The sequence below is a fragment of the Populus euphratica genome, unplaced genomic scaffold, assembly GCF_000495115.2.
Source record: "Populus euphratica unplaced genomic scaffold, PopEup_1.0 scaffold48.1, whole genome shotgun sequence".
Classification (NCBI taxonomy): domain Eukaryota; kingdom Viridiplantae; phylum Streptophyta; class Magnoliopsida; order Malpighiales; family Salicaceae; genus Populus; species Populus euphratica.
Window position 1 is genome coordinate 1,258,235 of NW_011499879.1, and position 52,090 is coordinate 1,310,324.

The 52,090-nt window shown below is 31.2% G+C and overlaps 4 protein-coding genes across 9 annotated transcripts in view; 2 read left to right on the top strand and 2 right to left on the bottom strand.

The window, feature by feature from the left end:
- LOC105129059 (E3 ubiquitin-protein ligase CIP8-like) overlaps positions 1–3,158 on the bottom strand; it is a 7,407-nt gene extending 4,249 nt beyond the window's left edge. The window contains exons 1-3 of one of the 4 annotated variants that reach the window (XR_842992.1): positions 3,001–3,158; positions 2,474–2,656; positions 2,047–2,276 (exon numbers count right to left, since the gene is read on the bottom strand). Coding sequence is in view for 1 of the 4 variants with exons in the window: in XM_011030982.1 (XP_011029284.1) it covers positions 2,474–2,482 (9 nt within the window). In the remaining 3 variants the exon portion in view is untranslated. Of the gene's footprint in view, positions 1–2,046; positions 2,290–2,473; positions 2,657–3,000 lie in introns of those variants that run through there. The other 3 variants (XR_842990.1, XR_842991.1, XM_011030982.1) reach the window with 3 other exon arrangements.
- A 3,626-nt stretch (positions 3,159–6,784) lies between these two features.
- Positions 6,785–9,286, top strand: LOC105129060 (uncharacterized). The gene is made up of 5 exons (XM_011030984.1): positions 6,785–7,157; positions 7,241–7,307; positions 7,413–7,461; positions 8,569–8,613; positions 8,906–9,286. The coding sequence occupies exons 1-5, from the start codon at positions 6,921–6,923 to the stop codon at positions 8,970–8,972; spliced, it is 465 nt and encodes a 154-aa protein (XP_011029286.1). The 5' UTR covers positions 6,785–6,920; the 3' UTR covers positions 8,973–9,286.
- Positions 9,287–30,555: 21,269 nt separating this feature from the next.
- On the top strand, positions 30,556–35,131 carry LOC105129061 (transcription factor GLABRA 3). The gene is made up of 8 exons (XM_011030985.1): positions 30,556–31,838; positions 32,424–32,678; positions 32,778–32,874; positions 33,032–33,046; positions 33,215–33,271; positions 33,389–34,216; positions 34,295–34,732; positions 34,846–35,131. Exons 1-8 carry the CDS (start codon positions 31,714–31,716, stop codon positions 34,915–34,917), a joined length of 1,887 nt encoding a protein of 628 aa, XP_011029287.1. The 5' UTR covers positions 30,556–31,713; the 3' UTR covers positions 34,918–35,131.
- Positions 35,132–41,227: 6,096 nt separating this feature from the next.
- LOC105129062 (uncharacterized) lies at positions 41,228–46,537 on the bottom strand. Of its 3 annotated transcripts, none has more exons than XM_011030986.1 (7): positions 46,098–46,537; positions 45,246–45,516; positions 43,559–45,172; positions 43,321–43,484; positions 42,996–43,188; positions 42,378–42,915; positions 41,228–41,978 (listed from the first exon to the last, which is right to left on the bottom strand). In XM_011030986.1, the coding sequence occupies exons 2-7, from the start codon at positions 45,463–45,465 to the stop codon at positions 41,876–41,878; spliced, it is 2,832 nt and encodes a 943-aa protein (XP_011029288.1). In that variant the 5' UTR covers positions 45,466–45,516; positions 46,098–46,537; the 3' UTR covers positions 41,228–41,875. The 3 variants fall into 3 exon arrangements, with proteins under 3 accessions (XP_011029288.1, XP_011029290.1, XP_011029289.1); XM_011030988.1 differs by having other exon boundaries at positions 43,321–43,466; positions 46,098–46,536; XM_011030987.1 differs by lacking the exon at positions 46,098–46,537 and adding an exon at positions 45,955–46,057.
- Positions 46,538–52,090: the final 5,553 nt, after the last annotated feature.

Consider the following 52,090-nt stretch of genomic DNA (forward strand, 5'->3'; position numbering starts at 1 on the left):
AGTTTATACTATACTTGTTTGACATACCATTAGTGGATCCTCTAACCTTGACATTTATTGTTATCGTTGTTAAATCTTTACGTTGATATTCTATCTCAAAGTTCTCATTTTCTTCATTTTCTTTTTCTTCTTCTTTTTCTTCTTATTTACTACTACTACTACTACTACTACTGTTACTATTATTGTTGTTGTTATTATCATTGTATTATTGTTATCTATAATTTATACAATTAATCTCCTTGTGGTTCGACCTCGGTCTTGTCGGGTTATTTATTACTTCGACACTCCTGTACTTGAGAGAAGATATCAATCTTTTGGTCGTGTCAATATGCACAATTCTTACTAAAAATTTGTTATTACTCGTGAAACTCATAACTAGCAAAAATAGTAAAAGTTAGGTTTCTCTTATTAGTATGTTTAAGTAGATGGTCTTAATCTCATACTAGCAAAAGTATTTCTAATTAAATCTCTTGAGAGATCTTTAATGAAAGGATTTGCTAGATTATTACAAGATCTAAAATACATAATGATAATTATCTTGTCAAAAATTAATTGCTTTGTATATTTATGTTTGAAGTTGATATGTCTAGATTTTTCATTGTAAATTTTACTAAATATCTTAGACACAGTTGCTTAACTATCACAGTGTAAGGAGATAAATGACATCAATTATGGCCACAATTTAATATCAATAACATATTTCTCAACCATACTACCTCCTTACCTGCGACTGCTAAAGCTAAAAACTTGAATTTCATTGTAGAATGACTTATACATGTTTGTTTATCTAAAGCCTAAGAAATAACACCACCTCTTGAAATAAATAAGCCTAAGAAATAACACCACCTCTTAAAATAAATACTTATCCAAAGGTTGTTTTATTATCACCTGTATTAGTTATTTAACTAGCACCAATATAATTTTAAAGTACTACTAGAAAATCATTATAAAACAATCTAAAATTTATACTTTTTTTAAGTAATCAATTACCCTTGTAATTTCTTTCTAATGATCCTTACTGGAATTACTGTGTATCTAGACAATTTATATATTGTGAAAGTAATATTTAGTCTAGTATAACACATAACATATATTAAGCTACCAATTGCATTAGCATATTCAATTTAAGCAATTGATCTGCTAGTATTTTTTATCAACTTAAAAGAAACATCATAAAAAGTATTTGCTTTATGATATTCAATTGATTAAATTTATTTAAGACTTTATCAATATAATGAGATTGACAAAGAGCAAAACTCCTACTATATTTTTTTTATCTCGATACCTAAAATTATATCTACCTCATTTAAGTCCTTCATTTTGAGTTTTAAGGTTAGATATTTCTTGTAATCATTAACATCATTTATGTTAGTACTAATAATAAGTATATCATTCAAGTAAAGATATATTATCATATCAAAATTATTTATAAATTTAAAATAAATACATGAATTGTGATTTATATGAGTTGTTTATGTCGTGGGGGTCACAAGTGTCATGACATCATCTGGTGATAGCGGAGGTTTTTTGTCGTGTCTTCTATGTGAGGTGTTATGTGTTGAAAGGAGTTTTTAGATTTAATCATAAAATTATGATTAATGTTTAGGATTCGCCACCTAGTATTATAGTTACTAGAAATATATGGTCTGTGAGAGTCTGGGTAAGGGACCAATTATGCAATGGAAAGATGTATCACCCCAAGTGCATCCTATCTAAGATAAGTTGCATTGTTGTTTGATTGTTTTTTCTAAGTCAGGTTGTTAGTTTTTTCTAAGGTTTAAGGCAGATCTCACTTCATGAAAAAGTCTCTATCTTATTGGGTTAAATCCTAACCATTCTAAAGTCTAAATTTTAACATCATATTTATTTATATCTTGTATTTTTGATACTTAAGAGCAAGGTTGTTAAAATTGTGATTTTAACACGGCATGAAAAATGCAAAACAAACTAGATTGTAAAAACAGATTGTAAAATCGTAAGGAATTTTAAAATAGATTGTAAAATGGTAAGGAATTTTAAAATACATTAAAAAAAATTCATGCTTCAAATAAAAATTCAGACATGAATTTCTTGAGCCTTCACTAGTTGAACTGACCAAATAATTGAATGGTAATAAAACAAAAGTGGCTGCAAAGCAAATATATAATGTCAACAAAAGCACTAATGTTTTTAGATGAGAAAACTGACTAGTTCAAGCCTATTCAAATAAAAGGAAGCTCTAATAAAAATATCATACGAGCTGCAGAACCGACACTTTGCAAACTCCAGGCTGACTCCTGCCAGAAAATACTGGATAAAATGCACTGTCAAATGGGATACAAGGCTGCACTATATAATTAAATAGCAATCTCCGAACAACAAAATTAACCAAAGAACTTTCCAATAAATTATGGAAGATGTCCATAACAAGATTGCAAGATCTAAGCAATTCTGAACTTAGTGCAAGAAATAAAGCCAAAGGTCGCCCACTAACCTGAACCATGACTACATCAAGAAAAGGGTTCGTGTCACTTGGTCCAGGAGATGGTCAGTAGAAATGCTGGGTTGACATTGCAATAAGCATGAAATTGAGCAACTCGTGATGTAGAAGGTATGTGTTTGAACTTGGAACAAGAATAACGCATTTTAGAAGATCAAATTGCACAAAATCTTAACACAGTGAGCATGGTGAGAAATCCATGGTGTACCTTACTTCAACAGAGCATGGAACAAAAGTACACTATGCATGACAAGATTTTCGATGTTTTGATCCGCACATGCAACAAATTCAGCATACAATGATTTACATGTACTGGAAAGCATAGCTGTCAAACAAAAACTTCAATGGAACTGAAAGCAGAGAGTTTATAGTACACAATTGGCATTCTTAGGGCTTGAATAAATATATTCTATCAGTAAACACCAAGATCTGTCCTGAAATTATTCGTTGAAAGTCCAAAAGTTCAAATCTAACTTTCTTTTGACCTCCTTTCCATAATTAATCTGCTGTTTGAGGATGTATAGTTCAGCAGTTCTTCACCTAAATGTTTGGACTTATTTAAACTTTTAGAAACTTCTATGACAATTGCATTTCTTTGCATAACCTTAATGCAGATCTAGTTTCCAATTATAGAGTAAAACTGTAACTTATTGGCACCCATTTCGCCATTAGATTTTTTTCCTGCGAAGAAAAGATGGCCAAACTACGCCTATTCAAAAACAATAATAGAAGAGAACAGGTTAAACACTTAAATGTTGCTGACTATGGATGCTTTGAAACAAACCGACACCCTGACATTCAATTTGCACTACTTACCAAATAACAAAAATGAAACACCTGTGTTGAAATCATTAGATGATGGTTCGCTTACATTCAATGACAAATACAACTCCTCAATGCTATTATTGCTTTGAGCATTTTCAATTAAATACTTCAAAAAAATAGATGAAATGTAAACCACATTAATAGCCTTCGCATAAAACTCCGAAGGTGCAGCAAAATTCGAAACACACTTTTGCAAACACCATGATAAGTGAATCAAAATCTTCGCCAGATGCCTAGTATAACAATTATTTTGTGTTGCATAAATTTTTTTTGGTTAAAAATACATAATTTCTATAATTATAGTTCCAATAAACAAAGAAGTGAATGCACTAAAAAATAATGAAGAGGAGAGAGAGAGAGAGAGAATGGTTAATGTGCGAATAAAGTACAATTAAAGCAAATACAGATTATATAATGGAGGATAAGATGTTAATGAACAGAGGAGGAGGTTTCGTGATAAACTGACCGAAGAGCTTGCAGGCTTCATGAAGAGAACTTATAGGAAACGTCTTTTCATTGACAAATGAACCGATTAGATACTCGGTCATGAGCACTGATGACTGGACTGAAGACTGGACTGATCATCGCCGCTTTTGTGGTTGAAGGAGATTAGGGATTTGTTCTCATTGAAAAGGAAGAAAGGCGATACATTTACTAGAGTGAAGAGTCTGGAGACTTTGGAGTTATTGTGCATTTACCCAGCCAATAAACGCCGGACAGCTGGAGCACGGAGGGACACATTTACTTCAGTTTATGCGGTTTGGCAAAATCGTTCAATCATTCCTGAACTCACATTTTTTTTTTATTTTACTCGATTTTAATGATTTCATTTAATTTCAATCTGATTTCATCTCTTTTTTATTTTTTCAAACTATTCAGCAGGTAAAACATGTTTTGACTCGTAAAATCATATGATTTTACGAGTTAAAACTCGATTTTAACAACAATGCTTAAGAGTGTATTTTATTGTATAATTTTACAACCCACAAATATTAAAATCTGCATCTAGACGTTAAAAAAAAATTAGAAAAAGGTTTTTGATATTTTGGTCAAATCCTAACAGATAATCATAAACTGATTATGATATTTATTTTTTGAAATTTCTTTTAATATATGCAATTTTGTTTTTTAAGAAAGTATGCTTGGAAAATTTTCAAGATTTGGCCATATACATGAAAAAAAATATTTTTTTTGTTTGTTTTAGAAAAGAGAAATTAATTTAAAATATTTATGAGATTTTTTGGAAATATTTCAATTTTTTTGAAATATTTTTAGAAAATTGGTATTTTAATGCTAGATTTGTATTTTATAGTGAAATATACAACCCTATGTCATGGAAAATGGGTAGAAAAATATATGAGAAAATCACAAATTTTTATGAAAAGGAGTTTTTGAATTTATTTTTATTTTTCAGCCATTTAGGCCGGGCCAGAACTGGCCGGCTAAGTGATAGAAACTTTACAGTTGCAAACAGTGGAGTGAAGTGGAAGGCAGTCTTGTGGAGGAGAAGAAGTCGTTGTCAGTAGCCTAGAGTAAGGTTAGAGATGGTCTGGTCGTGGAAGACGAGAGGCTGATGATGGCATGGTGGAGAGTTTTGGCCGCTAGAGTCGCTGTGGGAGAAAGAACAAACCGGTTTGAAGAGGAAAAGTTCATGGTGGCTCTCAATGATCAGTTGGTGGCTTCCTATAATGGAGTTAATGGTGGAGAAACTAGTGGTGGCTGGAATGGCTGGGAGAGAGAGGGAGAGAAAAAACTGTAGAAACGGGGTAGAAAGGTTTGTTTTTGGCTGACTGTGGACTTGTTTTTTTTCTTCTTCGGCCCATGAAATCCACCTCTATTTATAGACAGTGGAAAAAGGTAATTTTATCTGCACTAGAAAAAAATTATAACCCTTGATTCAATTGGTAAGGATCTCAACCGTTGGCTCAAAGTAAACATCCTGAGTTGTCAAATCTGCAGGAAAAAACTGACTGAGTTTGCTTCTTTAGGTTGGCGCTAGTGCTAATAGGTTGTCATTTAGTCTGAACGGGCTATATAAGGCTGTAGAGAAATTGTAGAGAATCATTTAGTGCAAGATTTGTTAATTTTTATAGATATCAGATACATTAAATGTATTTACAAAGTAGCCTCTCTGAGTTATCATTTCAAAAATTTTAAAAAGAAGATGAACAATATCAAAGTTCTGATTTCAACCAAAGTTTATTTCAATCCTCCCTCTTTAAATTTGATTTAATTGTATTTATAATTGACTCTAAAACTTCAATTTTCTTATGATTTTGCCCCTGATTTTAATCAATTAATTTAGTAAAAATTAAATTTGTTCTCTTAAAATTATAATCTTCTCAATTAAGTCTAAATTAGGCTTTCAAACTTAAGTTTTTACCAATTAAACCCTAAATAAAATTAATTTGACATATTTAAAGTATAATTAAGTTCTTGCACTTAATTAAATCTTTTAATTAAACCCAAATTAATTCTTAAATATAATTAAAATTTAATTTAGCCTATGATTAAATCAAATTAGTTTACTAAAAATTTAATTGTCCTTAGACTTAATTTTTATGCAAATTCGCTAAAAATTTAATTGTCCTTAGACTTAAATTTTATGCAAATTCATTCAATAATCATTTAATTTGACCTTGAATCTGTATTTTTTTTATTTTTTAGCATAATGAGGTACAATTAAGCTTTAAAATTTTCTCTAAAATTGTAGCTTAATTTCCTGGCCTACTTTTTCCATAGTAACAACTTTTATTTTATTTTTTATTTTTATTTTTAAAAAAATAATTTTTGATGAATAACCCAAAATTAGGTTATTAATGTTGATATTAATTCGTATAGAATAATTTATTGAAAATGATAAAAATAAAAAATTTCCTCCTAAAAACATAACCATATATTATTTGATTTTAAAATCTCTTATTTTCATTACCCAATCATCTTTTTTAATTTTATTTCCCTTTTCTTACTACAACAATTGTTTTGGATAAAAAATTAAAAAAATTGAAAATATATTGTTTTAGAAACAAAATTTATAAAATATTCTTTGAATTAATCATCTTACCCAAGTTTTTTATTTGAAAATATAGTTGTGATTGGTTTTTAAAGTATTTTTCACTCAAAAATATATCAAAATAATATTTTTTTATTTTAAAAAAATTATTTTTAATAACAACGCATTAAAATAATCTAAAAATAACAAAAAAAATATTAATTTGTAGTAAAGAAAAGAATAAAAATAAAAATTAATATTTTTAAAATATAAAAAAAAATAAAATAGTAAAGAAAAAAATAAAAATAAAAATTAATATTTTAAAATATAAAAACAAATAAAACCATAATCAGACTCTGAAATTAATAAGTTATTAGATTAATCATTAAACTGAGTTTATTGATAATAATTAGAAGACAAATAAAGTTATTTTGAATTTGTGCTTAGGCTTCCCGTCAATGGATAACTTGAAAAAATAAAAAACCAAAACCATATCCAATAAACACAAAAGCCCAAACGAAATTAGATCGTGGTAAAGTTTTTACAAAGGTCACTGAATTCCCCATCTATAACTAATTAAAATTATCCAAATACAAATCTCTATCTTTCTTTTAATCGCGGGAAATGGAAGAAGCAGCAGCATCTCAGGTGGATCAATCTACGGATACAGAATCAGTAATCATACAGCCAGACCTGGATCCACCAGCGATGTGTCCCGATGAACCCGACCGCCGTGAACCGAAAACCAATTTGAACCAGGGCGAGATCTTCAAGGCACTAGAAATCATCGAGAGAGACTCTCTGGCCATCGCCGGTAGTTTCACTTCTCTTTTCGCTTCACTTCGTGTCGCTCTCTCCGAGGTCAGTTTTGACTCTTCTAACTTTCTGTTTGGTTCTTGAGAAAAGGAAATGAAGTATTTTTTTTTTGTGTGTGATAATTGTAGGCTACTAGTACATCAGTTGATCATATTCAGTGTTTTGGTGATGCTACTGCTCGTCTTCAAGAATCTGGTAAAAATAATTAGATATTTATTTATAAGAATTTGATTATTGTTGATATTAATTGTGAATTTTTTATTTTTTGTAAATCTTCGATCATTGTATCTTATCTTGCAGTGCTTGATGCAGCAACGAAGGGAAATCGGTACATAAATTCGTGTATGAGGTATAATTTAATTAGTAATTTTTAAATTTGAAAGGTTTAATTAAACAAAAGAAAAGGGTTGTAAAATTGCTTTTGTTGTATTTTTCATTAGGAGAAATATTAACAGTATAGAGAGCAAGCTCTTGTGCTCATGCTTGATTAACTGGTAAAGTTTAAATTTTTCTCAGATGGTGATGAAAAGTGTGTGTGGGTGTGCGGTATTGGTTACTTTTCAAAGTTCTATTTGCTTGAAAATGTATTTAAATAATATCTTTTATTATTTTTTCCAATTTATTTTTGATATTAAAGCATCAAAACAATTCAAAAACATAAAAAAAAAAATTAATCTTAAGGAAGAAAAAAAAATAAAAGTTTTTGGTAATGCGCAGCCAGTCACATTCCCAAACAAGCACTAAAAAAAGGGAAAGTTGAGAGTAATAAATGTTAAGGATAGTCACAACTTCTATAAGATGCCTTGTGCTTCATATATATATATATCTGAAGATAGTTTTCTGGTTCTGTGAAGCATAATTTTTACATGGTTTTCAAAATGTTAAGTGCAGAAAAACAATGCTGATGGTTATTTTTCTTTCTTACCTTTTGGGATTTAATGAAGAATGTTGGATAATTCACATGTGTGAAAGATTTTTGGAGTGCAACATGGTTGTAGCTGAATCTGAATGAGATTGTTCTGCTTAATTTTTCACCACCTTGTTGTTTCCCCCAATTGCTCCTGGGATAGTGTCTTCGTGATTAGAAAATAGAATCAAAGTTTTACAGCTTAATATATCTGGACAAGTATTTCATTACCTATGAATTGAGAATTGAACCTCCAATTTGTGCGAGTTTTTGTTTGCCAGAGCCATCTGTCGCCATATTGTTTTGCCACCCCCTTCTGAGTACAAACCAGAATTTAAAAACAGCGTTAAATAATTTTCATGTCTGCTAGAGATAACTGGTTAGAGCGCTGACACTAACTTGGCTGGAGATAGTTCCTTTTGTTGCCTAACTACTCACTCAAGCAACCCTACTTGGAGTCTTGAAAACCTGTTTACAGTCCTTATTTGTCAATAGTTGATGATATTTTAAATATGCCTTTCCCAAGCCATTTCTGGAATTATGGTGCAGATTGAACGAGGAAATGAAGGGCATGGACACTCTAGCGACTCAACTGTATCCTTTGTGTTTGTCTTCTTAGCAGACTTGTTTGCATGTCACTTACCCTACTTGCTGCTTTAAGCTGCTTATGATGAACCGACAGGCTCATCTTACCTCCTTGGTTTCTCCTTCCAGCACGGAGGTAACCAAATGCTAGGTGGTTCCTTCTTCTCTGGGAACCACAGGCCTTTGCATTCAAGAAAGCGACTCTTTCTACTATAAAAAAATTTCTTGCAGTGCATTATAACTCTATAATTTCTCTTGGTTGTCATCTTCGGTATTTTTGGGTTTCTTAATGCTTGATTAGAAAAAACCTGAGGAGAAATGTCGATGTGCTGGACTCGGCTGTGAACAAACTCCTCCGCTTTCCATGAGCCACTAGCATGGAGTTACTCGCCTGAATGGTGTTTATCACTCCCGAGAACTTTTTATATACAACTTAATCTGCTTCCCAAGCTGATTTTACTTGGGGAAGGTTTGTATTATTTGGTGAGAGCGTAGCTCGTTTTAAAATTCTACCAGAAGATTGTTTTCTGTGAATTCGACATCTGGCTGCGCTGGGGAGCAATACTGTGCATGAGATCATTGGTGGGCTGTTGATATCTGAAAGCATGAACAGTTGTTAAGGACGATTAATAACATTAGTTCAATTGCACACTATTTTTCCCTGGAAGGTGAATTGATATTCTTGACTTGGCTAGCTGACTTTTATGGAAAAGGATTTGGCCTTTTCTTAACAATTAGGGGCGGAACTAGAATTATTTATCAGAGAGGGTTAAAATTAATATAATAAAATATAATATTTATTTTAATTTATTATATGAGTGGTAAAATAAAATTTGTATAATTTAGTTTTATTCAAACAACTTACTACAAACATATTATAATGTAAAAATTATAAAAGGTTTGGAGTAATACCAAATTAAGTCAATGTAATGAAGTTAATTTTGGTTTGGAGTAATACTAAATTAAGTCAATGTAATGAAGTTAATTTTATTTTTATAATATATCCATCACTTTGATATTGGTAGTCTTTATATCTATCAAATATAAACATACAAATTATATAAGAAACATTAGGTAAAGCGAAGCATTATTTATGTTTGATAAACTTTAAAATAAAAAAAAAAATAATAAAAAATAATTCTTACATATTTATTTTAATTGTGTTCATCGTTCTTTCATAAAATAAAAATCATTGATTATCATATCAATTGTGAATTTTTTAACAATTTTTTTTTATATAGACAATCAAATAATTTACAATAAAATTATTTTTCATCCGATTGTGAAGTCTTGTTTTAACAATCTTTATCGCTGAAAAAGTTCGTTTAGTAGTTGTTAATGAAACAAGAAGAATCAAAATAAATCAAATCAATATGTCAACTAGCGGATAAATTATTGATTTTTCTGTTTCAACTAATCTTTGACATAAATCAGCAATTGATGACATGTTTTTTTAACTTTGGATGATTTGATACATGATTGGATGACATGTTCTAAAATCAAAATATATATCATGAGAAAGAATGGATAATTTTGGCGGCTCTGCTTAAAACAAAACATAAAAAAATCCAAGCACAATCAAAACAAAAAAATAAAATATATCTAATTAATTAGAAAAAAAATCACCATAACAAGAATTCTAAAAACAATTGATAAAACTAGCAGATTTGAGGAAAAAATGAGCAAAAATCATAGAATTATAAAAAAAACTCATCAAATTATTAACAAAAATCTCAAAATAAAACTAAAATAGATTTTAAATTTAAATTACTTTATTTTATTTGATGAAAGATAAATTAATTGGTGACTCTATTACAATCTTTTTATAAAAAACTTTTACTCATGATTTGTGTTTTTATCAGCTATAAGATTTATGTTAAAACTACATAAGATAATAATCTTATATTTTTTCTTTTCACATAGGTCAATAGTAAATAAAAAATTAAAAATAAAGTTACATTTAATGTTAATAAGGACCTTTTTAAAATAAAAAAATATAACACCTCTAGCTAACACTTAATTACCTAATTCCATTGTGTTCTGGGTGAATTTTCTATCTCTGGTTTTCATTTTGGTGCTTATGATTGAAACCTAATTCTTTTTATACGAATATGAGTTGTAATTGCATTGTACATTATATTTCACATTGATTTTTTTTTTTCATACATAATAATTGATTTAGCGGTTATTAATCTCTCAGCATATGTGCATTTAAAATGTCTTACGGGGCCGGGCCCCTGCTTGCTCCCCTTGCCTCCGCCCCTGTTAACAATGCTGTGATAGCCCTACATGATGCACTGTAATTATCATTGCTCCTTTCCAGCAACCGAGGACGGAGATGCTCTGTCACCATTTTTACATCAAGTGTGGTTCATTTCTGGATTCCAATTCCGAATGCATAGAAGAAGACACGAGTCGATCATAGGAGATGCTGGAAGCTCCGGTAACCGCGTTTCTGGATTTGAGGATAGACAACAGGTCCAACTAAAAGAAAAGCCCAAGAAGGCCTGAAAAAGAAAAGAGGAATAATGAACCCCTGCCCCTCTCCAGGCATAGTGTAGAAGAAAGATTGTGGCCACGCTATACCCGGGGCAGTGGTGAGATCATGCTGTCTCCAATAGCGCGTGACTATTGGTGATGGGATCTTGAACATAAAGGTTCTTTCTTGAACAAGCTGGAATAGGTTTAATTATGGAGTGTGAAACCGGGAGAAGGAAAAGCGTTTTTCATGGAGTTTGATTCTTAGGTTAGCAAATGATTGTCCTAAAGTCATCACGTCTTATTGAAACGTGTTCCGCCTTTTGTCCTGCTTGAGGTGTCATTTAGATAAACGAGGGACACGTTACTCGCAAGTGTTAGATTTTATATGAATAGTGTTCACATTTCTCAAATGAGGCCACCTTCCTAATTGCTCGAGAAAAATGATCCAGCTGTTACAGCTCAAGATAAACTACGTTTAAGCTCCTATAGTTAGTGATGTCCCACTTCGACCTCCATAGTTTAAGATTTTCTAGCAATCTTTCTAGTAAATAATACTTCCCTTGGAGGTGAAATAATAGATAACGAAAACCAAGGAACCTGCCCCTTTTTTCTTAATTTTTAATTTTGGAGATATGGAAAACCTTGGTGGGATGCTATCCCAATTCCCATGCATGGGTGTTCTGTATAAGAGAAAAACATGAGGATTGAAGGGTATTCTCTGAAACTATAGGAGCAGTCTGGAGATTTAAGCTTTTTCTTAAGATTTCATATGGGTTAAAGTATGGTTTACCACCCTATACTATAGTCTATTTTCAACGATTTGGTTGCATATCTAATCAACCCGTGAAAAAAAGAGAAGAAAAGTCATAAACCCAACAATTCAGTCAATCAACACTCGGAAGCACTAGAAAAGAGGGAATAGGCTCCAAGAGCACGTTTCCGTGCACTCATTAAGTAGATTGTCGTGACTGTAATAAAGGTAATTAATCAACCACTAATTAATGTACCTTGATTAATGGGAAACTTAATTAGGTCCCCTCTCTATTGCACAAATTGCAGTTTAGGAACTGTTGTTAGTACAGAGACCAATTCAGAGTTCTAAATCTCTAGACATTCTTGCGTGTGAGCGGGCTACCTAACGTAGCTTGACTCGCCCTAAATAAACTATGGAAAATGCACGTATAGACCAGACATGCAATGATTTCCCAACGTGTTTGTCCTAGAATTAGCCGTTGACAGGGATAGTTTGGTAAATACAGAGCCAGCGCCAGCATGCTATCTGGCTCTTCTTCTTTGTTCAAGGTGATCAAGCAAGCAGCTGCCATGTATGAACTCAAGGATGTTTTTGGGGTTAATTATGTTTGATAGTGGGCAAAACAAGAAAGAGGCAGAGGAAGTGGACTCCTTGTAGTTGGCTGCCCTAACACACACTCTTGAATTTGATAAAATAAAAAAGAGAGTATAATAAGTCGCAATTAGTTGCAAAACCCAAGTATTATAAACTGCGTGATCATGTCGCGTAACTTACGACCCAGAAGAAATATATATATATATATAGAAAGCAGAGGAGAGGGGACACCCTGGGCACTGCATGGGCTGGGAAAACAACACTGCTGTTAAAATATATACAGATGAGTACAGAGACAGAGGGTAAGCCGTCGCAACATCAATGTGATTGATGCATTCTTGGACCACCTAATTAATTACAGGCTATAGTGCGCTCGCACATGTCTCAGTGTCGCAGTCACGAGGAAAGATGATGCCGAGCTCTGTTGTTAAAAGTGACTTGTGATAATCAACCAGTAATAAATAACTATTAGTGTTTGAAGTTGTTATAATTTTTATTCAAAAATATATCAAAATAATATATATTTTTTATTTTTTTAGATTTTATTTTTCATATTAGAATAATTTAAAACATAAAAAATTATTTTAAAAATATAAAAACATTTTTTAACGTCGAAAAATAAACAGAATCTTTATTTGTTTCTATGAATCCAGCATCTACCTATCCCCCACGATTGATGTGATAAAATGTACATGCTGATATCCATTCCATTTCAATTAAGAGGTTACATTATCCTTGTTTCATTATTTAAAAAAAATATTTGTTTAAAATTATTAATATTTTTAAATTATTTTAATTTGTTAATATCAAAAAACATGTTTTTAATATATTTTTAAATAAAAATACTTTAAAAAATAACTATTATTACAATTCTAAACATAATAGTAATAATGGGTATTAGATATGCTGAAACATAAACCAGAATAATAATAATAATAATAATAATAATAGCGCTCAATGAATTCAAATTCTAATGCATGCTGGATATGACAAAATTAAACAGAGGATAAGGTTGGGATATCGAGGGATACCGTCGGAGTATTTTTACGGTTAATTTATCAATGAAGAAAAGAACTCAGTTCAAATATAATTTAAGTTTTTTTCCTTAAATAATTCAGCATTTAACTAAATTAAACTTTATCTCAATTAATATTTTTTTTAATAACGTTGATAATGATGAATAATCATGATATTCTGTAATTTCACAGGGAATGATTTGAAGCAAGAAGACAGTGATATAATTCATGATCTGCAGGGGAAACTAAACAGTAGAGGCCAATTATTCTTCTCTCCACCCAACTGATGCGGCTGTCAACCTCCATTACTAAAGGGAATTCTTTCTTTAGAATACTGTAGTTATCTTGCAAGTGGAATAATATATATGAACTAAACATACTTCTCCTTCCAAGCAGTATCCACTTCATGCAATGGATCGATCCCTGTCATTAGCCTGGCTTCAACTGCTGCCTCGCCTCCCATGGTTTTTCTTCAAGATATCTTCACCCTTTGTTTTTTAAAAATGCTTTGTAAAAGAATTGATTCTACGCTGGATGGAGTGGGAAGTGAAATTAAAGTAATTCGTGGAAGAAAACAATGCTAGGGCAGACGATCTTTTCTCCTGAATTCATTTAACAGATGAAAAGAAGGTGACAGGTAAAATGACAAGAGCATTCAATTTAATTGGCCCACCAAGCACATCGTCACAAAACAAAATAATTGTCTCTTAAAAATACATTATCCCGCGTTGAACTTTACACAGGATTTGGTCTCTGTCAAGACAAATTTCAAAACACCATGAATCTGTACTCACGCCTTCATAAATGTGCAATAATTTCCTCCAGATTTATTATTATTATTGCTATTATTATGTTAATGATGGCTCGCCACCATATAGTTTTACCGGAGATTAAGAGGTTAAGGCGAGCGTTAACCTGGAGATTCTACTCATCTCGCTTATTATGAGACCTTGAAACCATCTCAAGATGTCCCGAGCGATTACTAAGTCCTTCGGGGTTGTTTTGGAACAATTCTGTAGAGGAGGGACAGCACCCGAAGTCAATAGATCCAACGGCTGATGGTTGTCCACGTTTAAGTAGGGCCACCGTTACTCTTTCTATGATTGTGACCGGGAAACCGCCGCCTGTGGATGGTCTTTGACTAGTAGGAAGTGTAGGGATAGACGGAAGGACTGGAGACTGGACTCCCCCAGTCAGTGGTATTTATTCATATTAATTTCTCTTTTTCCAGAAAAATGATGGCATATTTTGCAGCCTGGCGAATGGGCCCACCCTTTTTAAAACAAAAACTAGTACATCATAAAAACCCGGAATGCCATCCATTGAAAACAGTCGGTGAAATTCCATATTTTCCACAATATAAATGCATTTACTATATTATTTTTTATAATTTATTTGGAGTAAATTTTTATTTAGTTATAATAAATTTTTACTTTAATGCTCAGAATGCTCAGAATCATTTGATGTTATACGCTCAACTAGGTTATTGATATTAAAGATCTAAACTAGAGTACTATATAAATAATAATTTTTTAAGATTTTAATTAGAGTTTATTTTTTAGTTTATAAGTTGGACAAAAAATTATATTTCAATTTATAAAATATATTTGAAAAAAAAGCTTAAAATTATAGTTTTTATATAAAATAATTTACCAATTAATACAATCAAATACATTCACCTGACTAATTAAGCTAGATGATTAAACTTTAACTCTATTGTATTTCTAAAACGTGAAAATATGAAAAAATGTTATTTCATTCCATCTTTTTTATATTGTGTTATTCTCAATTATTTATGTTTACTGTGCTAATTTGACACCAAAAAAACAATTCTCTCGTTTATTTCCTTCTTCATCTAGTATCTATATATATGGAATACACATGGTCCACACGAATGTTGCTGATCTCTTTCACTTTATGGATAATTAATAAATTAATCAATCATCAATTTAGGACTCCTGCATTCATGTTTCCTACCGCGGGTTAATGAATCTTAGACTAATGTTTGTGTTGGTAGAAAATAATATAAATTAATATATAAAATTTTATTTAATAATTTAAGTTTTAAAATTAAATTAATATTTTAATTTATTATCATGATATTAATAATAAAGTGATCATAAATTTAAATTTTAATATCTTTATTTATTTAATAAAAATTAAATATAATATAATATGCATTTGGGTAAATTTCAAGTTTAAAATACTTTAATTTGAAATTATGTATTAGATAAAAATATAAATTAATATATAAAATCTTATTTAATAATTTAAACTTCTAAATAGAATTAATTCTTTCACATGTACAACTATACCTATTTATTTTTCTTTTGTTGAATGAGTCACTAATCAATCAAGAGTCTTTTAACTACTACGCCCTCTTTATTTGCTGGACCGAATCAAACGACACCGTCTAGTCTAATCCACCATGATGCCAACTGAATGGCCGATTAACGTAGCTTTTCTCAAACTAATGACGATAGGTTACAAGATTTGTCATGTATCTCACTCTTCTACGTCTAACAAAAAAGTCAAATAAATTCTCACGTCATGAATTTCCATTCTACATTTCAATTTGAATAAGATTTTGTAACCTTAATTAGTCGTCTGGATAGAATCTTAAACTAACTGTGATTTAAGAACAATGGAGTTAATATAAACTCTTAATGTTGTCTAATTTTTTAAGATGATTTTCGGATTAGTTTACATGTCAGTCGAGATTAAATTAATCTTTTCTTCAAGTCATTTATCTTAATCAAGAACACATCCTTCACATTAACCCAATACATTCAGCTGAGTATATAGATTTCTCTAAAAAGATTTTAAGATTTGATTTCAAGAAGTTAAAAATAGAATAAACTTCACTGACCAAACTCTTAGAATTCTAATGTTGTATAATTAGTGTAAACTGCGTTGATATAAGGCATGAAAGCTGATTAAGCCTAAAAGACCAACTCATGATCTATACATTGAAGTATAGAAGTTGTGTTTTATTGTATTTTTTTGTTTTTTTTCATTGCAATTCTCTTAAAATATATCGATAAAATATTTGTATCGGTGTTCACCGATAAATATATATATTGATAAAAAAATTTATTAATATTTTTATTTTAATTTATTAAATTTTTAGTAATGAATCTTAATTTTATGTGTTGATAATAACTATCTCATTATTAAAAATGAATACAGATTCCACAGACATGATAAATTAAGATTCTAAGATGGAAGAACTTAATAAACTACTGCTATTTTTTTATTGAAAAAACATTTTAAATAACAAGGAAAAACAATAAAAGAACATAAATAATTAAAAGGGATAAAAATAGGGCATAAAGCAAAAAGAAAGCATAATAGAAAAGCTTGGAAAGTAAATTACAATAATTTATTTGTATCGAGGCTGATCACTGAATACAAGAAGAGATTTCTCTATCTACGCTAAGCAGACATAAAGACCAAACTAAACTAATTAGGATATAATTTCCAGCATAATAATACTTATTAAATAAAAATAACTCAGAAAATAAAATCTCTGCCTGGCTTTCACTGCCGAGTATGTTGCTCGATTTGGGTGGTAACTTAAGCACCCTCGAAAACGTCGTATGATGCCCCCATATTTGCTGCACCAGAGAAACACACTGAAAATGTCGCATGCGGCAGAACACTCACGGGCAGTGCAATAATTCCAAGAGATATTAGACCCTTCGGGTCCTCAATTCAGAATTTTAACTTTTTGTGCAAGTCGCAAAATTGGTGGGGGTCAGCCCAATGCGAGGCCATCAACTTAATATATGCTAGAGAGAAAGAAAGGATTTCAAGAGGCAGTTATGGGCGCTAGAAGCAGCCAAATTCCAGCAAATCAGGATTGAAGGGCTCCTATGCTATATTGCCTCAAATTATTGGAGGTGCATGAATACGCGAGAGAGTTTGGGGAGAACCGCCGCGCTTAAGCCGAACCGCCGCGCTTAAGCCTTAAAGTGGTGATCATTTAGAGCCCACATAAATGGAAAGTGTATACAAAAGAATCGCATCATAGAATTAGACAAAATATCCACTGCACCCCTCGTAAGCTGAGCATTGGAGTTGTGGAACGAACATCAAGCATGGATCAGGAAAATTCAAAAGAGAGGCTGGGGAACAATTTTCGGGAAGATGTCATGAACATCTTGTACGTGAGAGGACACACACTGTGTGTGAAATTTGTCATCAACAACAAGTTCTCGGAGGAAATGGTAGTCCCATTCATCATGTTATATGGAATACAATAAATTGCTTCCTAGCACTCCAAGAAACCAAACTGTCATCAAGATAAATAGAGTAGCCATAAGTAAAAAGATGAGTGCGAGGTAGCCTGCTCAATCAACATCAAAGTATGCAACTACAGCACCTGGAATAACATGTGGGCAAAGTGAAAGGACAAAACGGAGGGCATCTTTGACATAATGTAGAATATGTTTAATACCAAAAAACTGTGATATCAAGTTAGAGCATTCAGAAATTGGTTGATGGTAATATCAGGGCGCGTGATAGTCAAGTATTGGAGTGGGAGTTTGCAAATGGAGAGTGTCTTTGACATCATGTAGAATATGCTTAATAGTAAAAGATAAAAATAAAAATGTGATATTAAGCTAGAACATACAGAAATTGATTGATAAAGTTAGCAACATGAGCAATATAGGGGTGCGTGATTGTCGAGTATTGGAGTGTGGTAACGAGATATCTATAAAGAATATGATAAAAATAAAAATAGAAGATCATTATTAAACAAGTGTTGGGAAGAAACCATAAGAGTATGAACATGTTTGTTGTCAAGTAATTGATCTCGAGTAAGAATACTCAGTCATATTCCAACTGACTAATAAAAAGACCATCTGCAGCTAATGAAGTTTCAAGGTAAAGAAAGTAATTGAGATGATGACCCAAATCCTTAGTTTCGAATTCAAAATTAAGCTGATAAGTAAATTTGTTAAGAAAAGATGAGTTGTTGCTAGTAACAATAATTTGATCAACATAAAAAAGCAAATAGATAATACTAGATTGCTTATGAAAAATAAATGAAGGGACATTTTTCTTTTTAGAGATAAGTCTATGTTCTTAGGGTCCATTTTTGCTTTGAGTAAAAGAAAGATAGGAAAAAAGTATATGATGAAAGAGATGTTTGAAATAGTTTTTTTGATAGGAAAAAAGTATACGATGAAAGAGATGTTTGAAATAGTTTTTTTCTTTTTAGTTCAAGAATAAAGATGACAAAGATAATTTTGGGTCTTTTTATGGGAGAAGGTTTTTAAAAAGCACAGAAAATAAAAAAATAAAAAAAACTACATACAAAATGATTAGGGTTAAAAAAGAATTTCTTTATTCTCACCATCGAATCAACAACTTTTCGTATTATCATAAATTTTTATAAGTTCATTCAATTATTGTATTTAATGCAAGCCACCATTTTATTTTTCAAAATACACCTTTTTTTAGTAAAGACAAGTCACCAAAGCATGAAGATCTTAATAGTCCTTCATGGGATATGCAAATCTCTTAGAAAAGGTAAAATAGCTCTCATTTATTAACAGAATATTTTCAAAATATTTGTCTATAATACACAAAAATTTAAAGGGATATCAATGGATTAATATTTTTTTTCCTAAATCCTTTATTCTGAATAAATAAACAAAGTTTAAGGTGGTAATCTATTATCTATGGACTCAGCCAATTACAGATCATTGACGTGTATAGGTCTGGTAAACCATTGGATGATCAAAGATATTTTACTCTGATGAGTTAGGAATATTTTATCCTAACAAGACAGAGATATTGGATCGATATGTAAAAAATTTTCATTTTCATGAATGATAAGACCTCGAGAGCTATAAAAATGGACCAAATTAACCCCTAAGAGACATGTTCATTTTTTTCTCTACTTATTTATTTTTAGGATTTTTTTTCTCTTATAACTTTAAGGAGAAAACCTTTTGCAAGAATCAAATTGTCAAAATTAGAAGGTTAATAATCATATCTCACGCCTTAATCTCATGGAATAAAATCAAACCTTATTAGGTAGGAATCATTTTCCTTGCCCCATTATTATATACTTATAAAGAGGAAATCACATCATATGCTTCTTCTCATTAATTTAGGTTTTGTCATGTTTTTATAGGGGCAAATTATTTTTCATCCCTAATACTTATGATAAGATATATTCTTATAGTATTGTGAATTTTAACCAAAATCAATGAGATGAAGTGAGTGGGAAGACTATTTAGAACTTGTTTAATAATGCAGCTAGTCAGACGTTTGCCAAACATTTGACCTTTTAAAAAAAAAATTCTTGGTGTTTTTATATTGTTTTGATGTATTGATGTCAAAAATAAAATTTTAAAAATATTATTTGGATGTATTTTTAAGAAAAAGCACTTTAAAAAACAACTATAACTATAATATCAGCTCTTAACCAATGAAATAAACTTTTTTTTTTTTAGTATTTAGAATTGTGGTGGCAATTTTATTAAATACCCCTTGCTAGATTTTATCTACGATCCCCATATCAAGATCTATTGATTTAACTTGATGTTATGTAATAATATATATAAAAATCACCATGTTATAGAGTATATCTAAAGTGAGATGCGATCTGATTAAAACTATATTTTACTTTAATTATAATAATGAAGGTATTTATTTAATTAGTAAATACTATATTTTTACATGAATCTCATTAAAAACCTAATTAAGAAAAATAATTATAATTTAGTTTTTAAAATATACATTCTCCAACTATACTTGTAAAAACTACCATGATGCAAAATACATACTAATAAAAAGAGAGAGAGAGAGAACCCACCTTCTGGCCACCCTTAAAAAAAAAGAAGAGTAGGTTATATTTGAAGATAAATCGTGGTTAAAGCTAAATAACTATTGATTTGTTATTTTGTTTTTTTATTTTAAAAGCTTTTAAAATGAATTTTAAATTTTTTTATTTTTTTATTTTAAATTAATATTTTTATATTATTTTGATGACTAATCCAATCAGACAAAGAGTTCCACCTAGTTAGCTAATTTTGATTAAGAAAAAGGAAAGCAAAAGCAAATTCATGCTGTCGATTTCCAGCCAGAGGTTTATATGAATAGAAATGAATCCATCTTCTTTTCCATTTACAGAAACAATGCCGATGGAGAATTTGGTTATCTGTCCTCATTCACGCGCCCCAGAAAAGTCGCCAACTTGAACGAAGAAACCAAAAGGTCAAAAGTTTAATTTTGATTTATCATACATTTTGGTGACTTTAGATTGCATTATTGATTGCAAACTCATGCGTGAATTTATTCTAACCTCTCAACTTGTAGGTAGCGAGGTGGGACGACTCTACTTTGATTTGATAATTTTTTTAAAAAAAATTTTAAGTGATTTTAAGTATAATAAAAATTATAATAGCATTATTTTTATAAAACATTATTATAAAATACATTAAAATAATTTTTTTAAGATTTATTTTTAATATCAAAATGATTATTAAAAATTTAAAAATACAATTGGGCTTCAAAGCAATACCATAACCCTAGTTATACACGTTTCTTAGCATGAATGTATAATAATTAAGTTGGAAATTAGAATGTGAGTGATAGCAACTGAAAATGATTGAAAATCCAATTTAACCACATCCTGATTAAATAACAGTAGACGTGCGTATAGATGAAAATGAACCGGGACATGGCGTCTACAAGATGAAATTAATAAAGTGGCTCAAGGTCAAGTCGGACCAAAAGCAGCTAGCCACGGCGGACCAATTACGAATGTTGCTTAAGAAAATGAGAAATCCCGGGTATAAATTTTCTTCCTCTCATATAATTTCTATTCAGAATTCAATAGTCAGTAGGAAATCACGCGTGAATGTTTGGAATTTAGATTAAATTTGTTTTTTTTTGTTTTTTTTAGATTATTTTAAGACGTTAATATCAAAAATAAACTTTAAAAAATAAAAAATAACTTATACTACCCTCCCAAACACATACTTGCTGACTATCTCAAGCAGTCAGCATTAATTAACAAATTATTGAGGACACTTGGGAGCTACATTAATCCCAACTAAATATGAAATTAACCAAAGATCATTTCATGTTTATCTTTTTTTGCTCGTGCAAGCATAAAGTCATCTTATTTAACTTTATAGTTCAAATAATAGGGCCGGTGTGTATAGAAAAAAATAGAATCTTAATATATAAATAAATTGGAGAGTGAACGATAGGATTTTAAAGCTTATTTAAATAAAAAAATAAAATTCAAATAAACAAAACAGCAGGAATTGACTTGAATACAACTCTGTAGAATGATCGGTGTGCTAAGCAGTATAACGTTAATCAAGCATTTATATTTATTTATATGCTATGAGACCCATGTATTAGCTTGCCCCTTACCAAGCCACGTCACTACTTCTCTTTACAAGCATTTCGTGGGAAAGTTCACTGTCGTTTTGCTACTACGTTTCTATATTTAATTAGATCCAGCGATCGGTGCTTGCGTTCTGGTGCTTGAATTATTGGCTGGGAGAATGACAAAAGACACATGCATCCATCATATTTTTCCCAACTTAAACGAAAAACAAATACCCTCTTAATAAAAAAATAAAAAAATAAATAATCTATAATTTCCTCCTTAATTAATATGATTTCTTTTTATTTTGACTATTGTTTATGATTTTGATGAAAAAACCCTCCTTAATCCTCAACCCTGGCTCTGAGCTAATGAGAGGAGAAAGGAAAGGAGGGAGGGTCATGAGGAATAGTGAGGGCTTTTAGGGGTTTTCCCATCAATCTTTTTAACAAAACCCTAATAATAACGGGGAGGGGGATGAAGGCTATATTTTTTTCACTAAAGCTGAGGGGAGTATTTTTTATACGTAGCCTGGAAAAATCATTAAAAGCGATCACATGAAATCTGAGAATCCAGTTCAGAATCTGTTCTTTTACACGTATGTTTTGTCAAATAACAGGCAGATAAGCACGCACAAGGAAATATAATACTAATCCTAGTCGAAGAAAGGTTGGAATGGTGACAGGGGAATCTAGGATTATCCAATATGAGTGTGTTTCTTGGAATTATCGTGGTGATTATATATAAAGGGCAAAAATGATTTGCAGATCGGTGGTGCTACGCAGTGGATACATGTCAGCTACTATTTAATACATACTAGATTATTGCCGGCGATGATCGAGTTTGTTAAAGTAAAGAAAATATTCGGATGTTTTTATTATGTTTTTTTTCATAAAAAAAATAAATAATAGAGAGATTGATTCCATGTGATTTAGTTCCTTTGTTATATCTAGAAAAAAAACTTAAATAATTGATCAAAGTAAGGTTTGGTTTAAAAAAATCAATACGATATATTTTGTAAAATATTAAAAAGATAATAAATTAAATGAACTCAAATCAACTCTAGTTAATATCTTAAATTTGCTATCTCAGCAATAAAATATTGATAACCCTATGAAAATAAAATAAAATAAAAAATTATTAAACTCAAATCTCGATCAATCTAATATTAAAGGGTGGATTAAAAATAAAATTCAACTAAAAAAATTGGAAGGGTGAATTAAAAATAAAATTCAACTAAAAAAATTGTCTAGGTTAACATGTCAAATATAAGTTATGAGACCGGAATAATCTCACAAAAAAAAATCAAAATAAATTTTAAAACCCAATTCTCAATCAACTCAATGTTTAAGGATAAAATTACATAAACTCATTTAAAAAAGAACACAAAAAATTACTTGAGACAACCAACAAAACCTGTGTCCCAGTTTATGAGACCGAGATAACCTCATATAATGCAAATCAAAATAAATTATGAAGCCTTTTCTTAATCAAATTAATATGAAATGATGAAATTGTAAAAAAAAAATCAACTAAAAAATTAAAAAATATGACCAGAGTCAACCGGAGTTAACCTACAAAACTTGGATCAAAAGACAAAGATAACTCTATGAAAAGCAAATAAAAAAAAGAACAAAGTCAAATTCTTAAACAATAAAATATTAAAGGATTAAATTGAAAAAATAATATTCAATTAAAAAATACCATAAAAAACCTAAGTCAACTAGTTACCTTGTAAAACTCGCAACCAATTTTATGAGACCATGATAAATAATTTAAAACCTAATTTCATGTAAATTTAATTTTTAAGGATGAAGTTAAGGGAAAAATAAAATAAAAAAATGATCGAAGTCAACATGATCAACGCATAAAACTCGTGACCCGAATCATGAAACCATGATAATCTTGTAGAAATGAAATAATAAAATATTTATAAATTATAATTTTTAGTCAACATATTTTAAATAATGAAATTGAAAAAAACAAATTAAAAAAATAATCAAGCCAACTAGACTCACCCGTAAAATTATTATTATTTTTTTACCTTTTATTTTTCAATAAAAAAATTAAAAAGCAAGTTCATTTATTAAATATAAAGTATATTTCCCCAGTAAGAAATAATAGATTTGAAGAGAAGATTTCAGCTTTCCCCTCTTCAACTTGAGTTTTTCAAAACAATCAAGATGGTAACAGGAAAGGTGGTTGCCCCATTTTAGTGACGTATCAGAACTCGCATGTTTATCACTTACCCGTTAAAAAGGTCGCGAATATTCCAGGTCCATGTCACGGGTTCTTTCCTCCTGGTCCCAGGGCAAAAATAAATAAATAAATAAAAATAAATAAATAAAGTGAAAAGAAAGATTAACTTTTTTTCCATATCATAGCAAAACTCGTTGTTGATTTCGTTGGGTTCACCGAATATTCAACGTGTACCTAAAATATTGAAAACCATGCACCCAATTCATATTTCTCTTGGACACAACGTTCTCTGTACTTGCTGGGCAAGTTGTTGGGTCTAATAAGACAATGGTAGCAGCATCCTCGTACCTTTTGCTTCTTCTTTTTTATTTCTTTATTTTTTTTTCATTTGATATCTTCGCCAATTCATTCATTAAAAAAAACACACAAATTAAAACTGAAGAGAGCATCGGAGCCGAGACGCCTTTGAATAATATTTTTATGATTTTATCCTTCTAGAAAAAACCTCTTGAGAAGTGGCCTGCAAGTGGGCCCCTCCACGTATGAGCAATGCATGTGGTCATCGGGTGTCTGGTTTTAGTTGGATGCTAGTGGCTCTATTTTTTTTATAAAAAAAAATTCACTCTTCCTTTGTTTTTTATGTACTACTAACCCTTTAAGTTTTAAAATTAATCTTCAGTTATTCTCCCTTTAAATTTAATTACTGTTTTTTATTTAATATTTATTTCATCTAGAATAATTTATAAGATTATAATTATTTTAATTCTATCCACTTTTAATTTTTTATTTGTCAAATATAATCATATTTTTTAAATTGATATTTGTTTTTATTTGAGATGGTTTTTAAAATTAAATCTCTTTTCTTTTTCTTACAATTTTATTCTAGAGTTTTTCTTCTTATAAAAATTTATCTTTATTTTTTTACTGTTATTTTTTTACCTTAATATTTTTTAAAATTAATATATATTTATTTGTTTCATCATTCAACATTGAATTAATTGGAGTTCAATGAGTCCGAATCTAAGATTTAATAAATTAAGATTGTGAGAAATTAACCCAAGTTTATGAGGTTTGTTTATACCCATTTATTTTTTTAATTTTATTATTTAATATTTATTTAATTGAAGATTGACTCTATTTCTTTATTCTTTTATTTTAGATTTTTTAGTAATTTAGAAAATGACAGGATTTATATCAAGTTTTCTTTTTTATCTTTTTAAAATTTAGATTTTTACAAATGATTCTTGATTTTGAATTAAGTTAATTTAATTAACTTGATATGGTCATGAGATATTTTTTAAAATTTAGATTTTTACAAATGAATCTTGATTTTGAATTAAGTTAGTTTAATTAACTTGATATGGTCATGAGATATTTGCTTCATGATATAATTTTTTATATTTTTCTTCCAGGATGTTGCTTCATTGATGCATGCAATCTTTTTTAATGTCATTGCATCATTGTGGAGTGCACTTATGCTTTCCTTGTTAGCTCTTTTTTATCACGGGCCAATGTCCGCAGCATAGCAATAATAAATCTCAAATAAGCTTGTTTTTTTTCTTTTCTAAAGTATAACAATTTATTTTTTATAATTAGTTATTTATTGTTATTTTTTATTCTCTTTATTATTTATCTATGCTTTTTTATTATTAAATTAACTAAATTATTTAAATTCATTCAAGTTAATAACCTGAATTTTAAATTTTTCTTGTTTTAACGTTTCGTGAACATTTTTTTTTAATTTTAAAAAAACTTTGATTTGATATGCAATATGACATAAGTTATCATCTAGCTAGTTATTATCTAATTTAATACAGATCATAGGTATTACATTTAATTTAATGAGTTAACTTGATTATGTGTAATTTGATTCAAGTTAGATTTCACTTTAAATCATTTTTTATCATTGGTTTAGTCAAATTCAAGTAATACCACGCTGGATCAACTTCAATTTTTTTTTTAAAAAAAACTAAAATGTTCTTTTGGACAAAATGATTGAAATAACGATGTATTTTTTTTTTAAAAAAACTAAAATGTTATTTTGGACAAAATGATTGAAATAACGATGTATGGAAAGGATATCGTAAATGTACCAACTTGAGTGTGTTCAACTAGAACGAAGGTTGATGTTTGATTACAAAAGAAAAGGAATTACATACAAAGGAAAAAAATAATAACCGATTTAATTTTTGCAAGTTGTTTTAAAGGAGATAAAACAATCCATGCAAGTTTGTGCATTTTAGAAAAAATATAATTTAATATGAAAAATAAATAAGAAATAAATGATATTTAATCAAAAATTAAATTGAAAAATTGATAGACAGATCTTTATGCAAATATATGAACTTAAAACATGAGCTATATAATTAATTGTATTTAATAATTTTATTTCTTAAAAAAAAGTTTTATTATTAGTGTCTTTATTATCCTTTAATTATCATTTACGAAATTTGTTTTTATACTTTCTTAGAACGCTAACAAAAAAAAAAAGATACGCATAAAAAAGCAATTACAAAAATCAAAGAAGAAACATTAAGTAAAGCTACACAAACTAAATGCGTCCTGATATCAGAAAAAATATTGAAACGTTATTTGCAAACTAAGTAAGAAATATATTCTATTCTATTAAAAACATTATAATGATTTATTAAAAATAAAAAATAAATACTCAATAAAAAAATTAAATTAAAAATTAATATTGAAGGATAAAATTTTATAAAAAATATAAAAGTGTATATAAAAAAAATTAATGGACTAAAAAAAAGAAAAAAGCCTAGGCATTTATATACTAAATTATCGACTCGCACTCCTACAAGTCGGGTCAATAATCTAATACACTCATGTAAATACTAGATTATTGACTTGCACCATCTTATAGGCCGGGTCAAATTCTCATTTAATATATAAAAAAAATTCAAATATTGCTAATGTTTAAATTTTTTTATGGAAAAAAATTTAAACAATGTGAGGGTTAATCCAATGTAACTTTATAATTGATTTTTTAAAAAACATTATTCTTCAATATTTGATTAATTAAAAATGAGGTTTTATACTTTGTTTTGAATTATTTTCTATAAGGTTATCATAGTCTTATAACTTAAGTTGTGGATTTGACATGTTAACTCGGGTTGACTCAAGTCAGTTAAATATTTATTATCTTGATATTAAAAAAATATCTTCTTGGAATTTTTCATGAGTTAGTCTATGTATTTACAGGTTGTTCGGGTTAGAAGATCGAAATAATCCCTTAGAAAAAATTAAAATAAATTATAAAGTTTAATTCTTAATTAACATAATATTAAATGATAAAATTAAAAAAATAAAAATAATAACCCAAGTCAATCCATCAAATTCATGACCCGAATCGTGAGACAAGGATAATATCATGGAAAGAAAATGAAAAAAAAAACTACAAATTTAACGTACCAAACTTACAACTCTAGTCATTAGATTAAGATAACATCATAGAAATTAAATTAAAATATATTACGAAGTTCAATCAACCTTATCAACCTATTAAGCATTTTTCTTGAGTTATAAAATTGAGATAACCTAATAATAAAAAAATAAAAACAAATTACAAAGACTAATTCACAAGGAAGCATAATATTAAATTGTAAAATTAAAAATATTAATTAAAAAATAAAAACTAGGTTAACCCGTGACATGGGTCAAGACACTATGATAACTCAATAAAAAAGATTATATGTTGAAGGACCCATAACCCGAGTCATGAGGCTAAAATAATTTTTTAGAAGGATTTTTTTTGAAAAAAACTTGATTTAATTTGGTTAAAAAACCAAAACTTGCGCACCTAATGATGAGACTATAACATCATCATATAAAACAAACCAAGAGGGATTAAAAAGCTCAATTTTCAACCAATTAAAAAATAAATGATAACGTTGAAAAAAAATCAATTAAAAGATATAAAAAATAACTAGAGTCAACTTATGTTAATTTATTAAGTATTATTCCTAAGTTATGAGACTGAAATAACTTTATAAAAAGAAAAATTAAATAAATCATGAAGTCTAATTTTCATTTAATTTAATACTAAATGATGAAAGTAAAAAAATTTAATAAAAAAAATCATACAAGTTAATTCACTAAACTCATAATTTGTGTTACGAGAGTGAGACATAAAAATAAATGTGATATTAACTTATAAATTAAAAAAAACATTGATTGAATTTTTTTTTTTAAAAAAGAAAAAGCAAAGCACATGTGTAAATAGGTTTAAAATGGGGATTTTATTATAGATCACTAAACAGAAAACCCTACACATGTTTTAGTGTACTGTTATGGGAAGAAACTTAAATCAATTCAACCGTATTAACCCGTGATTAGTGCAACGAGGGAGAAATAACATTTTTAAAAATAAATATATTATTAAAAGATAAAATTAATGAAAAAAATTGATTAAAAAAAACGATGTACTTATACAGACAAGGCCAGAGTCGGGTTTTCACCGCAGTAAAAACCCGATGTCTTGGCGTATTGTATAAAGAATAAATAATGTATGATAGTATATTATTGCATGTGTCAGTATGTGTGCGTGGTGGGTATCGAGGACGTCATTTATATATATAAAAGCCGCAATGACGTCCTCGTTCTGATAATACACATGCGATCCAGGCCAATAATTTGTGAGGCTGATCCCTGGTCAATGCCGTGATGTTGTTGACGGAGAGGGATTCACGCCGTCCTGTTCTGGGTGGCCTGGTTTTCACACTAAAGTATTTCACACACATGCTTAATTAAAACTTAAAAGAAAAAAAATAAAAATATCAAGAACAAGAACTAACCCGCCCGCCCAGTTTTTAACCCTTTTAATTCAAGCCTTCACGGCAACCGAGGCCTCTTGGGTCCCCACACTGCAAGCCACGTTTTGGTAATCATATATATATATATATATATGTATGTATGTATTTATTTATTTATTCTCGAGTGAGTGAAAGAAATTTGCTGTTTTGCCCTCCACCGACTTGAATGTTGTTATTAAAATAAAAGGAGCACCACCCTCGAGATGACAAAATTAACTTAAATTATATTCCATTGAAAACTAATTAATTTTAGCTCAAGTATAGCTATTGCATTTTTATAATATTAGTAAGAAAAATGACAACCGCTAATGGCTATTCATTGGATACCATTCAAACTTATATTTATTTTCAAATAAAATTATAGTAATTATTTTTATATAATATTATCAGTATTTTTGTTTTTTTAAGTCTATGGTCATTGATACTCCACGAAGATAAAATTTATATTTTAATATATTTTTATTATAAAAATTTAAATAATTTTTTTATGATGATAACTTTTTTTTTTTTCCGTGGTTGCATCCAAATAATGAAATATGATTTTGAATGTTTTTTTTTTTTTTTTGCTTGCAGGCAGCTTTTCATATATAATATTTTATTTATTTTATCCTATATGTGCATTTATTTTTCAATTCATAATTAATTTTTTATAATAATAAAAAATAATTAATAATTTTTCATGTTAATTTTTAAAATTTTTTATTAAAAAATTGTTTTATGCTCAACACATACCAACAAGCAGATGGTGTTTGCATCATTCAGGTGACACGCTAGATATCACCTAATAACCAAACTTGATCTTTTGTTATCTCTTTACATAACTCACTATGTTTTTTTCACACAGTATGGTGTGTGATAACGTATGGTGATCATATTGTTACCAATATTTTTTTTATTTTTTTTATGCTAGATGAAGTATATGATTGTTCTTTTTATTTTTGATTTTTTAATTTAGTCTTTTTTCTTTTGATCTCTTATTTTATTTTTAGTTTTTTTATATAATTTTTTTTTCAATTTAATCCTTCAATTATTATTTTTTTAATTTTTTTCTCTGACTTTCTTGTTAGAGATTTTCTAGCTTTCAATTAAAATTTTTGTTATTTTATTTTGAATTTATTCTTTGGATTTGTTTTTTCTTTTATTAAAATTATTTTCCAATTCAATTTAACATTTAAATTGAAAATTTTTACCTGCTTTCTAATTAATTTTTTTTACTATTATTTTTTTAGATCTTTTATGTAATTATTTTTTTCATGGTTTCATCTTTAATATTTAATTTATTGGAGATTTTCTTTGTACAATCTTATTGTTCTATATTATTATTTTTTATTATAGTCTATTTTTTTTATAAATTTATCTTGATTTTATAATTTAAATAATAAATTATATATATATATATATATTTAAAAATTCATCAAAATAGTTTGGACACCCGGTAATTTTTTTAAAAATTCGTCAAAATAGTTTGGACACCCGGTAATTTTTTAGAAAAAAAGTTGACAGCTCATGACGAAGCTTAGCCTAGAATATATATATATTCTTTGTGAGATAAGAAGAATTTGCCTTTTTTTTTTCTTTTTAATTAGAAAGAAGAATGTACTAAAGTCATATATTATAAGAAGATAATAAATATTCTTGGTTGTTTCTTACTTAAGACTCCATTTTTCACAAAATTCCACTATCAAAGCATAGTGTTAGTGGTTAGTACAAGATGATCTCTCCCTTGCTGAATAACTGCTCAAGGCCCCACCCAACTCCTCTCTCTCTCTCTTTCTCTCTCTCTCTCTCTCTCTCTCTTCCCTTCTTTGCATGAACTTTGAATTCAAAGGATGAAAATCTTTCTTCTCATAATACATCATTCGTTCTCTGTAAATTTTTTAGGGTGGTTTTAAGATCTCAACTTAAAGAAGAAATGAAGCAAAAATTAAGCACTTAAAATTTGCACATGGAATACTGCTTGTCTTGGAGCCGTTTTGTCTTCTCCCTCTCAGTATTTGCCGACCATAGGAAGTATTTTTGAACTTTTTTTCTGTGAAAATAACCTTCGTTGAGTTCAATAAAGAAGAAAATTGTTTTGCGTGGACAGTATTGTAGCTCCAAGTGTCTCAGTTTTCTGGGCCAGTGAATACCCAGATCTTTTAATAGGCTCTTAAACCGATTCTATTGTGTTTTTTAGAGCTTGAAAAAGAAGAAAAAAGGAAGGGAAATAAGTGGGTTTGTGTTTTCCAAACACTCATGAGCGTCTCTTTCTGGGGCTTAAAAAGGAAGGGGAATAAGTATGTGTGTGTGTGTGTGTGTGTTTTCCAACCATTCATGAGCTTCTCTTTCTGAGGCTTGAAAAGGAAGGGAATTAAGTTGGGGTATGTTTTCCAACCATTCATGAGCTTTCTCTTTCTGGGCTTACTTTGTTAAGGCACTCTAGAATAATTAAGATACCATTTACAAGATTGAAAGTGGAAACCAAGAAAGATTCTACTTCCATTCATTGTCCCTTTCCTTATCAAAGTTTGTGTTTTGTTTCTTGTTTCATAAAAGGAGATAACTTAAGCACTACACTTGTCTAGTCAGTCTCCAAAGTAGTATGTTTTTCACTTCTGATAAAACGAGGAGTTGAACTACCTCTTGGTTGATTCTCCAAGCTTCATTACTAATCTCACAAGTTCCAACCTTGAGTTTCTAGTCTCTGTTGTTTTCTTGAGCAAACCTACTTTTGGTATTCAAGAATCTAGATTTTAAGCATGTGGTTCTTGAGATACTGAATAATATTCCATCGTCAAAGTTTCTGGTGTTTAGAAATGCAGAATAAAGTTTAAAGCAAGATTCTTGTTTTGTGACTGATCTGATAAAAGTGGTGAGTTTTTATCCTTTTGATCTTAAAATATGGCTACTAAGCTCCACAACCAAGAGAGACTACCAGGGAACCTCAAGAAACAGCTTGCTCTTGCTGTCAGGAGCATTCAGTGGAGCTACGCCATCTTCTGGTCCATTTCAGCAAGACAACCAGGGTACTAACCAATCCTTTCCATATCTCCTCAATTTTTGTTGTGTGTATCGGTGCTAATATTTTACTTTATTTTTAGATATTGTTTTTTTTTTAGCCAAAAAAATATATTTTAAGAATCTCGTGAAAGAAAATTTTCTGTGTTTTGTTTGTAGTATTTGTGAAAGTGGGTCAGCTAAGTTTGATCTTCTATTGTTGGAGTGAAATCTGGTTTTTGTGTAAAGAATTGTGCAAATGGTAATGATTTTGACATGTAATTGGCATTTTTAGCTTCATGAGTTGAACTTTAGGCTTAGCTTTAAAGGAATCGACCCCTTTCTAAAACCTTATTGTCCTCATTGTACAGAACATCTATCAAGATGGCTCTTGGTTCCTTTCTTTGAAGGTGTATTTACCTTTCCCCAACAAAAGAACATAGCATTTATGATAAGCATTTCTTTTTTTGCCCGCCCTGAGAGAAAGGGTAGTCTATTTGTTTGTGTGTTGATTATGGCCATGAGCACTGTGATCTTATATGAGCTGCTCATGCTCGTAGCTCGCATGCATTGTTTGTTCATGTTCTTATCACTGGTTAATGTGAATTTTGTAGAGTGTTGGAGTGGGGTGATGGGTACTACAACGGAGATATTAAAACAAGGAAGACAATTCAATCCATAGAGCTTGATGAAGATGAATTGGGTTTACAGAGAAGTGAGCAATTAAGAGAACTCTACGAGTCACTTTCAGTTGGTGAAGCCAGTCCACAAGCTAGAAGACCTTCAGCTGCATTATCTCCAGAAGATCTCACTGATACAGAGTGGTATTATTTGGTTTGCATGTCCTTCATATTCGACATTGGCCAAGGGTAACTTCATTTTCTTTACCATTTTTCTGAACCAGGCCTTTCAATTTACTCATTTTTAGAGTTCAAATGTCGTTAATTCTTCCGTTGAATTGTTCATAGCTTGCCAGGAACAACATTAGCAAATGGTCATCCTACTTGGCTATGCAATGCTCATTATGCAGATAGTAAAGTATTCAGTCGCTCTCTGCTAGCTAAGGTCAGGATTCTGTTTCCTTTCTGAGATCTTATTTAATTTCTGAATAAAAGTTGTGCATGTTAGACATACTCAAAATGATAAAAGAAACTAACCTTTTCTCCTTTTAATCCTTTTGTATCTTGTTCTATGATGGGAATTGTGGCGACATAAACCTCAGAGTGCATCAATTCAGGTACCAATTCTACCTATTTCCTAGTAGAATTCCAGTATATTATAGGCTCAGGCACACAACAATGCACTTTTTACTGAATGCATTACATCCTCTATGAAAGAATATTTTAGAACCAGCGTAAATGGATTATACCAAAATCTGAGCAAACTTTCCTGTTTAAACTTTCAGACCGTGGTTTGCTTTCCATTTATGAGAGGTGTGATTGAGCTGGGTGTGACTGAGCAGGTAAATACTTATGTCAGATCTCAATTTAGAGTATAATCAACTACAGATTTGTTGTCTGCACAACACTACATTTGCCAATTCAAGTCATGTTGCTTCATTGTAATTTGTTTTCTAAAGGTTTTGGAGGACCCAAGTCTCATTAATCACATAAAAACATCATTCTTGGAGATCCCGTACGCAGTAGCTGCCCAGAATTCTAGTGCAAGAAGTGACAAAGAGCTTGCATGTGCCACCTTCAATCGTGAAACACTTGACACCAAACCGATTCCAGTTATAGGATGTGGAGAAATAGACATAACTTCCCCTAACCGCAATTCAAATGATCAGTTGGCTGCAGATTCGATTATGGTTGAAGGGTTAAATGGAGGAGCTTCCCAAATGCAAAGTTTGCAGTTCATGGATGATGACCACAGTGTCCATCATTCCTTGAATTCTAGTGACTGCATATCTCAAACAATTGTAGATCCTGTGAAGGTTGTTCCTATTTTGAAGAATGTGAAGGTAAATAACCAGAATCATCTGGATGTTCAAGACTGCAATCACACGAAGCTGACTTCATTGGACCTTCGAAGCGAAGATTTTCATTATCAAAGTGTTCTCTCATGTCTCTTAAAGACCTCCAATCCATTGATTTTAGGACCCGATGTCCAGAATTGTTACCAGGAATCGAGCTTTGTCAGTTGGAAGAAAGCAGGATCGGTGCATGCTCACAAATTTAAAAGTGGAACTCGACAAAAAGTACTAAAGAAGATACTACTTGAAGTTCCTCGGATGCATGTTGATGGCTTGCTTGACTCCCCAGAATATAATAGCAATAAAGTTGTAGTAGGGAGGCCAGAGGCTGATGAAAATTGTGCAAGCCATGCATTATCTGAGAGGAAGCAAAGAGAAAAGCTGAATAACAGGTTTATGATTCTGAAATCAATTGTCCCTTCAATCAGCAAGGTAGTTAAGAATTAGTTCCCGAGCGTTAATTGGTCTTGAACAGGGAGCCGTAGGATAATTTTTTCATTGTTTGTGCAGGTTGATAAAGTATCTATACTAGATGAGACCATCGAATACCTTCAAGAGCTTGAAAGAAAGGTTGAAGAGTTGGGAGCTAACAGGGAGCTATTGGAGGTTCTTACCAAAAGAAAACCCCAAGATACTGCGGAGAGGACATCTGATAACTATGGCAGCAATAAGATAGGAAATGGAAAACATTCGTTGACAAATAAGAGGAAGGCTCCAGACATGGATGAAATGGAGCCAGATATCAACCATAATGTATCAAAAGATGGTTCAGCTGAAAGTATAACTGTCAGCGTGAATAGAGAGGATGTTCTAATCGAGATCAAGTGTCTTTGGAGGGAGGGAATATTGCTGGAGATAATGGATGTAGCTAGTCATCTCCATTTAGATTCTCATTCGGTTCAATCATCTACCATGGACGGGATCCTTTCTCTGACCATCAAATCAAAGGTATGAACTCAAGATTACATAATGGAAGTGACCATCTATTTATATCATCGAGGTTAACTTGTTGATTATTATTAAATATGATTCCTTAAGTAGTGTCGTAATGTTTATTACAGCACAAGGGATTGAATGCTGCATCCATTGGCACAATCAAACAAGCCCTTCGAAGAGTTGCTGGGAAATGTTGAAACTTATTCTCAAATCAATGACAGTATGGTTAGAATTCACTGCTTCAGCTGTAAAATTCCGTGTCGTGGAAGGCTTTGTAGATCACAGCTATAGAACATAGAATTTCCTCCACGTAGAGCAGTCTAATAAACAGAAAATGCTCTTGTTCTGGACATTTGTATTTTCTTCAATGGTTTAGCGTGGACTCTGCACTAGAATGAGTAGTTGACCAAATCTATTAAATTCCCAAAAGTTATTTTCAATCTACTTGGAAATTCCATTTGATAAAAACTTCCCCTTTTTGATTGTCAATTTTAGTGGAAATTAATTGATGCTAGCATGCAGTATGTGCATTCACCAATTACGGCTTGCCTAAAACCCGATACCAGTGTGTGAAAAGCTGGCCCGGTGATAGAATGAAGTTAAAATTTAAAACCAACACTATTTCGTCCACTGCACTGCTGATAAAGTGATAAGAAGGGATCCTATGTCAAAGCGGTGAGAGCACATGTAGAAGCTATCATATTTTATAGCAGAACATAGTAGTCCATCATTGGCTAAGAGAAAATTCAGATTGGTTACGTGGGCTGCTGCTCATGGCACTTGGCAGTCGACTTCGGAAGATAAATAGATGACTAGAAAAGGCATGCAGATAAATTCCATTAAAGTTGGATTGTTTTAGCGCGTGGGGGGTTGTGCACCTGCAAATTTAAAGGCCAAACTGTGTTTATCAAACATGAAGAAACAATGTATATTGTAGATGGTTAAGGTCAGAGCGAGTTTCTCCGTCACACACACACAGCAAATGTATACCACTTGCATGGTTGTTGAAGTCCGGACTGGTTTTTCCATTGGGGCGGGGGGGGCATGTATGACGTGTAAGATCAGCTAGCTTGGGTAGTTCAAGCCGGGACAAGTTTTTCCATTAAAAGAAAAAAGCGAGCATGTCAGACCAGCTAGCTTAGGAGACACGCCGAGAACATTGCTGTCAATCATTATAAGCAGCCAAGAAAATAAATTGTTCTCGCTTTAGTACGAGTTTTGAGTACTGTATGAAGATGTGACCAGTCTGCATCACAAAAGTTACTTGCCATCTTTTGACCCTCCAAGGCATGATAGCGCTGAGACTATCTGCCGAGCACTTGACCTTGGTGTCAATGTTAAAAATGATCACTACTGATCAACTTGCAATTGGCAAAGAGACTGGCCGCAGGCTTGGCGTGGCTACCAACATGTATCTCTCCTTGGTGATAGCAAAGATGAGTCAATTGCTTCCATTCCAGTTGACCGGTGAGCTCATTGAGAAAGCTAATGGATTTGCTAAAGTCTTCTGAAGAAATTTGAAATAATAGAGTCTATTTTATTTTAACAATCATATATCCTTACATATACAGAATACAAATTAAATAGAAAATATACTAACAACCACATCTTACTCCTGCAAGTTAGACATGACAATTTGTAACAACTAGTTCTTATCGTTATCTACAAATATGTTAATCCATAACACCTAATTTACGTAACAAATGCCAATAATAACGGGAACAATTGATCCAAGCTTCGACAATAAATAATGAAAGTGAGTAGAGGACAAGACCTTGATGAACACATAACAAGCCTGTCATGACTGTGGGGGTAATTGGTTTGGAGAAAATTTATTACTACACTTGTTAACTAATAAAATGATAATTAATTTTAATATATTTTATTTTTTCATGAAATACTATATTAATAGCATTACATATGATGACTTGATCGTCGTAAAAAAAAATGAGAATCCTAATTGAGTAAGAAAACTTTTAAATCAAATTAATTAATAAGCATTAGATATTGTTACGTGATGTTTAACTTTAACACTAAATTATTAAACATGTTTTTTGCTATATCAGTAAACAAGATCACTACCAACAAACATACAATAACTTAACTCGTGATTGACTTTGATCAATAGCATTTCTAGTCCAATCTTGATCATTATATCTAGTTATTTAAGTATGATCATTAATCATGACAATTTCACTTTTAATAAAACCTTTCAAATAGCATAAGATACACTTGATAATACTTAAATAAAAAACAATAAGCTCATACATGAGTTGACTAACAAAACTAACCATGTAAGTTATGTCAGACCGGGTAAATAATAAGGTCAATAAGCTTACCTACAAGATAATAGTAATGTTTTAAGGGATCAAAGAGGCTTACTGATTTTAAGTATCAATTTATTATCTAATGAGGTAGAATCAGCAAGTAAAAAATATACTTATGTTGGTTAAGGAACAACTTTTAATGAGACACTATCATTTTAATTTTAGAAAAGCACTTCAAGTTGCTAAGATCTTTAATAGGAAATTGATGTTGAAGTATGCACATGAGATAGAAAATGACCTCAATATTATTTTCTATAATAATAAGATCATGAACATATATAGAAACCATCAATGTCTCTTTAGGTCCAAGATGGACAAACAAAAAGTCAGCATTACTCCTCATAAAACTATTTTCATCAAGAACAACATAATTTAACATGCCAAGCAGATTGTTTCATTTCATAAATCAATTTGTGAAGTTAACACATCAAGGTAGGATCTTATCTTTGAGAATGACCAGATATCAATTTCATATAGACCTTTACATTAAAATCCCTATGAAAAAAAACATTCTTGATATCCATTTAACATATTAACCATCCATTATTTACAATAACCGATAATAAAACACATACAATTTTCATCCTACCAATAAGAGCAACAATTTCCTAATAATCCACTCCAAAAGTTTGTTAAGTTCTTGGACCACAAGATATATTTTGTATTTATCAATAGATTCATCAAAGTTAAATTTTATTTTATATACCCACTAGTTGCTAACAACTTGTTTTTTTTTGAGATGTTTGACAATACTTTAGGTTTGATTTTAAACAAGAGCTTGAAGCTTATCATTCATAACTCAATTTTTATACATCTACAGAATTAACTTTCTGAAAATTTCATGGCTCATGAGCACTTGAAATAGCAATGAGAAAGGCCATATAAGCAAAAAAGAGGTGATGACATGAAAGAGAAGTGAAGATAAGATGCCTGGCTATATAAGCAACAAAATTTTGCATTTTATTATTATTAAAAGAGCACGATTACGAGCCAGGTTCCTGTAAATGTGCGGGTTTTCATGTGCTAATAAAGTAATAAACGTTTATTTAAATACATGAATAAAATATATTATTGTTTTTAATGAAAAAATGATGTTTTTTAAACTTATATTTTAATTAAAATTAACAACGGAGGTATTTTATTTTGTTTTAATTATAGTATTTTTTTATAATAACAAGTATAAATGTTGATAAATGAAATCATAATAATTACCTCAATGAAAATATTTTTTTTCAATTAAAAAAACTTTAAAAAAGTCAAATTTTTTTGAGCTTCACCTTACTTATAAAATTAAAAAAATAAATGAATATTAAAATATAATAAGTTATTAGTTTGACGTGTTTTGAGTTTAAAAAATCAAAAGAGAACAAAATATCATATACTAGAATAAGTTCATCATTAAATTTGTACTCAACTTAATGAATTATGAGGAAATAAAAGTTTTTAGTGTGTGTTTAATATTATATTATAATTTTTTTAATTTAAAATATATTAAAATAATATATTTTTTATTTTTTAAAATTTATTTTTAATAATTTTATATTAAAATGATTATTATTATTATTATTATTATTTAGAGTATTATGATTGAAATTCCTGTTTTTAATGAAATTTTATAGGGAAGCACACCACTAAAAGCCAATTAATTGATAAACTCAATGTCAACATTATAGCTTTCTCGAATGATGTGTTAATCATTTTTTAAAAACCCTTAATTTTTTTAGTTTTAAAATATTATCTTTTTAGTATTTTTAAATTATTTTAATATATTAATATAAAAAAATAACTTTAAAAATAACTTTTACCTATACTCATAAACCCACGAGAAGACATGTATATCTCCGAGTGTCAAATCAAGTGCAATGATCTCATTGACGGCAACGTTCCTCGATGTTATAATGGCTCGTTCTTTAAAGCACATTTGATCAAGGACTTGAAGTTGCTATGTCGGGATAACCAGCCAAACAAAATGCTAAAATGCCTTTTCTCTCCCACAAATGCTATTTCTACATATTTTTTTAAAGAACCAAAATCAACAAAGTGGGACCATTAAAAAAATAGACCAATTAAATGTAAACATGTGGAAAAAAATAATATTAAACAATATTAAGAAATATTAAAACATTTATTTTTTTCACTTCAATATAAATGGCTCTTCAAATAGTTTTTTTTTTATTGAAATAGATATAATAAGATAAATTATATTTATACTATTCAAAATTCTATTTTATCAATTTAGTTTTTTAAAATATCGTTTTGGATTTAAAGATACTCTAGATCTCCGAGTGTCAAATCAAGTGCAATGATTATATCTCCGAGTGTCAAATCAAGTGCAATGATCTCATTGACGGCAACGTTCCCAAGAGCATCTCTAATGGAGAAGTCAAATGGATAGCCAAAAATAAAAAATCAATATTTTGGTTTTTCTATAGGGAAGCACACCACTAAAAGCCAATTAATTGATAAACTCAATGTCAACATTATAGCTTTCTCGAATGATGTGTTAATCATTTTTTAAAAACCCTTAATTTTTTTAGTTTTAAAATATTATCTTTTTAGTATTTTTAAATTATTTTAATATATTAATATAAAAAAATAACTTTAAAAATAACTTTTACCTATACTCATAAACCCACGAGAAGACATGTATATCTCCGAGTGTCAAATCAAGTGCAATGATCTCATTGACGGCAACGTTCCTCGATGTTATAATGGCTCGTTCTTTAAAGCACATTTGATCAAGGACTTGAAGTTGCTATGTCGGGATAAACAGCCGCGATAATTGCTAAAAAGTCGAACCATATCCAACGTATAGATCATGAGCATCTTAATAAAAGTATAATCACAATCATCTGATGCTGGTAAGTCACAGATCTTTCCGTGACCAATCAAAACAATCTATTCAGCGAATTTGCGAAGTTCATGCCTTTGGTCATTGCTGAGACCATTTAACGAAGTACGCATACTCTCTCTTGGAGTGTACAGACCCTATAATACTGCTAGAGTGATGAGTTGCTTAAAGAAGCGTGAATAATCTCTTCTTTGGTGCTGCTCATGACAGCTAACAGAATTTGTCAAAATGAACTCCTAATAAAACTTATTTTCCACCAAACAATTTGCTATAGGAGTTTGATGAACCAACTGAGAAAACATCCCATATAGCAAATGATCCATTGCCTCAAATTAGCACATGTTATTTGGTGAGCATTGTTTCATCTACCATGCCTCCAAAGGAGGACTGATGGAAGGGGTTCGTTACTTGCAAAGACAATATGATGCTGCAATGGCAAATGAACCTACAAGCGCTCGATTGAAAGGGTTCTTGAATGAGCTCAACATTACAAAAAGCTCTAGACTGCTCCGTAAAGACAAATGGATAGACGATTAGAATAACTTTCACGATTGATCAGATCCCTTGTTGATGTTTTTGGAAAGTGTGGTATTGCTTGCTTTATCATGAAACTGTATTTACTATTTACACTTACCTCCTTTGGAAGGATTGCATCTCATGACTAAGAAAAAAGTTGCAAGCAATGGTGGGACTGTTATCATCTTTTTTATCTTCCTCCCTCTGCTAATAGTTTCTTGGATGCTTTTGTCTTTTCGCTTGGCCCTCTTTTCTGGAAATGGTTAATTTCTATCTTCGGTGTTTCTTACTGGCATATGCCTTCTGGAAGATAATTTATTTCGAGACTCTATTGATTTAATTTATTATTTGTCAAGAGCTTGCTAAGATACATGTATAGCTTCATTCTTCCACAAGCGACTCCATTAGTTGGTAGTGTGATCTGATTTCATGACAGGGGGAAAATGATCACTACCCTCCCCTTCCAAATGGCCATCGTCTGTTTTTGCATGGCATTCCGTTAGGTTATAAATTGAATACAAGACAATGCTACAAATGCAATGGATGTTCGTTCAAACAAATATTTGTTTGCTGATTCATTCCTTCAGATTATAAATGGAATACAAGACAATGCTATCTTCACTTTTTTTCCTGTTCAGTTTTGGTCTCTCATGCAGCAAAATGCTTTTGTTTTCAGTTAACATCCATGTTATCTTTCGTGAACTTGCCATCAATACTGATAGTCGACTTACCAATTAGAAGATACACACTTTTATCTATCGCAAGTAAACTACCTGTGCTGTGCTTTTTGACGATTATCGCAAATCATTGTGCTTTATAGGCATACATAGTAGACAATGATAATTTATCACAACATTATAGCATTCTAAACTGCTTAATTGTAATGGACAGAAGAAATAGGCATGGACGTAGTCGTTTCAAACATTGGTGAAACCTTCTTGAAGTAGGCGAAGCAAATGAAATGAAATGAGCTGGTACAAACTTCAACTCGAGGTTGACGCCCCAATGACTGGAAAATTTTGCTAATTCAAAATACGAAGATAAATACGCTAATAAATAGCCTTACACGAATAAACCAACCGCACCGAACAACTTCTGTAAGCACCACGCGTGTCTTGGCATGCGAGAAAAAGGAATAGATTTGTCACGAGAGTATTCAAAACAGCTTATCTGACCGATTACGATGTTCCACGAAGCATACGGAAGTGTACGACGAAGGCATCTGTCCAGTATGATTATCTTTACGATTAATCGAAGGAAAGTCCTATAATTGATGGCTGTCGAAGGTTCAGTTTAAACTCTACTATATGCAGGAAGTTGGAGCTGCATGTCATGGTTTCGGCTGTGCCTCTGACCAACTGCCAGTCAGTTAACACAACTCCCTCCATTCTTGTCCAATCTCGGCTTTGCAATTCTTAAAAAAAATCCTTTTGAAGATGTGCAAACATTTACTTGCGCGATCTAGAATGTAGAAAAGCCGATTATGTTAACATGCTCAAGCTGCCTGCTAGAATTCTGTTGTGCAATTTTAACCAAAACACAAAAGCAACAGAGAATTCTACTATTATCTGTTAGAGAATAATATAAATCATATCTTTACTATCTATTAGATAATAATATAAATCATATCCTAAGACCTCACCTAATAGCTTAAACTTTTAGGTAAGATAGTTATTTAATATGGTATTAGAGCCTTGATGACCAAACGGTCACGAGTTCGAATCTCACCATCCCCATTTATTTGATAAAAATTAAGCACAAGGTAATATGGACCTGTGCAAGTTTCAAGCCCAAAGAACTTTCACTTGAGGGGGTGTGTTTGAGAACAATATAAATCATATCCTAGAGCCTCACCTAATAGCTTAAACTTTTAGATAAGACCCTAGAATATAATTTATATTATTCTCTAACACTATCTACCTTCTCAATTGCAGTCTCCATTATCACTTCTTCTAGAACACTTCTATCTATCTTCTCAATTGCCGTCTCCATTATCACTTCTTCTAGAACACTTTCTACTATCATACCAACAACATATTCAGCATCAATCCGGACATCCAACCATGTCACAGAGCTAGTCAAGTCCTTTTCAACAAGATGTTCTAATGTTCGCGAAGGTGGCTGTAAGAGTATGTTCCGTTCAACATGTTTCATCACTTGTTGAGCCATGTTTTCTGCCATTGTAACAGGTCGAACTTTTGGCTCGACAAATGACAACCAAAGGGAGCTTCTCATGTAGTTCTGGTATACCTCTAGAAGGACGTCGACAAAATAATCACAAACGAGCTTATGACCACCACAGGACTCACCATGGCACTTTGATAAGAGATCATCCAAATTAAAGCCAGAAGCTCTCAAAAATGCACCTATATACTCCAACACGGATCCTAGCTCTTCCAAAGAGGTGCTTGAATTAATCTTCAGATCCAAAGGGGAGTGAACAAGAGCAGCCAAATAGTCTTCCTCGTTACCTACTCTTAGTGGCAGGGCTGATAGTTCAGCTGCATAACTTTAATTGTGTCAACAAGATTGCAAAATCAGGAAAAAGTACATGTAATAATTCCCTAACATAAGAGCTTACCAGGCCGTGATGCGTGGCTTGAAGGTCTAGTAATCATATCTTCCATGAAAAAATGCTCAAGAACAGATACTGGACTTGGCTGCTCTGCTCTCTCTTTGGCCTTGTCCAAGTCTTCAACCCTCTGGATGGTTGAAGGGCTTGATAAATAATCACTTGTTGAAGATGGTGACATCTGATTATCTGCAGATGAATCCTGAAAGAGAAAATTTGCAGGGAAATAATGCAAAAGGGCACATCAAATAGCAGGAAACCAACAAACTGAAAGAGCTAACAAAACAAATTGAAAGACAGTAACAATTCAATAGACAGGGAAAACAGTCATTACCAGTCTAAAGAATTTTGAGGATTCATGTTCGTCAGTTGTATTTGCAGTACAGGTGCTTTCATTAGCATCGCTATTGTACGAGCCATCTAGTCTGGAGGGGACGCCGGAGGGACTATATTGTTCTGAAATTTTACTGTCCTTTTTTCCTATTATTTTGGTGAAAACTGTAGAAAATTACGTGCCGCGTATACCAAACAGAATTACAAGCATGATGAAGATTAAATTGACAAAAGCTCACCTCTAGGGCTAGAATCATTTTCAAGAGAAGAGATGTTCTCATCCTCTTTGACATCAGGGAAATGTTTGTCTGAAATAGTTTTCTCTGTCTCGATTGTTTGTAATTGATCCTCACATTTGTTGTCATTGGCCCATGGTGGAGCCTCTAAATTCTGCCGGGTTGGACTTGTGTAGTTTCTCTTTTCACTCTGATTCCACTTGTTCTTGTTCACCATTTGATAACTGCTATAGGGAGAAAATCTCATTTGTGGAGTGACACGGGCATGCTCCGCTTTACATCTAGGACCGGCCATAGAAAAGAATTCAATTTCAGGAAGAGAACTCATCCCATCCCAGGTTTTTGGTCTCTGCTTTCTAGAAAGATTCACATTTTCATTCATTAAAAAGTCAGATAGATGTACCCTTGTCTCAACATATTTGTCATTGTTAGTTTCCTTGGAATGCCTGAGATTTGAAAATCTTGAGCTTTCACGACCTTTTTCACTGGCTGCAGCAGCTTCCTTTCTAACACTAGATTCAGTTATTTCCACTTTGTCTATCTGGTCTTCACTCCTGACATCCATGGTTGTTCTTCCTAAATAACAAGATGTTTCACCTGGTGAGTTTCTTTCATTAATATCCACACCTCCGCCACCACATTTTTCACTCTCTTGGAAAATATATTTGGACTTCTGCACTGCACCATCAGTCAACATCAACTGCCGCTCTTTCCTGCTCACCCGCATAGCATGCATCAACTTTCTTTTCATTTTGACAAGGGGAAAAAATGAAGGTTTAACACTCTGCTGCACATTTTTTAACCTATAATGAACCGGTGGAGGCTCATGACTGATTCCATCCGCACAGTTTTGCAAGCTTGCAGAGCCAGGCTTCAAAACTACTATTGTCTCCGAGGGTTGAGGATCACCTGTTCCCTTGGACAGGCATCTATCAATGGAGTTGAAGTTTCGGGTACAGTCAGTCCTTTCACATTCCCTTGAATTATTTTTGTGTTGTTCTGACAATTTATCTTCGGGGTAAGATTTAATCTGCTGCACTTTTTCGTGAGAGTCTCGCAAGTCTTCAATATGTTTCACCAGTAGAGAATTGGGGTCTTGTAGGAGTTTTATGAACAGGTCCTTGTTGGAATTCAGTATCTCTAGTGCATCCATGAAATGTTTAGACTGGTCATCTGCCTCATCTGTGCTGAGGTGTTTTCCATCAATCAACTTCTGATTTATAAAAGCTTCAGTAGCTTCATTCATGCGAACCTGAAGATTGATCTCCTTAGATTGGCCATGCTTTGCATGTTGGATACTTCTACAGTTACAATCGGTTTCGTTTCTAGGTTGCACTTGATTGGAGAGTGATTCTTTGGTCACTGCAGATTCCAACTTTTTTGAAGAATCATCCGCTGAATTTTCATGAACAGATTTTGCATTCCCCATGGTTGCTACATCATAACAACCATAAATAGGTAAACGACGAGGTTTCCGAGTAGCCTTGATTGCTTTTCTATGGCTTGTTGATGAGTCACCAGCAAGTTCAGCATCAGATTGTACGTGTTCCACTTTTGCAGTGGTCTTCTTTATCTGCTGCTTGATGGGCATATCTTGCCCTGCGATTTTCTTCATTTCTGTAGTAGCAGGACTGAACTCATTAAGAAAAGTTAGGTAATTATAATAAAGCATAAATCAAGGAATTCTTACCAACAGCATGTCTCTTCAAAACTGCCTTGTCAGAAATCAGCTTCTTTGAGTGACGTTGGCGGAAATGAAAGATATTAATTAGGCCATATGCACATTTAGACTTGTATTTTTCATAGAATTCAGGACTCTGTGGCATTGGGCTCTTCGGAAAAGGGCTCCTCGGCAAAGGGCTCTTCGGTGACCTCCTTTCCATGATATGAGAATAAGTGCTAGTAGACATGGTGTGAAATATGCATCCAATCACACCATCACCGATATGCCAGCATTGAATCTGAGCAAGGATAGAAATATGTGTAAAGTACATAAAAACCAAAACTTTATAGACAGATTGCAAGCATTCTAATTGCCTTAGAATATAGTTCTCCAACATTAAACCAAAAAGAAAGAAAAATTGAAAATGATAAATTGTCTCAAGAATTGTTATCGAGTCCTAAAAATTCTCTCCATCCAGTTTCAGAAATCATATCTGGTTGTAGAATCTTCTACAAATTCTTATAATTTCAAACTCCCGTCCAATTTCTAGAAAAGAAATCTAAAGAGAGAAAACTGAATCATTGTTTTACACATTTCACAGCGAACTTGAAACCAGGAAACATAATTTCAAAAAACTTTCATCAACTACCAATCCAATCCTTAAAACAGCTTCTTTTTCATCATCATTTTCACTGAATACAGAACAAAATTAGAAGCTGAGTTCATACAAACTCACACTTGTTGAATATCCATGGAAAATCAACAAGTGCCCCCACCAAACACAATTTTCCACTGATTACTACCAACCTTCACAAAAATTGCACCGACATAACCAAGAATAAAAAAACACCACGGTAGCAGCAGCAGAAATATAAGTACCTGGGGTCGTTCTTGAAAATTGAAAACAGAAGCACCTGAACCGAGTCTTCCTTCCACTATAAGTTGAAGAACTCAAATGGGTAAATGAGAAACAGTAACCTCTGTCTGTCCTTTCATTTACTAATAACAAAGTTTCTTTCGGTCAAATTATGGGAGTGGTCATTGCCCTTTAATGTTACTACCATTAAAGAGAGGTTTTTGGGAGTTAGAAAAGGACTTGAAAAACAAAGAACGGGGCCTGTGAGCCAAAGCAGTTAATCAATGATACTGACCATCATGTGGCAATTGGCAGTCAGATACGTGCCAACATGGGAATTACAAGCCTTTTCAAATGTAGCAGCAAAACTTGTCTTGCTTTCCCATTTCCCTTTGTCATTCAATGACTAGTACTAGTAGTATTCAACAGACAGACCACAACACATGTACACATAGACATACACCCTCTCTTGTCTGTTGATAATGTCTTATGAGGTTAAAAATGTACGCCGCTTATGAGGTTAAAAATGTACGTCGTTTAGGTGAATGTGCTATTGAGTAAATAATGTTTTGGTTGGTGATAGAAGAGGGGTCGTTTAGGTGAATGTGCTATTGAGTAAACTATAGCTTACTCCTTGTATTCGTAAGAAAGTAATAGCTTAGTCCCTCCTTTCTTATGAGTTATATTTTAGTCCCTGACTGTCAACTTATTAAACATTTGCCAACTCCGTTGCCTTTTCAATTGATAGCTAAAGTAATATAAATAATCAAATGATTAAAAAAAAAAGATTTTATAAATGAGTGTGACATAGTAAGAATTTAAGGGATATTTGAAAGTATGATAGCGGTTGTTTTTTAAAATAATTTTAATTTAAAAATATATTAAAATAATATTTTATTATTATTTTTTAAAAATTATTTTTACTATTAGAGCATTAAAATGATATAAAAATATAAAATAAAACTATCAGGGCATTAAAATGATATAAAAACATAAAATAAAATTAGTTTTAAGTGCAAAAAAAAAAAATCCTTTTCCAATTTTTTATTGAAGCGAGGGCTAAATATGAGATTTTTGAACTAGAGTAACTAGATTATAATTTCTTAAGAAAACATGAACCGGGTTATAATTTACTTGTTTTTATTTTGTGATAATTGATAAGGTTATTATATATTTCAGTGTGTGTGCGAGTGTGTGTGTGTTTATCCGGCGTTATTCTGCCCTCTAATAAAAATATGAGATCTATTAAATAATTTTGTTGATTGTGAAGTTTCTTTTTACATGGGAAATGGTGTGCGTTGGGATACTGGAGAAAGGCCGTTGTCAATCTGGCTGCTATAATTTGTCAGTTTAATGTCAGGATTTCGAACGAAGGGCCCCTGGTGTAGGCGGTGTTGTTTTCTAGTTATGGGTTAAAAAATTTGAAAATGGATGTCCTTATTCAATCTAGACCTTTCAATCTCTAGAAAAGACAGGACATAGACCTTTCATATCTTTAGGGTTTGAATTTTTGCCTGTCATGGGTCAATTTACCTCCGGTGAGCTTTCAAAACAGAGCATCGGAGAATAAAACAGAGCACACAAAGGTCCAAGGAAATACTCTGTCTGCAAGTGTTGTGATGCGTTGCCTGTAGTTTCTTTTGATTCATGGAATGGAGATTTACTACGTGGCAGACTCTCGATTACTTCAAATTTAAAATTTAGTTTGATAGAGAAACAAATGGATTGTTCTTGAGGACGCGTGGAATGCCATTCGCGTTCTCGTGTGACTGAAAGCTGCCGAGTGAAATTTGAATCAAGATTTTCACATCCGATTGGATCATGAAATTATTTACTACTCTTAGCAACGCTGAAAATCAAAATCAAGACGTGTGAAATATCTCAGGGTTGGTTTGTCGACATGGTGGCTGCGATTGGTTGAAATTACGCCTATCTCGATTATGGTATTTTTAAAGTGTGTTAGGTTAACAAACACGTGACAGTTTTACATGTGTTTTATTGAAAATTTTATTATAAAAAAGATATAATTTATAATTTATTTATATATATATTTTTTTTGCTGAAATTTTAATTGCAAGAAAGTGGGTTTTTTTCCAGACTTTCAACTACTTGTGGTTTTTTCATCCCTGGAAAACACAAGAACACATGTACGCTGAACTCGATGTCTGTTTGAAACATCAAGTTAACGGCTCAAGCCATCGTTGGATTTTATTTTCTTAAAAGTTTTAAAGAAATTGGAAAAGTCATTGCATCTGATACAGCCACCTGTCACACTGTTAGAGCATTCGTCATCCATGGGCTCATCTGGTCAACGTATGGGATCCTTGACACTCAATCTACCCTCCCTGAATTCCTCCTGAATTCCCTGTGCACAACGCAAGTCTCAAATGGCTATATTTTTAATATATTTTTAAATAAAAACTCCCACCCAGCTCGTATGCTCTTCCTAAAAGAACCCGCCTGTGCCCATCTCCTGTGGTATCTTATGCAAATACCTAGGGTCCTGTTTTGTGCCACCCTTCGTGGTGCTGCGTTTTTTAACGAGACAACACGCAACCGTAGCGCCGTTTAGGACCGTTGGCTTGCCCTAATTGTAGTTTTAATACAAGACGAGATCATGTTGATAGTTTCTTATGAAATGCATTGATTCAAGTACAAGTACCGCAAGTCTTACATAACTTATATGGTTATTTTACAGAATTCGCTTAGTATATATTAAATAAAAATGAATTCTGTTAATCACTCTCGTGTATCCAATTGTCGATGTCTTTCGTAAGTGAAAATTAGCGTTTCTCTTTAAATATAGATAATTTATTTAAGATTTAATCTGGGTTTGTGAAAACAGACACACTAATATAACGATGAAAAAAATCTCTTCAATGATCTTGTATAGATCTCCGAAGGTCTAATTCAAAGATTTCTTATGATGGATAATTAATTGACTATGCAATCTTGCCTCTTTGGCTTATAACGTGTTCGTGACATGTGAATATTATTTTTTTTAAAAAAAAAATCTAGCGCGGTCCCACAGCCTGTGTCTGTGAAGGACTTCATCATAACCTGACAGGCAAGGAAAATGAATAAGATGATGCCAGACTTGATCAACTAGGAAAGGGTTAGCTGTCGACATCTGGGGCAGTTAGACACGGATCCTTCGGATGAATTTGGCCGAGAAACAGGATGCTTAGGCCCACAATCCCCAGCAACTGTGATGAGATTGAGTAGGAAAATCTCTTCTCATATAGTGTTGTCTGTGGATACTGTCCGTCTGCTTTTTTTCATGTTTGTTTTTTAAAAAAAATTAATTTTTTCATGTTTTGAGATTATTTTAATGTATTAATGTGAAAAATAATTTTTAAAAAATAAAAAAATATATTTTTAAATAAAAAACATTTTAAAAAATAATATAACTGCAGTTTCAAATGGCTATTACAATAAGAAGAAGGCGATAATGAGTGTGGATTCTACTCTATCCTTTCCAAACACGTATCAATTGAAATAGCCAGGTTAATTTTATTTTTGTTGTTTTATAAGCTTAATTAGCTTGCACGTGGCACTAATAGATTGAAGGTCGCGGGTTCGAGCTACAACTGATACTTTACCAGCCGTGAAATTAAAATCTATAAGTTATTGATACCATATTTGCCAAATAGCTTGGTTGGTTAGCACGTGTTTCTTTTGAGTTGAGTTGAGGATCACAAGTTGCTTTGTTCAGGCTAATTTTTTTTCTTCTATACTTTTAAGAAATCTTGTTGTACTTTACCAAAAATATATTGTAAATTATTAATACAAACATCAAAACACTTGGGGTGTTCATAAATTAGTTTTTTTATTGATAAAAATAATTTATTTTGGTCACTTTGATCTTTTTTTTTTAATATTTTGATTACTTTAGTTGATTTAAGTTTAAGTTTAATGATTTGTTTTGATTGATTTTATACGAATTTTTTACATTGTTAAAAAATAGATTTATTTTTTGATCTTTTTTTTAATATTTTGATTATTTTAGTTGATTTAAGTTTAAGTTTGGTGATTTGTTTTGGTTGATTTTATACAAGTTTTTTACATTGTTAAAAAATAGATTTATTTGATTGATTTTTTAGTTGATGGCTCATGCAAGGAGAAAAATTATGGGCAAAAAATAATATTTTTTTTGTAAGAATCGATTAATCATATTATGTCAATCAAAACAATTGATTTGACTATAGACAATCTATATTTATTTAAATTCTTTTTGGTTTTTTATCAACTTAAAAATCTATGATAAAAAAGTTTTATTACTGAAAAAAAATATATAAACAAAAAAGGAGTACTTATATTACAATTGTTTTCAATGGAGTTTATATATTATTTTAACAATAATTTTTTTTTTATATTATTGTATAATTAAATAATTTTTTTTTTGAAAAACTTGTTATCAGGTAGTTTAATATATATCTTTTATTTTAATATTTTGATTTAATGTTTGGTTGGAATTAATAAATTTATTATTGATTATTGGCATTTACAATTATTAATTTATTATGATGAATATAAATATCAAGTTAAAATTTTTCTTGACGATAAAAAATATTAAAATTCTAGCAATTTTTTTTGTGAATTTTCTTTTGCTTTGCCTCATAAATGGCTGCGACGTGATCAACAAGTAGAGTAATATCGATGAAAACGAAAATGACGACGAAAACAGCCGGGTTGACGGGGAAATGCTTCGAAGTTTGACCGGAAATTAATAACATATTAACTACATCTCTGAGCTTGTGGTTTGTGTGAAGAGATTGGAATGGGGTGATAATTTATCCACGCATATGCCACAGTCTTCTCTGAACATGAAATTTGCAGTGTTTAAAGCCTCCACGGATTAGCAACCCAGGAAGAACCTTCCCTCCACATCCCTCCCTCTAATGCTTGCGAAAATGGTGGTCCTGTGGCCCTTCTTTTGCAGTCACTTGCCTTGGTGAGGATTGGGCCCTCTTTTGCAGTCCTATGGGTCCTCTTTTGCAGTCCTATGGGCCTTCTTTAGACCCGACAAGACAACATCTCCGAGGTAGCTCCCACTTCCCTGAATGCTCAAGTCGAGACCGATCAAACACACTTGGAGCGAACTAATCACCTCCGGGTTCATTCAGATAGCTTTTGCAGAGGCTCGTTATCACTCCAAGGAAGTGTTTCCATTTAATCCAAAATTACATGGTGGCAAGCACATTCACCAGACTAAACTTTACATGAGCACAACTATGGAGGTTGGAGGTTATATAAATTATCTTAAACTCCAAGAGAAGTCTTCATCTTACCTCTAGCTTAACATACACGGGCTATTAAAATGTAATTATTTTTTAAAATATTTTTTATTTGAAATTACATCAAAATAATATTTTTTTATTTATAAAAAATTATTTTAAATATCAACATATCAAAATAATATAAAAATACTCAAATATTAATTTAAAACAATAAAAAAATACAATAAAATTTTAATTTTTTTCAAAAATATTTTTAAAATACAAAAATAAATAGATTCATACTATATTTTTTAGCACACTATTTTTCATCTCCTTACACTCTATAACCTTCTTTGCAATCATCTATCTAAATCTATATTAAACACATCCAGATATAGTATTTAAGGCTTTATTTATTTTTATATTAGTGCTCATTTAAGAAAAAGTGAGGTCATTGACTCGATTGTATTTAAAAAGCTTGATTAATTCAACAAAATGCAATGAAAATAAATAAATATAAAAAAATAACAACATAAAAAGGTCAAAAATAGGCTTGAACCTATTCAAGTTAATAAATAAAATCTGCAACTTTGTTTATGATATTGGGGTAATCATGTCAAAAGCAAATTAAATAAAATTATAAAACTTGAATATTAATAATCCAATATTGAAAGGTAAAATTAAAAAAAATTTGATTGATTTTTTAGTTGATGGCTCATGCAAGGAGAAAAATTATGGGCAAAAAATAATATTTTTTTTTGTAAGAATCGATTAATCATATTATGTCAATCTAAACA

Coding starts and splice junctions, on each gene's coding strand:
- LOC105129060 (XM_011030984.1), top strand. CDS start 6,921: ATGGAAGAAGCAGCAGCATCTCAGGTGGATCAATCTACGGATACAGAA. Junction 7,158..7,240: donor TTCGTGTCGCTCTCTCCGAG/GTCAGTTTTGAC, acceptor TGATAATTGTAG/GCTACTAGTACATCAGTTGA. Junction 7,462..8,568: donor TACATAAATTCGTGTATGAG/GTATAATTTAAT, acceptor ATTATGGTGCAG/ATTGAACGAGGAAATGAAGG.
- LOC105129061 (XM_011030985.1), top strand. CDS start 31,714: ATGGCTACTAAGCTCCACAACCAAGAGAGACTACCAGGGAACCTCAAG. Junction 32,679..32,777: donor ATATTCGACATTGGCCAAGG/GTAACTTCATTT, acceptor AATTGTTCATAG/CTTGCCAGGAACAACATTAG. Junction 33,272..33,388: donor AGCTGGGTGTGACTGAGCAG/GTAAATACTTAT, acceptor TGTTTTCTAAAG/GTTTTGGAGGACCCAAGTCT.
- LOC105129062 (XM_011030986.1), bottom strand. CDS start 45,465: ATGTCTACTAGCACTTATTCTCATATCATGGAAAGGAGGTCACCGAAG. Junction 43,189..43,320: donor CCTCAAAATTCTTTAGACTG/GTAATGACTGTT, acceptor TTTCTCTTTCAG/GATTCATCTGCAGATAATCA. Junction 42,916..42,995: donor AAGCCACGCATCACGGCCTG/GTAAGCTCTTAT, acceptor AAAGTTATGCAG/CTGAACTATCAGCCCTGCCA.